The sequence below is a fragment of the Triticum aestivum genome, chromosome 6B, assembly GCF_018294505.1.
Source record: "Triticum aestivum cultivar Chinese Spring chromosome 6B, IWGSC CS RefSeq v2.1, whole genome shotgun sequence".
NCBI lineage: Eukaryota > Viridiplantae > Streptophyta > Magnoliopsida > Poales > Poaceae > Triticum > Triticum aestivum.
In genome coordinates this window covers 265,729,396-265,801,484 of record NC_057810.1, presented here as the reverse complement: position 1 = coordinate 265,801,484, position 72,089 = coordinate 265,729,396, and positions in this window count along the sequence as shown.

Genomic DNA, 72,089 nt, shown 5'->3' with positions numbered 1-72,089 from the left:
ATGACTTGTGGTGAGTGATTCAAGCTTGTTAAGTAGTGTACATGATGTTGCTATTTTGCTGGGCTGAATCTGTTATTTCGTGATGCTATATAAACATGTTGCTACAAATCATTCTATGCATAATCTGGAGATGTTCTATAAACATGTTGTGATATACATGTCATGTTCTATCCATCCATGCCCATGGTAGCATTTACAGCTTGCTGTAGCTTGTTCATTTCTTGCTCCAAAGTTGCTTGATAATGTTGTTGTCAGCCTGTTAACATTAAGTTCAGTTGCTTACATGTGTTTTGCTAGTTTTCCATGCACCCTATGAACTTGATCTTGCCATGCTTAGCTTCACAAATATGTCTTCTTACTGTTGGTTGCCTTGCCATGCCATGTATTGCTATGTAGTGAGTTGCACAAGCTCATTTACATGCCTTCATAATTCTGTTTCTGCCATGTATGAATCTGTATAATAACTTGCTATGTTTACGTGGGTGCCATCACATTTTCTGTTCCTTTTTGGCTTATGGTTAGTAAGGAACTCTTGATTTATGCAATTAGTAGATTCATGACTTGCCTTTGTTTGCCATGATAAGTTCCTGTACATGTTGTTTGATAGCTCTAAACATTGCATCGTGATGTTATTTTCTGCAAAGTCTGAAATTGTTATAACTTGCAATTTTACCATGTGTGTTTGAGCATGTTCTAGTGATTTCTGGAGATAGCTCAGTGTTCATGTTTTGTAATTCTTTACCTATAAATCATGTCCATGCCTTTTGTTCTCATGTTGGAGTGCGGTAGCTTGTTGTTTTGATGCTTGCAATATGCCTAGTTTCTGTTTTGGTCAGATTGTTGCCATAACTTGTTTCATGTGTGTGTTGAACCGTTGCTCCGTTTTGAGTGTGCTCTATATGAAACTTGCTTAGAATTGCCTGTAGCTTCATATTATCATGTTGCATCCTTGTTTTGAGGTGTTTGCTTGATGTTTGTATGCATTTTGCATCAATGCCATGTTGATCTTGTTTTGCTCATATCTCCTAGGCCGTAGCTCCGAACTAAATGAACTTTATATGTAACTTGACTAGAATCTCGTGTAGATCCTCCTTGTGCATCTTAACTTGCTGGTTAACAAGTTGAACATAAGGTTTATTCAGATCTGCACCAATTTCGAAATTTGCATATGAGGACTTACCGGAATTGTTATATGTTGTTCCCGGCCTCATTTAAACTTGTCTTGATGTGTTGCTTTTGTTTGCATCATCTCTTGCCACGAGTAGATTCATGTAGTCTTGTCTTGCATCATGCTTGTTTGTGCATCATGTCATGTTCATGTGTGGTGTGTTTACCTTGTTGTGTGCTTCTTTTCGATAGTTCCCGTTTCGTTGCGATCGTGAGGATTCGTTCGTCTACGCTTGGTTCGTCTTCGTGGCTTCATCTTCTTCATGGACTCGTTCTTCTTCCTTGCGGGATTTTAGGCAAGATGACCGCTACCTTGGATCTCACTACTATCATTGCTATGCTAGTTGCTTCGTTCTATCGCTATGCTGCGTTACCTATCTTTTGCTCATCAAGCCATCCCAAATTGCCATGAACCTCTAACCTTTGATACCTGTCCTATGCAAACCGTTGTTTGGCTATGTTACCGCTTTTGCTCAGCCCCTCTTATAGCGTTGCTAGTTGCAGGTGAAGTTGAAGATTTCTCCATGGTGGACAGGATTTTGGTTGGGATATCACAATATCTCTTATATTATTAATGCATCTATATACTTGGTAAAGGGTGGAAGACTTGGCCTTTTGCCTAGTGTTTTGTTCCACTCTTGCCGCCCTGGTTTCTGTCATACCGGTGTTATGTTCCCGGATTTTGCGTTCCTTACGCGGTCGGGTGATTTATGGGACCCCCTTGACAGTACGCTTTGAATAAAACTCCTCTAGCAAGGCCCAACATTGGTTTTACCATTTGCCTCACCTAGCCTTTTTCCCTTGGGAGTCGCGCATCCCGAGGGTCATCTTTATTTTACCCCCCCGGGCCAGTGCTTGTCTAAGTGTTGGTCCAAACCGAGCGATGTCCGGCGCCCCCTGGGCAATCAGGGTCTATGCCAACCCGACGTCTGGCTCATCCGGTGTGCCCTGAGAACGAGATATGTGCAGCTCCTATCGGGATTTGTCGGCACAGCGGGAGGCTTTGCTCGTCTTGTTTTACCATTGTCGAAATGTCTTGTAAACCGGGATTCTGAGTCTGATCGGGTCTTCCTGGGAGAAGGTCTATTCCTTCGTTGATCGCGAGAGCTTGTCATGGGCTAAGTTGGGACACCCCTGCAGGGTATAATCTTTCGAAAGTCGTGCCTGCGGTTATAGGCAGATGAGAATTTGTTAATGTCTAGTTGTAGATAACTTGACACCAGATCCGAATTAAAACGCATCAACCGTGTGTGTAGCCGTGATGGTCTCTTCTCGGCGGAGTCCGGGAAGTGAACACGGTTTCTGTGTTATGTTTGACGTAAGTAGGAGTTCAGGATCACTTCTTGATCATTACTAGTTGACGACCGTTCTGCTTGTTCTCTTCTCGCTCTTATTTGCGTATGTTAGCCACCATATCATGCTTAGCTGCTGCTGCAACCTCACCACTTTACCCCTTCCTTTCCCTTTAAGCTTTGCTAGTCTTGATACCCATGGTAATGGGATTGCTGAGTCCTCGTGGCTCACAGATTACTACAACAACAGTTGCAGGTACAGGTTGTGCGATGATCATGACGTGAGAGCGATGCTTGCTTGCGTTGAGTTCTTCTTCTGCTTCTTCTTCGATCAGGGATAGGTTCCAGGTCGGCAGCCTGGGCTAGCAGGGAGGATGTCGTTTGAGTTTCTGTTTGTGTTTCATCCGTAGTCGGATGATGCTCTTATGTATTGTGATGTTGTATTCGTGTGGCATTGTATGCCTTATGTATGTATCCCCATCTATTATGTAATGTTGATGTAATGATATCCACCTTGCAAAAGCGTTTCAATATGCGGGTCTATCCTTGGTGGGACCTTCGAGTTCCTTTTGGATAGGGTCGCATATTGGGCGTGACACCGGGGGCCCCGGTCATACCCCAACTAAACGGGATCGTGTCCCCAGATGGGGATGGGCAGCTGTCTCTAGCTCAACATCGTCAACCTCCTCAGCAGCGTCAGCTTGTGCCAGCTCAGTATCAGCCACCTGTTCGTGTGACCCCAGACCGGTTTGTGATGCCAGCGGGTCATTTTTTCAATCCCGTTGATAACTTGTTGGCAGCAGCTACCAACCTCACCGCACTTCCGATCACAGGGAACACCCCAGTTGAGAGGGAAGACTTGCACGCCATTGATATGTTGAAGACTGCGGTCGCCCAGCAAGAAAATTACTCCTATAGCCAGCAACGTTACACTCCACCCCGCATCCAAGTTGCAGCAGGAGTCGCCATGCTGAGTCGCCAACCATCTCTAGTAGTGCTCATCAAAGACATGAACAGCAGCGTGACCCACCCCGACAGGGGGCTTTGGACACCCAGGAGATCATGACACTGCCCGGGCACAGCGGGAGGCAGAAGTGGACAACACGGCAGCTCATTAGTCGCCTCCTATGACCACCTTGGCTTCGCAAGGTGTTGGATCAAGTACCAGAACTATAGGGATTCCATGCATGGTGCCAGCTCTGCGCAACGAGCGTATGCCTAGATATTTTAAATGAAGTCGTAAGGTTTCCAATTACACGCCTGACCTCAAACCGGCGGCTTGGATTGAGGGCCATGAAATCACCATGGACATGCTGGATGTTAGCAATGCAGTTTCTGCTAAGTATTTAACAATGATGCTGGAGGGACCAGCTCATACTTGGTTGGAGAACTTGCCCCCTGATTCCATCAACACTTGGTCGGAGCTGAAAGGGCGTTTTATCAAACACTTCAAAGGAACATGTAAGCACCCAATGACAATCGTTGATTTACAAGATTGTGTTCAACAGGAGGGAGAGTCAGGTCATCATTGGTCTTGGCGGGTCGCTGATATTATCCACTCCTCTGATGGCATATCAGCCACCCAGGTTGTATTGATTCTAGAGAAAAACTGCCATTGTGACCCATTGGTTCAGAAGCTTGGGTGTCTCAAGTGGACGGTTCAGGACATGGGAGGTCTCATGGATGTCCTTACCAAACACGCTGAGTCAGATACCACGAAGGATCCTACATCAGATGACGAAAAGGCCGGCAAGGGCAAGAAAAACGGTGGTGGCAAAGGACAGCAATAGAACAACTCCAAGTACAATGGCAACCATGGCAATCAGGGCAATGGTGGCAAGCGTAAACACTCGGAGGGCGGCTCAGATTTTGTTGCGAACACCAACACTGGTTTCAAGGGTCAGAGACAGAATAACTCTGGGAGGCCATTCAACACAAATAAAGCTTGTAACTTCGTGGAAGCCCTTAAAGGTCCATGTCCCAAGCACAATACACATGATAAGCCAATGAATGACTCCTAGGAGAACTGTTATATTATGCAGCAATTTCGCAATCAAGCTTACCAAAATCACCAGTGTGGTGGTGGTGGAAACCAAGGCCAACTTGGGGCCGGCGGCTCAGGATCTGGTTTTCTTGGAGCCGGCTCATTTGGTGGATTTCATGGTCCTAACGGGTCTAGAACTGGGTATCAGGGGTCTAGCAATCACGGGGGTGGAAATCAACATTCTGGCCGTGGTACTCAGCATCAGGGCAACCAGACAGGCTTCTAGAGCAATCCTAAGCAACAGTGGGCAGTATCATGTCTTTACAACTAGCACCTGCAAGAAAGATAGCAAACTCCAGAAGTGTGCCATCAATCTGGTTGAGCAGTCCGTACCTGAATATTTAAATTGGTTTGAACAACCGATCACTTGGAGCAGGGCGGATCATCTCCCTCCCCCTGGGTTGAAAATCTGGGTTGTCTGGCCTTGGTGGTGGCGCCTCGGGTCGATGGCTATAAGCTCACTAAGGAACATATGGATGAAGGAAGCAACATGAACATTTTATATTATGATACTTTCAGAAGTGTGAATTTGTCAGAGAAGCAGCTCCTACCATCCTCAACTATTTTTTACAGGATCGTCCCCAGCAAATCTGCATACTCCATTGGGCGGGTTAAACTAGAAGTCATGTTCGGCGATGAGTATAATCACAAATCAGAATTTTTGACATTCGAGGTGGTCAAGATCAGAAGCCCATATCATGCTTTGTTTGGACATATGGCTTATGCTCGTTTTATGGCTCGGCCCTGCTATGTGTATCTCAAGCTAAAGATGCCTAGGCCGAGGGGCACTATGACGGTCAATGGTGACAGGAAAATTGCTCGTGAGTGTGAAGAAGGGGACGCAACTTATGCTGAGTCAGCTTGTGCAGCTGATGAGTTGAAGTTTTACACATCGAATGTTGACCCGGCTGATATGACGCCCCTAAAGAAATCCACCATAGAGTCTGAACCCCCCCCCCTCCCACTTAAGTTTAAGTCGACCGAGGACACAAAAAAGGTTGACTTCACTCCAGGCGACTCATCCCAATAGTTCACTATTGGGACTGGCATGGATCCCAAATAGGAAAGCGTGCTCATTGAATTCATCCATTATAATCAGGACATCTTTGCATGGAAGCCTTCTGACATGCCTAGTGTACCGAGAGAATTCGCTGAGCACCACCTTAATGTTGATCCTAAGATGAAACCAGTCCGACAATACCTCCGTCATTTTAATGAGGAGAGACGCAAGGCTATCAGGGAAGAAGTGGCCCGGTTCCTAGCTGTCGGGTTCATCGTGGAAGTATTTCATCCAGAGTGGATGGCCAATACAGTGCTTCTTCTAAAGCACTTGGCGTGTGTGTGTGTGTGTGTGTGTGTGTGTTGATTACATAGATCTTAATAAGGCTTGTCCCATAGACCTGTTTGCCCTCCCCGCATTGATCAGATTATCGATTGCACGGCTGGGTGTGAAAGTTTATGTTTCCTGGGGCTATCATCAGATAAAGATGGTTGTTGAGTTCTAGGAGAAGAGGCCTTCATCTCACCTTTTGGGGATTTTTGCTATGTCTCAATGCCTTTTGGGCTTAATAGTGCAGGGGCTACTTATCAGTGCTACGTGCATAATTTCACAGTCAGATTGGGCGCAATGTTCATGCTTATGTTGATGATATTGTGGTCAAATCCCAGAAGAAGGAAACATTGTTGGATGACCTCAAGGAAACTTTTAACAATCTTCGGGCTTATAAGATGATGCTTAACCTGGTCAAGTGTGCTTTGGTGTTCCTACAGGCCAACTGCTCAGTTTTCTGGTATCTGAGCGAGGCATTGAAGCTAATTCAGAGAAAATCAAGGCAGTGACTTCCCTTGCTAAGCCGGCCAACATCAATGACATCCAGTGTATGGTGGGTCGCATTGCTGCTTTAAGCCAGTTCGTAATCCGCCTTGGTGAGAGGGCAATTCCCTTGTATCAGATGCTAAAAAAGACTAACAACTTCGTTTGGAGCGACACTGCAGATAAAGCCTTTGAAGCTCCCAAGAAGCAGTTGGCTGAGTCACCCATCCTAGTTGCTTCTATCGACAAAGAGCCTATGCTCCTGTACATTGTTGCCAATACCAAAGCGGTTAGTGTTACAGTTGTCGTGGAGCACAAGGAGGCAGGCAAAGATTATCCCATCCAGAGGCCAATCTATTATATCAGTAAAGTTTTGACAGAATCCAAGCAGAGATATCCACATTGGCAGAAACTGGTATTTGGTGTCTTCATGGCTAGTCGCAAACTGATGCATTATTTCCAGGAACACCCCATCACTATGGCCAGCTCTGCCTCTTTAGAAGATATCATCCAGAATAGAGAAGCCACATGGCGGGTTGCTAAGTGGGCAATTGAGCTTGGGCCACATCATCTGAAATACATGCCCCAAACAACTATCAAGTCTCAAGCATTAGTGGATTTCATCAACGATTGGACTAAACTTCAGATTCCAAAAGAGAAGCCCGACAACACATATTGGACAATTCACTTTGATGGATCCAGGCAATTGGAAGGCTCAGGGCTGGAGTTATCTTATCTTCCCCTCAAGGTGACAAATTTTGTTATGCTCTCAGGATTATATTTCCTTGTACTAACAATGCAGCTGAATATGGGGCCCTCCTTCATGGCCTCTGTATGGCTAAGGAGATGAATCATAGCCGGGTCAGGTGCCTCGGCGACTCTGATTTAGTGGCTCAACAAGTTTCTGGCAAGTGGGACTCCAAGGACCCCCTCATGGCGGCTTATCAAATGGCATTGACTAATATTGCAGGACATTTTAAAGGATATCAAGTGGATCATATAGATTGGCGGCTCAATGAGGTGGCTGATGCTCTTTCACAACTCGGGTCTTAGCGTAAGCCGGTCCCTCCCAATGTGTTCCTTGATGTTCTCCACAATCCTTCTGTCAAATTGCCGTCTGAGGAAGATCTTGCTATACCTAACCTGGAGGCACAATTGGTGACAGCTCTTTGTGCTATTCCAAATTGGACGGTCCCTTATCTGTCCTATCTGACTCGAGGCGAGCTCCCTGAGGACGAACTTATTGCTCGTCAGATTGTTCGACGCTCCAAGTCCATGACTATTGTCAATGACGAGTTACATAGAAGAAGCATCACATGTGTTTTTCAACGTTGTGTTTCCCCTAATGAAGGATGAGAGATACTCCATGAGATCCACTCTGGTGATTGCGGTCATCATGATGACTCAAGATCCATGGTAGCAAAGGCGTTTCAACACGGTTTATACTGGCTCACGGCTCATGCACATTCTGAGGATATTGTGAGTAAGTGTGATGGATGCCAGAAGTTTGCACGTCAAGCTCATGCTCCTGCTCAAGAACTTCGGATGATTCCAATCACCTGGCGTTCGCTGTCTGGGGGCTTGATATGGTTGGACCATTCAAAAGATCCAATGACAAAAAGACCCACCTTCTGGTTGTTGTTGATAAGTTTACCAAGTTGGTTCAAGCAGAGCCAATAAGAAATTGTGATGCAAGCACAATAGTTCAGTTCCTAAAGAAGTTGATTTTTCGCTTGGTTATCCACATAGCATCATCACAAATAATGGAACTAACTTATCCAAGGGAGCTATGAAGCAATTTTGTCAATGAGAGCACATCCGGCTTGATGTAGCATCAGTTGCACATCCTTGGTCCAATGGGAAAGCAGAACACGCCAACCAGGAGATTTTACGAGGTATTAAGCCAAAGTTGATGGTTCCTCTATAGCGTACTCTGGGTTGTTGGGTTGAGGAACTCCCCTTAGTCCTTTGGAGCATCCGGACTACCCCCCAACAGATCAACATGCTACACGCCTTTCTTCATGGTTTACGGTGCGGAAGCCGTCTTACCAAGTGATATTCATCATGATTCTTCGAGAGAGGCAGCTTACGTTGAAGCAGATAATGAGCAAGCTCACCAAACTCTCTTGACACCCTGGAGGAGGAACGTGATTTTGTTGCAGCATGATCTGCTATATATCAACAAGACCTTCGTCACTATCATAGCCGTGGAGTTCACACCCGCACTTTCCAGGAGGGCGACTTAGTGCTTCGGTTGATCCAATAACAAGCCGGTATGCATAAGCTTTCTATTGGTGCAATATGTACCCTCCTGTGTTTTGGAGTTTGTTGATAGAAACATGCATGGACTGATTTGATTGCTAGTGCTCAACAGAGAGAAATAGTCCATGCAGAATCGAAGAGAATGCCGTCTCCAGTGTCAAGTTCGAGGAATTTCACTGAATAATATCTGCGATGCAGAGAATAATGAGCTACATCTGTTGAAGACATGTAGGAGAGAAGATTGATGAGAAGGAGTTAACCCCTCGAAGGTTTATTGCTGCCATAAAAAATCGGTTTGGAGTTCCGGTTCGATGAAAATTGACTGTAGCGAATGGAAGTCGAAGACAAAGTGAAGACCTAGTATTCATTTCATTGTTATTCGTTCGTTTATTTGAGTCATAGGACCTCCATACTATTAAGACGGGTATAGGTTCTCGAATCTTAGATCCGCTATGATGCTTAGCCCAAAACCTATGAAAGATGCGAGAGAAATCTCTTTATGCTTCGAATGATTACCTAGTAGCAGTGGACATTGTTCTTTGTGCTGCAGGAGATATCTTTCAGACTGAGGAGTAAGAATAACTTGCTCGGCAAGTAATGCTACCATTGTGCTCAAAATCTGACCGTTGGACGCGTGTCGTTCGGCCATTGGCTTCTCCCGATGTCCAATTTGGTCTTTCCCCTGAAGGGGGGGGGGCTGCGGCTATAAATAGCCACCCCGCTCCAACATTGTACATTGGCTGCTCCACTTAAGATTTCTGAGAAGATTAACTGAGCCTCCCCCCTCCGAGTGATTTGAGTTTAAGATCCACCGGGAGAAAATCAAGAGCACAAACTTAGACGGTGGTTGAGCATCATAATAGTTCCAAGTTAGAGTTCGTGTACCTATTACTCTTGAGAGTTGTGCACTCTCTAGACGGATATGTTTCAGCTTGAGTCTTGAAGATTTTTGTCTTCACTGAGCTAGATCTTCAGCAACCAAGAGTCATTGTGGGTTGCAAAGGTCGTTCAAAGGTTTGGAGATCGCCGACAAGTATTTACCACAAGTGAAATCAACTGAAGTCTAATTAGCTTCGAGTTGAAGGAGAATAGGGAAAAGAGAGTTTATCTTCCGTGTTAAATCACAACCCCTCCAACCAGACGTGGTCCTTTGGCAGAAGGGCAAATTGGTCTACCAAATCTCTCTGTCGCCATCAAGCACCACTAGTTCTATCTATTTTACTGCATTGTCTTTAGTAGTTTTCAATCATGCTTTGTGTCGATAGATTACCTGATCAATTATTGTTGTTGCATATCGTTCGCATTCACCATATCATTGTTTTCCTTCCATTCTGTTCAGTTCTCATCATTCTATCTTCTTATCCTTTGTGATGCTGTCCTAGTTACATATCACTCGTTGCATCCATCATGTCATTTATTTTGTAGTGCCAACCCTGTTTTCTTTCATGTTACTATATCTGTTTGCATACTGCATTACTATCTTTGTTGTCAAACCTGTGATATCCTATGCTCGAACTATCATTACTGGTTTCCTCGATAGATATGTTCCTATCAGTGTGCTTGATTGATATCTTGTCTACCAAACATTTTTTCTGCTGCTATGTTTGGGATCAGTTCAAAACATTTGGAAGAATTTTTGAATCTCCCATTCACCCCCCTCTGGTTGATATACTATCGGTCCCAACAATTGGTATCAGAGCAGGTTCTCCCAATCTCTGTTTATTAAAGGTCTAAGGTCCTTGGAGTTTTGAATATGTCATATGCAGGTAGATCCTCGCACTCTGAGAGATTTCCTATCTTCAATGGAAATGAGTATATCTACTGGAAAGAGAGAATGAGAATCAGACTTCAAGCCATCAACATAGATCTATGGCAGATTGTAGAAGATGAATATACCATTCGCCAACCTGATGATCCAACCTTTGGTGACAAAGCTATGCTGCAGTTGAATGCACAAGCAAAAGATATTACCTGTCAAAGTATCTCGAAGGACATTTTCATTCTGTTCTAAAAGCTTGATACTACAAAGCAACTCTGGGATGCCATCAAAAGTTTTCATGAACAATTTGTTGCCAGAACGGATTCTCACGCTCAAATGCTTCGTACCATGTTTGCTGGTTTTAGAAGCCTTCGTTACAAAAGTTCCATGGAGCTCACTGATCGGTTGAACAATATTGTTGAAAACTCCATCTGCGAGGGGTAACAGACATCACCGATAGAGATGTGGTTGACAAGCTATTGAGTGCTCTTGACTCAACTTTCAATCCAATAATAGTCGAAATCAAGCAAAGATGAGACTTTGGAGAACTTCACTACGTTGAAGTCATGGCATTGCTATCAATTCACGAAGAAAAGATGGAAGCTGAAAATGGAGATCAAGAATCTTCTTCATAAGGAGAAGGAGAAATTCTTTCACACTATGGCAGTTCACAAGAAGAAGATATCGAGAATCAACACTCTATCACCAGAGAATTTGAAATGCTCACTAAAAGGCTAAGTGATCTCAGGAGACAGAATCGGTATCTGACGAATGATGATGAACTTGATTTGACTGAATCTTCGAGAAACTTACCTCCTAAGGAAATGAAGTGCTTTAAGTGCAAATAGTTTGGTCATGCCATAGGAGACTATCCCTGCTGGGATAGAAAACCCAGCAACAGATGGATTTATCTTCATTGAAATGGATTCACACAAATTAATCATCATACTAAGCTCTCAAAGAAGAATGAATCTTCCTCATCTTCTTTGATGAGACCAGTCACTGACGTGCAAGCCAGAGCAACTATTGAATCCAATATGAGGAGAATATCACAGCTGAACAGACATGTGCTGAAATGACTATGGACTCAGAAGATGAGACATCTGAATCAGATTCTGGAGAGGAAGAGCTCAACAGAAGGATTGGAAGAACCAATGATGAGGGCATCCCAGACCTCCCGTTGTACCCATGAAGGAGGAGGTCAAGCCTAACTTTAGGACTCCACCAAAGTTAGAGGCGTGCCAAGGGGGTGACTGAACCATGGTAATTGGGTCAGTTGCATTTTAGTTATCTATTTCTTTTTCCAGGTCATGTGGTGGGCCAATTAGGATTTTTATTTGTGTTTTCCGGTTTGGGCCTATCCAACCGACTTGGTTTCTGGTCTCCTATATAAAGGACCTAGCGACTAAGGTTTAGGGGAGTTTTAGAAATTGAGTTATTTCTAGGATGAAGCATCCCTCTGCAAATGGTGCCGCTATTTATTCATATTGAATAAAGATTGTGTGAGGGTTCTTGAGTGCATCAAGAATTATCAGGCTTAGGTTTGAGGCGTGTTGATCATCAACATGTTGCTTGCTGGAATTTCGTTCCTCTTCTTCAGGTTGCAATGTCGCGTGACTGGAAGATTCGCTATCTTGTTCAATTTGCCATGAAAGATCGGGCAAAATCCTATGGATCATCACATTGATCCTTATCATGTGGTATCAGATTTCTGGGTTTATCACAACGAGTTTCTAATTGTGATTGGTCTGCTGGTTTGTTGAAACTAAGAAGATCGATCCGCACGCCTCAAACCTAAGCCTGATAATTCTTGATGCACTCAAGAACCCTCACACAATCTTTATTCAATACGAATAAACGGTAGCATCGTTTGCAGAGGGATGCTTCATCCTAGAAACAACTCAATTTCTAAAACTCCCCTAAACCTTAGTAGCTAGGTCCTTTATATAGGAGACCAGAAACCAAGTCAGTTGGCTAGGCCCAAACCGGAAAACACAAATAAAAATCCTAATTCGCCCACAACATGACCTACAAAAAGAAATAGATAACTAAAAATGCAACCAACCCAATTACCATGGTTCAGTCACCCCCTTGGTACGCCTCTAACTTTGGTGGAGTCCTAAAGTTGGGCTTCAAATCCTCCTTCATGGGTACAACAGGAGGTACTGGGATGCCCTCATCAAGCAATGTGTTCGTTGCCATTGAATCATCTGAGATATCACTTGAATTAGACATTGATGATGATACTTGAAGTAATGATGAACCAATCGCATTCTGTCTCATGGAAAAAACCTCAAAGGATCAGGTATCAGCAAAAAATCGATCATCCATGAATGAATATTCTCCTGAATACATTGTCTGTGCTAAACTTGTCAAGATTGCTAAATCTCAACAAGATGAGCTTGAAAAACTTGAGAAAAACCTTAGGAAAACCGAAGGATTACTGGTTGAAGAGATGGAGAAGAATCAAGAGTTGATCGAAAAGCATGAAGCTTTCTCTTCAACTATTGATGATCTTTCCAATCGATATGATTCCCTTAAAGTCAACTATGAGAGTCTATGAGATGAACTCCTTAACAAGAATCAAGAACTCGAGTCACTAAAAGAGTCTCACAAAGTGCTTGCGATGGAAAAAGCTTCTCTCTTCACCGAGCAATATGTTCAACTTCCTGATGATCTTGTGTCTCCTTTCTTGAAATGCCTAGAACGTAGCAATGCTGATTCGAATGCTAGAATGTCTAACCCTGTCATCGAGAATATTTCAACTACTACGAATGATATTTCTAACCCCTCCTCCGAGGAATTTGTTGCACTCTCTGATGAAAATTGTAGGTAAAAGAACGTACTTGAGACAGGTATGCTAAAGAACCTAAAAGGGCATCAAACTCTTTGTCACGTGCTCAAGAAGTCCATACTGCACAAAAACCCTCGAAAGGAAGGATTGGGTTTCGAAAGAAAACTCAACGTTGATGGAACATATTGGACTCCCGAGCAATATCCTCGAACGACTTGGGTTCGTGCTAAGAGTAAAACTCTTGAACCTGAAATTCTTACTGGATATCACTCACCCATTTCTGTTGATATTGACGAGTCTGATGACTCAACCTACAAAATATTCAAACAACAGAATGGTAATGTTTTCGCTCGATATGTGGGAACTAACTGCAGGTCAGGTTCACCCAAGAAGCAAATTGGGTGAAGAAGTGTATTATTGAAAATTTATCTGTCACTGCTAACCTGACTGTGCAGAGTAACTCTCTTCAAGGAAATGGTCATGATTCACAGAACGAAACAAAAACTTACTCGAATAGTTATTATTCTAACCTTCGGCAGAAGGAGTACATGCGTACCTCTTCAAATCATTATGCTCATGTCTTTGGAAATAACTTCAATGCATATTCATATGATTACACTGGAAATGCACAAGTAGACTACAGGTCTCGTCAAAGGAATGCTCCTGCACGGACTAAATAAATTAGATACTCACCGCCCACGCTAGTGTGGGTTGTGAAAAAAAAACTAACCTCTCATGCAGGAAATTTCTCAGGGATACCTCTCGCTCACTCTAAGCCCTGCGACCTTTTATTGTTGGTGCTTTGTTCTCTGTGTTTTTGTTCGTTTGTTTTGTTCTTGTTTTGTTGTGTTTGTGTTTTGTCCGATGAACAACTCACTCATAGCTCCATGTTTAGTATTTTATCTTGTTTTGGCCGAGTGATTTGTTTCGGTCCCTTTTATCTCTCTATTCTTTCTCTTCCAATCTATGTTGTCTGTCATAAACATGCAATACAATTTGAAGAAAATTTCTATCTGGCTCCTTGGTCGCGAAACAAATCGACTTCGAACCTTAAGCTGTTTTGGTGTTTGCCCTTCCTTAAACCTTTCGTTCTCCCGCTCAGTTTTCGAGAGTTTTGTGGCACCCCGACTCAGAGAAACCGGAACGCCCCGTATTCCAGCCCAGAGATCAAGGAGAAGTCTTCTAGAATACGGCACTACTTAGCATAGAACAAATCGGCTCTTTATTACAATCTATATTGGGTACAAGGATTACATTGGCAAGGCAACACTACGCATGCCATGGTTTCTCTATGCAAGCAGCAGAACAACACGAAGCAGCGGAATAACTACTAGCAGCAGAACAACGGCAATAGTGATGAACTCCACTCTACAGGGACTCTGGCTGGAACGCTTATCCTAGCTCGCAAACAAGGAATCCACGGCAAACAAGCAATCAAATCCGGCATGACCTGCAAACTGGCATGACACGCCAGGTCAGTACATTGAATGTACTTGCAAGCTCACAGCAACCAAGATCAATCAAGACAAATAACAGCATGTCAATTACAGGTTAACAAGGATTAACATGATCTCATCAGAACAACATGGCATGACCAACATGATACTGTTAGCACAATATGAGCATGGCATGAACATATAAACATGATGATACTACCATGCAACATGTTTACACTATCATGCACCAAATTACTCTGCTCGGGGTTACCTCGTAAGCAGCACATGCATCACTTACCAACATCGGACATCACACGATCATCTTAGGATCCAATCAAGCTTGGTATAAACAATACCGTAGTAATCAGTCATGACCACAGGAGCTTGATCTTTACCCATGATTCTCGCACAACATCACAAGTATTCAACAACTCGGTATCCTCGGTACCACGGTGATCCCCTCACGATCACATAAAGATCAACCAACTTCTCTCATCATCAAACTGGGGTTGTTATTAAGCACATCATTATTATTACTGTTGACCCATAGTGTGACCAACTACGAACTAGGTCCTTATCCGCGGGTGCGGCTATTGATAGATTTAACACACACACACACACACGCTGTGCAGAGGTAGCGCACTTTACCCACACCACGGAACCCATGGCCTCGCGCTCCCATCGGGTGGACCAAGGGCGTTCCAACAAAACCAATCTATTACCCATGACACTCTCCCGGCCACTCCGACCAAATCCCCTGTGGGCTAATTCATGAGTGGCCCCGTGCCTACCAAAGGCATCAACGACCACCTTCGTGGCAAAATCAAACGATCCCACACAGGGACAACCCGGGTACAACAACAACAACAACAACAACAACAACAACAACAACAACAATGGGCACACAAGGCTTATGCCGTCCTACCCGGCCAAGGTAGCGCCCACGCATAACCTTCCCTCGTTGGAGGCACGGGCGAGAGGCATGACAATAAACCCAGCTAGGACCTCCCCATAAAGGCAAATGTGGTTGCACTGGTCAGCTCGATATGGTGGCACCATGACTCAGCCAACAGTTGTTCAAGTTCAATTAAGTCCGGTTAAACTTTAATGCAATAAGCTGAGTCATATGAAAATGACAAGATGCAACTACGATGCATGAACATGATATCAACATAAGCATGGAGGTGCAACATAATCATCGAGCATAACCACAATAAATCATATATCTGAATGAGCATGACATACTGACGAGCATGAATAACACAAGCATAACTCTACTCATAAGCATATCATAACCACTAGTATCAGAAGTAAATACCATGCAAGAATATAACGATAACACTACCAAGTAATCATGTAAACAGCTAGATGCAAAGTAACATGCATAACCATGGTACTCGGTAACAGACGATAGTCATGCACCGAAGACCATCACCAACATCAACATGCTAGCAAGAATGCAAGTTAACCAGATGCATTGAAACATAGCACGAAGGTGACCATGACACTATAAGTAGTACCGAAACAACGATAACAGTATCAGTTAAACAAATAGACAGTTATTAAATGTTCAAGTTGAAAACCATGGCTACTGCATGGACATCATGTAAGTGGGTGTTGTGGCTTGCCTGGGGATGTAGAATCCACCAGGAAGAAGTGCAGAAGGATCGCAAAAAGAATCACCGGAAAAGGTTCTCTCTCGGAGGGGGCTGATTAGGGACAAGGGCAAAAATGTCATTTCCAGTATTTGAAACCGTAGTGATAATGATGGGAACAGAACGGGCTCGACGAGACGAAGATGTGGGCGTTGGATTCACCTCAATCGGAGTTATGAGCAAAAAGTTGCGATAGTTTTTCTTCTAGGGACCCATCTGCAAACAAACCTTCACAAACCAGCCCCTGACTGAAAAATAGAATGCGTAAAAGCTGAAAATACGCTTACTAACAGAGAAAACGCATTCTTGGCCGAAACAGGAGGAAAATATGCTTTCAGACTAGAGGAAGTGTGCTTACGACCGAAGAAGATCAGAAAGGCGCTTTCGCTGGCGGAAAATGTATTCCTGAGAATATGTTTTCACTTATCCACGTCAGCGACTCAAGTCAACGTGTGTATGTGGCTGACTGGTGGGGTCCGCTGGAGATGGGGCCTACCTAGGCAGGGCCTTCTTCTTCATCCCGTGCTCGCCCGACGGAGCAGAGCAGGGGCTCATCGTCGGCGCTCGTCCCGGCGGCTTGGGCCATCTCAGGCGAGGCTCCGACCATCGTTCGACTTAGGGAGACGAGCCGCGCCCGCCTGGAGGGCTTATCCCCGCCGAGAAACAACGGAGGGAGCATAGCTCTGACTCCCGCGGTGGACGACGGCAGCCGAGGATGGAAACGGGGCTCATGTACGTCAACGGTCGAGGAGAGAAGCTGTTAGGGCTCACTGGAGTTTGGGGGATCTCGTGGTGGTGGCTATGAGGAGGGGGAGGGCTCGGCTCACTCCAATTTAGGAGGAGTAGGCCGGCAGCCATGGCGAAAGAGAGAGGCGAGGACGGGCTACGGAGCTCGGTGGAGTGGTCGGGGATGGCTAGAGGAGCGTGGAGGAGCTGATGGAGTGCTCAGGAGGCGAGGGGAGTGGCTATTTATAGCCGTGGCCGTGGCCGTGGACGCGTGGCCACGGCTCGGGCACATCCGCGTACGCGTGTGCTCGTGGCCAAGCTCGAACGGCAACACGCGAGAGAGGTCCAAAGGGGTTCACGGAGCAGCGCAAGGCCAAAGATCATGAGGAGGAAGAAGCCAGGGGGAAAATGACGATCGGCTACAGCGCGTCCGTGGGCATGCAAAAATGAGCACCAACGAGGCGGCTTCGGGATGGGGAAGAGAGGTCCAGGGAGACGGCAACGACGTGGGGAACACGCTAGACAGGGTCACACACGCGAAGACGACGAGCACGAGCAGGGCCGAGGCAAAGTGATGCTCTGGACGTGGCCATTGCATGCCAAAACCCTGGTCGCCACCAGTACTGGCATGATGAGGACAACAGCAGCTGCCGTGAGATGTCTGGTGATAAGTCCCTGCATCCCTGAGCCTAAGGGAGGTGATGGATCGAATAGAGGGGCTCTAGATCAACTGCAGTCATCACTGAAACATTGAAGCAGCAGCTGTTTGGTTAAAATTGTGGCGGGTGATAAGGACAAGAGGGCATGTCTAGGGTGCTTAGGGTCGAAGGAGTGATCATCCTGTGAAGTTTGGAGGGATTTGGATCAAGGATTCATACACTTGCTTTACAACTGCATAATCTGGTCCAGAATCAAAAACAGGAAGAAGCAGTCACTAGGAGTGACCACTTGAGCTGAAATTTGGGCAAGGCAGAGTTATTTGATCATATGAAGATGCTGAAAAAGGTTTCATACCATTTGGATAAACCAAAATGGTACTTGCTTCACAAACATCCCCACTGACCAGAAACTTGCAAACATTCCTGAGGGAAAATGGCTAGATGAAATATGCCAAATTTTGGTGGATATAGGTTATATGGATAAGAGAAGGCCTAGGAAATTTTCCAGCCATAATGGAGCAAGATAAATTATACTTGTTTCACAAACTGAAAATTTGGACAGAAATAAAGATTTGAAGCTATGCTCACATGGAGGCATGACATGATCTCAACTTTGGTGGAAGGCTATGATATGATGATATGAAGGGCCATGCAAAATTGCAAATCATTTGGATATGCCTAGCTTGTACCTCCTTCACAAAGTTTCTTTCTGGACCAAAACTTTGGAAATCATAAATAAGTAATTACTAGGCAAATGGGGTTGCATTTTGGCATGTGGCAATGATATGGACAGTAAAAGATTTCCAAGAAGTTTGAAGTCAATTGGGCAAAGTAAAATAGCACTTGCTTCACAATGTGCCATTTTGGGCAGAATAGGAAATGAATTATTTGAGGATTATTTTTGAACATGGCAATGAAACATTTTGCCACATTTGATGAAGATATGACCCAAACAATTTATGAGAATTATTTGGGAATTTTAGGAGTGATGGAAATATAGGTTGCTTCACAACCTAGGGCAAAAAGGATCATTCCTATAATAGCAAAAGGAATATTCCCAATAAAAAGAATATTGGGATTTGGTCCAAGGTGGAAAGAAAGGGCTAGGGAAGTATAGGGGGATGACAAGCCACTCTGGAAAGAAAGAAGAGGGTATCTTCTTCAGTTTCCAGACCACATAGCCATGGAAAAAGAAAACTCACGCAAATACCTAAAAAAACAAAGAAAAAGAAAGGGCCAAAAATCAGGCTGTGACAATTTTTGCAGGAAACAGTTGCTATGTGCCCATGATCTCCATGATCATTATCGTGTCTGTTGAATGTGGAACGTCCCGCTTCTGTAGGTCGTCTATATGGGAGAGGTGGTTCGGCTCTCTTGCTATAAATACCCCTACCGATATCTTCTTCCTCATTTCTTCCTCTTGCTCTCATCCACCTCATCCCGAGCCCGAGCTCGAAGCAACACCATCGAAGTGCCTCACCGTGCAACTCCGGTGAATTCTCGCCATTGTTGGTCATGCAGTGTGGTAATCCTATTCTCCGCATTGCCATAGTTGATCCAGACCGCCAAGTTAGGGCATCTGGATCTGGAGCTGCCCTACCCTACTTCTCTGTTCTAAGGGTTGTTCTTACCGATGACATTTCTTGTGATTTATTCACTGCGGTAGATCTTTAGGTTTCTCTAGGTTATGATTGGTACAGTTTGTATCTTTTCCCTCATACTAGTTCTTTTGGATCTAGGCTTCATGAGTGTTGAGCTGAAAGATTAGATAGTTCATACTCAGCCTTGATTCTTTCATGGTATGCTCCAAGGCTATCGATGATATCTTCTCTATATACTCTATGGATTCCTCTGTTCTTCTAAAAAACATTCATTTTCATTTAAAATCACGCTGTGCATGTTTATGACCCTGTCATGTTTTCCCTCGTATCTATTCTCTTCATAGGTTGGCAATGGCTCAGAGTTCCGATGAGTACACATATTTTGATGGAGAAATGCCTCAGCTTCCTCCTAGATCAGACCATATGAGATTGACTGGTGGAGGTAAATAACCAAAGCCTCCGAAGACACCAGGAAAAAATTCTGAATCAGAATCCAAGGAAAATGATGAAGATATTCCTTCTGCACACAGTCAGCCTGAGGATGAGGTAGTAACTGATGCCCTGACAATGTTCTCTGATGGAAATCCCAAAAGGGGTGGTCATGGAAGAGAGAAAAATACAACTGTTGAGATGTCTGAACCAGAGGGTTACAAAACTCCTCCTGGAGTTGAAACAACAACTGAGAGAAACAACAAACTGCAAAGGATTCACCTTCACTGGGCAAAGAAATGGTTCAACTATGAAAATGTTCGGGAAAATTATCAAATCATGTTTGCCTTCATCCATGGAATGACTGTAATGCAGAAAATTGCATTGGGTCAAACAATGAAAAAGTCTGACCACCTTAGCCTGTGACTGCACGTCCTGATTCCCTCAAGACATTTGCCAATTTTCCCAAGGAAGTGGAAAAGAGAGCGAAAGCCAAAGCCAAGCATGAAGCTAGGGTTGCAAAGAAAAACCAAGTTGAAGCAAGAAATGTTGCACTTACTCAACATGACTTGCAGAAGAAGAAGGAATGTGCTTCCCGAAAGAAATATGTGGCCAAGAAATCTAAGAAGGCTGCTCCTGACTCGTCTGATGAGTCTTCCGATGATGATGCTCCCAAGAAATACCTATGTATGATTAACGTGCTCCGCTAAATAAGCCATACCAGACCCCCTCTCTAGCTAAGGTTTCATACCCAACAAGAATATCACCAAGACATGCACCTACTTTAGTCTCTGTCAAACCTTTGGGTTCTGCTACTCCTTCTACGAAGTGAAAACTGTTGTCCAAGGAAAAAGTTGAAGCTTCTGCAAAGAAGGCCAAACCCAATGTTCCTACTTCCACAAAGGAACAAAAGTATGATTTCAGTCTTATGATCGATAAAATTAAGAGTGATGCCTATGATGCAAAATCTATTGATTTGAGCAGTCTGGGACTTCCTGAAGATGTTACCGATTTGGTAACAAAACATTTTGCTAAGCTGAGAAAAATGACGAAGAAGCTGAATCAAGCAGTTAAGGACAAGCAAACCCTCGAGCAGTTGAGGAGAGATGCTAATACTGAGTCTGAAAGGAAAGATCTGAACAAGGAAATTGTTGATCTCACAAAGGCACTCACTATCATGAGAAATGACAAAATTGACTGGCTCTCGAAATTGAAAATGGATGTCTCTCAGCTGTGTGACCGAAGGAATGATGAGATAACTCGCAAGGCTGAACTTGCTCAGAGGAGAATCAAGGAAGAAAAGTGTCAAAAGGCCAGGGCAAGGGCTAGCAAGCCGAAAGATAACAAAGATGCTGCCTTCAGACTGTCGCTGATGATAATCCACTTGACTCTAGTACTCCATTGCAACAAGTGCCTTCATCTCCTATTCATGATGATGAACCCATGCAGCAAGCTGGCCATGTGGAAGTTATTATTCTTACTCCTACAATACATGAAGAAGTTGTTGAGCGCCCCATCGAAGAAATTCCAGAAAAAGAAAAGGCCCTAGTGCCCGATAGTCTGAAAGCTGATGAAGGAGTTCCAGCGAGCAAGAAAGATGGTCAGTCCAGTTACTCAGAGAAATGTGCACATAAGTCAAGGAAGCTTCATGCCCCACTGAAGTCTATCGAACAAAGTGTATAAGCACCAGATGATATTCGGATCAGGAATGTGAGTGATGAACACCTGAAGAATCCTATGGAAACATTTCCTCTGTTCCCAGCCAAAGATAGTCCAAATGGTCCCGCATTTAATTAGCAGTTCCATCTCTTGAAACTCGCCTTCTTTGGTACTAGTCCTTATGAAGGAGAAAGAACTTCCCATTCACCTAGGTTCTGGACAAGAGAACAGGCAGTATATTATGCTCGAATCCTGTATGAGAAGAATTGTGTCTTCAAGCACCAGATTCTGAACTTTGCTGAGCTCGAAGAAATGTCTTGGTTCCACCATGCAATCGAGCATATTGAGCATGCTTTTCTGAAAGGTTTCCTGCGCTTCAATCATGGGTGGAATCAAGAAGTAATTCGTCAATTCTATGCCACTCTCTATATCACTTGAGATCTTACAGACTAGCAACACCTCGATCATCTAATGGATGACAGGAGAGCAAAGGATTAAATGCTCGGCAGATCAATTCCTGACACTGTTGAATCTTCCTCGATGTGATTTTGATGCAAATAGTGAACATAGGCTGCACTATTGGGAAGTTTTCGAGGCCCAACTACACATGTTGATGGATCCAACACTTTTTGGTGATGAATGTGTTGAAGTAAATCAGAAGAAGTTGGCCTATGAGAATAAAGTTCTAGTCTATATCCTGTGCAATTCCCTCACTCCAACGAACAGACCAGAAACAATCAATGGCATCGTGGGAAATGCACTGCTTACCATTGCTCAGGGTGTTCGATTTGATGTCCCAAATCTTTTCATTCAAAACTTGGCCTATGCAGCTGATACACCACAAGCTCTAAAGCCGTATGCACCATGGATCATGTACGCTATTGAGCAACTCCTTGAAGAAGACTTCTTCCGCTCATATGTACCGAAAGTATCCATGCCACCAGTTCGTAAAACTCTGCAAACTATAAAGGACATTGGCAAAGGAAAAATGCCTGTTGATGCTACTGCTCCTGCTTCTGCATTTGCATCTGCGCTGAAGGTCAAGAAAGCTAAGGTAGAAATCCCTTGTAATGAAAATCCGTCATTGTATGATATTTGTCTCCGCACCCAGCGGGCACTGGAAAGCCACATAAAGATCGACGAGAAGATGGATATGATGATTGAGCTTAATAAGCTTCACAATTATGCTCGTCATGCCCTTCTCTATTAAAAGGAATAGAAGAAGCGCTCTTGGACTCTATTGCACAAGCATTATTCTCAGAAGCAACTGTCTGCTAAAGGCATCAAGAAGGAATATGACTATCAGGAGCTATTTGAAGTGCCCCAGATCCGAAGGCAAACCCCTGTTCTGCCTCAGCATTCTGCTTCAATCGACCTGCTGTTTGTCGAACCTGGTGACATTCTCAAAGACACAGTAGGAACACTCATTTTCAAGCCGGATGCAACTCGCGCTACCACTCCTGAAGCCAATCCCAAAGCCCAAGATGAAACGCCAACTCCTGCTTCGGCCTCAACCATTGCTCGCTCTGCTTCGTCGAACAGTTCCAGACCTTATTCTGAGGGTTCTTCGGAAGAGTAGTTCCTCGCATGAATTCTCTCTTCTTTTAGACATTTGTTGACAAAAAGGTGGAGAAGAACATCGAGTGATAGGATAGCGGGTTTGCAGGGGTGTTTCATTTCACTTTTTATTTGGTTTTCCTCCGAACAATTTGGTTTCATCAAACTCTTTGCTTGTGGAACTTAAAGCACTGCCTTTGGTGATGATATACTTGGTCATCATGTTACGTTAATAACCCCCATGCAATGTTATTTGCTTTGAGCTATTTGTTTGCAGGTGCCACCGAAAGCTTACTTTCCTTGCAATAACTATCCGCAATATTTATCTATTGCACAGGGAAAATGAAAACGTTTCAAGGAGGATCGAAAATCCTACATCTCTAGGAGAGATATTTTACTCCTTGAGACTATCTGACAGGAGATTCATTATCTTCAATATCTAACCCTGTAGGAGAAGAAATTGCTTCATTATTAAAACTCTTGTGTTTCAAAAGAAAACTCTTCATATCTTTGTCACAAGTTGTTTTTCCTAGCACATATACTTTATTATAACCTTGTTGCGGGAAAACTTATCTGAAGTATATCCATTCCGAGCAAATATATCTATATTTCCTTGCTCTGATTTTCCTCGAGTATCTAACTTGTAGGAAACTTATATCTCATGTGGATTCAGACAATGCTTTGAGAAAGTCGCTACTGACTTATTCTTCGTCACAAATCATTTCAAAGTACTAACTTGATCTAACATATCTTTGTTGAAGATTGTGTAACAGGAAATACCTCAGGTAGTGTTGAGTGTATTGAAGGAGACCATGAATGAGATCATTTATCAATATCACTTGTACAAAGACTTAGCTCGTGACCTTCAATTTTTCATAAATGCATTCTATGCATACCTTCAGGGTAGCGTTCTTTATCTTCGTGATTATCTCTTGTCTCTTATTATCCTTCTTATTTCAATTTAATCTATCTATCCTTCGATGTGTTCTGTTTTGTCAACAGTCGTCCAAAAAGGGGGAGATTGTTGGTGCAATATGTGTCCTCCTGTGTTTTGGAGTTTCTTGAAAGAAATAGGCATGGACTGATCTGTTTGCTAGTGCACAACAAAGAGAAATAGTCCATGTGGAATAGAAGAGAATGTTGTTTTCTAGTGTCATGTTCGAGGAACTTCACCGAAGAATATCTGCGATGCAGAGAAGAATGAGATACATCTATTGAAGACATGTAGTCGAGAATAATGATGAGAAGGAGTTAACCTCTCGAAGATTTATTGCTGACGTAAAGCAATCTGTTCAAAGTTCCAGTTCGATGAAAATTGACTACAGCGAATGGAAGTCAAAGACAAAGTGAAGACATAGTATTCCTTTCGTTGTTCTTCTTTCATTTATGTGAGTCATAGGACCTCCATACTATTAAGACGGGTATAGTTTACCGAATCTTAGATCCGTTGTGATGCTTAGCCCAAAACTATGAAAGATGCGAGAGAAATTTCTGTATGCTTCAAATGATTACCTGGCAGCAGTAGATATTGTTGTTCGTGCTGCAGGAGATATCTTTTGGACTGAGGAGTTATGCTTGGCAAGTAATGTTACCATTCTGCTCAAAATCCGACTGTTGGACTCGTGTCGTTAGGCCATTGGCTGCTCCCGATGTCCAATTTGGTCTTTTCCCTTAAGGGAAGGTTGCGGCTATAAATAGCCACCCCGCTCCAACGTTGTCTGTTGGATTCTCCGCTTAAGATTTCTTAGAAGATTGATTGAGTATCTACTCTTCGTGTGCTTTGAGTTTATGATCCACTACGAGAAAAATCAAGAGCCCAAACTTAGACAGTGGTTGAGAATCACAGTAGTTCTGAGTTAGAGTTCTTGTACCTATTACTCTTGAGAGCTGCGCACTCTCTAGACGGATAGGTTTCAGCTCGAGTGTTGAAGAGTTGTTGCCTTCACCGAGCTAGATCTTCAGCAACCAAGAGTCGTTGTGGTTTGTGAAGGTCGTCCAAGTTTTGGAGATCGCCGACAAGTATCTACCACGAGTGAAATCAACTGAAGTCTGATCAGCTTTGAGTTGAAGGAGAATACGGTGAAGAGAGTTATCTGTTGTGTTAAATCACAACCCCTCCAACCAGACGTAGTCCTTTGGTAGAAGGGCGAACTGATCTACCAAATCTCTCTGTCACCATCGAGCACCACTGGTTCTATCTATTTTACTGCATTGTCTTCAGTGGTTTGCATTTGTGTTTTGTGTCAATAGATTACCTGATCAATTATTGTTGTTGCATATCATTCGCATTCACCGTATTATTGTTTTCCTTATGTCAATAGATTACCTGTTGAATTCTCATCATTATGTCTTCTTATCCTTTGTGCTGCAGTCCTAGTTACATATCACTCGTTGCATCCATCATGTGATTTCTTTCGTAGTGCCAACCCTGTTTTGTTTCATGTTACTATATCTGTTTGCATACTGCATCACCATCTTTGTTGTCAAACCTATGATATCCTTTGCTCGAACTATCATACTGCTTTCCTCGATAGATATGTACCTATCTAGTGTGCTTGATTGATATCTTGTCTACCGAACCTTTTTCCCGCTGCTGTGTTTGGGATCAGTTCAAAACATTTGAAAGAATTTTTGAATCTCCCTTTCACCCCCTATGGTGTAGCGACCACGATCCCAATGGACCAAAGTCTCTGTGTTTAAGTGTCATCCCTGGATCAGTAATGCTGACACACACACACAGTACTCAAGGAATTATAGCAGAGTTCAATCACACACTTGCTACATCGAGATCCTCATAAAGAGTATGATTACACAAATAATATGGCTGAAGGCCATCTAAACTAAATTACTGCGGAAGCTTCAAAGGTAAATGAGTCCATCAACTCCAACAGCATAGCTGAGTGCATGACAATGACCTATCGCACCTTATTCATCATCTAAGTAGTCTGCAACATGAGATGTTGCAGCCATGTTGGTCAGCACATTGAATATGCTGGCAGAGTTACACTGTAAAGCAAATCAATGCAATAACTACATCTACATGCAATATTTGGCCAGTGGAGGCTCTAAGTTTAAGATTTTCCACAAAGCTAGTTTTTCCCTACAACAAAGGAATAAATTTTATTTACTACACCCAAGTTGTACGAATATTTGAGAAGGTTCCTCCACCTCAAATCCCAATTAAACAAGTATCATCATTAAACCCAATTCATTTAATTTAAGAGTGATGAGATCAACAATAATATCCAATTCTAGATACTCAAGATGTCCATAATTGGGGACACGGCTAACCATGATTAGTTTATACACTCTGCAGAGGTTGCACACTTTTCCCCGCAAGACTCGACCGCATCCATGATCGGAACATCGAGACATAGTATTTCTGAAGCATTAACTCTCTACTCCGGGCAGACTGGTACACCTATTTTCCCCTACATCTGCTAGTCCACCTCTTCGAGAGCTCATATGATCCCTTTGAGCCTGGGTGGCGAACCGAGGAAAAATCACACGGGTACTCCAGCATTTCCCAATGGACAAACACTGGATTCTTCAGGTGCCCCAACCAATCCACCCAGATGTGTATTAAAGTTGCCACCTTAATGTTATCCAAGATTAATAACTCTCACAACTTCCATGTGTATCACGATCCAATCCCCATCTACGAGCACGACTAAGCAATAATTGATCACAACGTATATTCTCGGGGTGATGAAAGGTATTAGGTTCCTACCTCAAGTACTACAACCAAACCACATGTTACCAATCCTACTTGTGCAAATATTTGAGGGGTAAAACTAATGTATAGTAAAAAAATGGGTATAGAAGAGTATGATCAAAGTGTAACTTGCCTTGCTGACGATCTGCAAACTCTAGAGGTTCGTAGTAACAAGATTCGCACTCCAGATAATCTAGCATAGACAAACAATAGCATACATAAGCAATCAATCAAACGAAACAAAGAGAAATCGAGAAAAGATCCAAATAAAACTCGAAACAAGCAAATGACTAAACTAAACGGAAAACAAAACCTAACAGCATTATTTTCATGTGAATTAGATCTTAACAGTAGGTACATGTGATTAGCTACGATTTGAAAAAGAATCAACTCAAACGGAGTTACGAAACTCAAGATACAAACAAAACAAGATCGAATACTAATCCGAACTGAACTCAAATTTCAAATTGTCAACATCATGTTCAAGTTGGTTTACTAGAAAGAGGGGATCGTTAGAAGATTTAGGCGTTGGTTTCATCTAATTTGGATAAACAAGCTAAAAGTTATGCTAGTTTTAAGATTAGGGGCTAAATTGCGATAAAAGTATTCGTGAATAGGTCCCTGGGCGAAAATTAAACTAAAAAGAAAAATCTATAGAACGAACATTCGCTAACAGAACCTAACGAACGAATCCGTTCGTTAACAGAAACTAACAGGTGAACGTTCGTCAACTAACGAACTAAAATAAAAACCGATCTGATAAAAAAATGAAAACAAAACCGGCGAACTGAGGCGATCTTTACTGACTAACCGGACTTGACCGGCGGTGGCGGTTTTCGACTGCGGCAGGGTTCGGCTCTGGCGGCGTTCGGCGGGGCGAGGCGAGGCGACGGCGGCGGCGCGGTAGCGGGCGGCAGGCGGCGGCGCGGGTGGCACCAGCAGCGACACTCGGCGGCGGTGGATGCGGCTGGCGGCAGCGCGGCTTGAGGAGAGGAGGGGGTCGGGGTCACGGCTTTTAAAGATGGTCGGGCGAGGCGGCGGCCGCGGCCGACTTGGGGAGGGGTCGGGTGGCGTGGGGCGAGCTGGGACTCCCTCCGTAGTCTGGCGGCGGCACAACAACGAAGGCAGCGGCACGCTGGGCCTTGCCCCGGCTTCGGCTGGGCCGGCCGAGGAAACTTTTTTTAACCGATTCCACGAAGAAAAATCCTAATAAACAAAAATAAAAGTCCTAAAATTTGAGAAACAATTTTCACCGTCCCTACCTAATATTTGGGACAAAGTGAACATTTTTCTGAACTAAGTGCAATTTTTAAAAAAACATGTTTTTCTCTAATTCAAATAAAATCGCAAAATGAAATAAAATAAAGATAATTTGACTCCAAAATTTCTTTACCAATATTTCTCCTCTTTTTTTAAGAAGTCATTTTATCTTCTCTCATTTATTTTGTTTGAATTGAAATAATTGGAAAGGAAATGTTGAAAATCAAATTGATCCACTTTTCAAATTTGAATAAATTCAAAAATGAAATTTAAATGAAACCTCCAACTCTCTCCTTGGGTCCTTGAGTTTCTTAAGATTTCTTGGATCACAACCGAAAGCAATAAATTATGAAATGCATATGATGATCTATGTATAACATCCAAATTGAAAATTGGGATGTTACAAACCTAACCCCCCTTAAGATGAATCTCACCCTCGAGATTCGGGTTGGTTAGCAAAAAGGTGTGGGTGGTCCTTGCGGAGGTCTTCTTCTCGCTCCCAGCTGGCTTCCTCCTCGGTATGGTGGCTCAACTGAACTTTGCAAAACTTGATAACCTTGCTGCAAGTAACTCGGCTGGAAAACTCGAGAATGTTGACTGGCTTCTCTTCATAGGTTAGATCACTATCCAGCTGAATTGCTTCCAGGGGCACTGTATCTCTCAGAGGAATATCGGCCATATCTGCGTGGCACTTCTTCAGCTGAGAAATGTGAAACACATCATGAACTCCTGACAATCCTTCGGGCAATTCCAACTTGTAAGCAACTTCTCCCATGCATTCCAAAACTCTGTATGGTCCCACAAAATGTGGTGCTAGCTTTCTCTTGACTCCAAAACGTTTAACTCCTCGAAGTGGGGACACACGAATATATGCTCTGACTCCGACTTCATAGGCTACCTCCTTCCGTTTAGTATCCGCATAACTCTTCTGCTTGGACTGGGCTACCTTGAGTCTGTCTCGAATCAACTTAACCTTCTCCTCAGAATCTCTGATTAAGTCTGGTCCGAACAACAGTCGATCTCCAACTTCATCCCACGAGAGTGGTGTCCTGCACCTTCTTCCGTACAAGGCTTCGAAAGGGGCCATCTTCAAACTGGCTTGATAACTGTTGTCATAGGATAATTTTGCATAGGGCAAATTGTCATCCCAACTAGATCCATAATCTAGTGCACAAGCTCTCAACATGTCCTCCAGAATCCGTTTGACTCTCTCGGTCTGTCCATCTGTCTGCGGATGAAAAGCTGTAATGAACTCTAGCCTGGTACCCAAAGTTTCATGCAATTGATTCCAAAACTTTGAAGTAAACCGTGTTCCTCTATCTGATACGATGGCCCTGGGAACTCCATGCGGACATACGATCCTAGTCATGTATATCTTTTCCAACTTAGCACTTGTATAAGTTGTCTTCACAGGGATGAAATAGACTATGTTCATCAAGCGATCAACTACAACCCAGATAGAATCATAGCCTGAACGGGTCTAGGGTAATCCAGTGATAAAATCCATGCCAAGTTTATCCCACTTCCATTCGGGTATCGACAAAGGCTGTGATAACCCTATTGGCTTCTGATGCTCTGCCTTAACTCTCTGACATACATCGCATACTACTACATACTCTGCAATCCTTCTTCATTCCTGTCCACCAAAAACTTTCCTTCAAATCCAGATACATCTTGGTGTTGCCTGGGTGAATCGAGTAAGGTGAATCGTGAGCCTCCTGAAGAATCAACTTCCTGCTCTCAGGGTCATTAGGCACATAGATGCGATCCTCAAACCATAAAGTGTCGTGCTCATCTTCATGAAATCCTTTAGCCTTTCCTTTACTCATCCTTTCCTTTACTCATCCTTTCCTTTATCTCAACAATCTCCTTGTCCATCTTCTTGGCTTCTCTAATCTCACCCAACAAAGTGGACTGAATTTCCAATGTTGCAACATAACCTCTCGGAACTATCTCCAAGTGTAGTTCTCGAAGGTCATCGGCTAACTCCTTAGGTAATCCTCCGGTCATGAGCGTGTTAACATAACTCTTGCGGCTCAACGCATCTTCTACGACGTTGGCCTTTCCTGGGTGATAATGCAATCTCATTTCATAATCCTTTATGAGTTCCAACCATCTCCTTTGCCCGAGATTTAACTCCTTCTTCGTGAAGATGTACTTCAATCTCTTGTGATCCGTATATACATCACAGCGGTTACTGATGAGAAAGTGTCACCATGTCTTGAGCGCATGCACTACGACTGCTAACTCCAAATCATGCATAGCATAATTCAACTCATGAGGTTGAAGCTGTAGTGAGGCATATGAAACAACTCTTCCGTCCTGCATAAGCACACCTCCAAGTCCTCGACATGTAGCATCGCAATATACTTGGAAATACTTGCATATGTCTAGGAGAACCAGCACTAGGGCGATAACCAAGCGTTTCTTCAATTCCTGAAAACTAGCCTCACAATCCTTAGTACACTTAAACTTGGTGTCCTTCTTAAATAACTCCGTCATGGGCTTCGCAATCTTAGAAAAATTCTCAATAAATCTCCGGTAATAACCTGAGTCCAAGAAAACTCCTGATCTCGCCCACTAAGGTGGGTGCCAACCATTTAGTGACAGAAGCAACCTTGGTAGGGTCTACTGCTATTCCTTCTCCGGATATAACATGTCCGAGAAATCCAACTTCCTTCAACCAAAACTCACATTTGCTGAACTTGGCATACAACTGATGTTCTCTGAGCTTCTCAAGAACCAATCGCAAATGTTCCTTATGCTCTTCTTCATTCTTCGAGTAGACCAATATATCATCAATGAACACCATGATGAACTTATCCAAAAACTCCATGAACACCTTGTTCATCATACTCATGAAATAGGAAGGGGTGTTAGTCAAACCAAATGACATAACTGTATACTCATATAGCCCATACCTCGTGGTAAAAGTTGTCTTAGGTATATCCTGCTCTCGAATCTTCAACTGATGATAACCTAATCGAAGATCGATCTTGGAGAAAACCTTAGCTCCTTGCAGTTGGTCAAACAAATCATTAATCATCGGCAGAGGGTATTTGTTCTTGATTGTCACCTCATTCAGCGCACGATAATCAACAGCCATCCTCAAAGATCCATCCTTATTCTCCACTAGAAGCATTGGGGCTCCCCAAGGTGATGAACTTGGTCAAATATAACCTTTCTCCAGTAACTCCTTAATCTGCTTCTTAATTTCCTCCAGATCATTTGCGGGCATCCGATACGATCTCTTTGATATTGGTCCGGTGCCTAGCAATAGCTCAATCAAAAACTCAATTTCTCGATTTGGTGGCATGCCTGGTAACTCTTTCGTAAATACATTGGGAAAATCCTTCACCACTGGTACTTCCTCCTAAACAACTCCTGATAAGGAATTCACCTGAGTCCTCCTCGACGCATGCCTAGACACATACTTGATCCTCTTTCCTTCTGGGGTGGTGATAAGAATTGATTTGCTGGCGCAATCAATGTTTCCCACATACTTGGATAGCCAATCCATGCCTAATATCACATCCAATCCTTGTGACTCCAGGACAATCAGGTCGGTGGGGAAAACATGTCTACCTATGGTTATTGGCAACTGATAGAATCCCCTACTAGCCATATACTCTGCTCCTAGGAAACTCACTAACATAGGTGACTTAAGGGCTACTGTTGGCAATTTGTACTCATCCACAAATCCCCTTGATATGAATGAATTAGATGCACCAGCATCGAAAAGAACAAGTGATGTAAATGCATTAATCAAAAACTTACCGACAACTGCATCGGGCTGCTCCTCAATCTCCTCCACATTGATGTGGTTCACCTGAACTTTGGTGAAAGGCTTGGGGTTCTTTGCAGAACTTCCATTGCCATTTCCATTCTTTGCTTCAGGACATTCAGTGGCATAATAGCCGGTCTTCCCGCACTTGAAACAAGTAATGTGACTCAAATCCCTCTTGGCTAGTGTCGCGGGGTTGGAACGGTTCTGTTTGTTGCTTCCTCCATTCCCATTGCCATTCTTAGGGCCACTGGGGTTGTGTGAACTTCCTCCATTGTGCGTATGTCCTCCATGGTTATTGCCTCCATGGTTATGAGTATGTCCTCATGAGTAGGGGGAATAGCGGGGCTTCTGCTGAGCTCCAGAAGTGTACCTCCCTTGTCCAGACTTCCTCTTGCGGTTATCAATCTGTTGTTGCTTGCCTTCTATCATGAGGGCCCTATCTACCAACTCCTGGTAGTTGTTGAAAGTTGCCACCATCAACTGCATGCTTAGCTCATCATTAAGTCCCTCAAGAAACTTCTCCTGCTTTGCGGCATCTGTGGCCACATCATCTAGGGCATAACGGGCTAACTTGCTGAACTCCTCCACATACTGTCCCACTGTACGACTCCCTTTGCGCAAGTTGCGAACCTCATGCTTCTTCATACTCATAGCTCTAGCTGAAACATGGGTGGTGCGGAAAGCCTGCTGAAACTGATCCCATGTAACTGCATAAATGGGGTAAGTGGTGGTGAAGTTCTCCCACAAAGATGTTGCGGGTTCATCAAGCAGATGCGCAGCAAAGCGCACTCTCTCCGCATCTATGCATCCTGCAGTAGTCAACTCTCTTCCAATCTTGAGGAGCCAATCATCTGCAACAATCGGCTCGGTGCTGCTAGAGAACACCAGCAGATTCAACCTCAGAAAACGGGCTAGGTTATCAACAGGGGGTGGTGGTGGATTGTTGTTGTTGCCTTGGTTCTGATTTTGATTGTGCACTAGCATCTGCATCAAGGCATTCTACTGCTGGATCAACTGGGTGAGCTCAGGTGGGAACACAAATCCGGTGTCACGTCTAGGAGGCATCTGATGGGTTAGAGGGGGTGAGAAAATAGAATAGAATAAGGTCTAAGAGATATTTCACTACCCATAGGCACATGAGGCAAATACAATCAATTCACTTCATTCAATATCAAACAAGGTTCACTCAAACAATCTAACTACGGTTACAAATCGATCGATGCTAACTACTTGGAAGAATACTACTAGTAACATGGTGGTTGTCTAGAAATTTTGTGTCACATCCCTAGCTTCTGGTACTACCTGGTGCTGCATAATGCTTGCATCATGTTTAACTTTCATGGAAAATTTGAAATGGGGTATGATCAAACCCTAGCACTTTGAAATCCAGATAGGTCCAGCTTAAATAAATTGCATTCAAGAGCCCAAAATAATCTTCTTTGATGATTGCTATTTTTGGCAATGGTTTTGATCCATACCAAAAATAATGAACATTTTAAAGGAACAAGTTGGGCACTAAATTTAAGTCGTAAAATATTTGAATTGGGGCATTTAATTGCTATAAATATTATTAAATGCTCCAACAATTCTAGAATTAGCTAAGGGCCTATGAGATAATTCAGTTATTGCCCATAATTAACTTCAGGATTTATAGAAATGATTTGGTGTTTTTACCAAATCAAAAACAAATTGCAAAAATAGAAAACAGAACCAAAATATGAAAAAAAACAGAGAAGGAGAAAACCTACCTGGCCTTACCTGTAGTCGGCCCAGCTGCACTGGCCAGCCCACCAGGGGCAGAGCCATCTTCAACCTCTGCCTACTGGCAGAGGCGTGTCCGCGCGCGCCGTAGCTCGCCACCTCCTGCTTGCCGCTGTCCGCCTGGAGATGGCTACGAACGACAAGCGACCCCCTCGATCCCCTCTCACTCTCCCCGTGCCCCTCTCCCTCCTCTGTCTCTCTCCCACGCTCCTCCCCGGACGCGCCCGAGACCGCCGACGAGCACCACCGCGGCCACCAGCGTCCCCATGCCCAGACAGTTAGGACACAAGCTCCTCCCTGGATCCGTGAAGCTCTACTCCGACGCACGCGATGCCGAGTGCCCTGAAGCCATGCCATCTCTGTCGTCTTCATCCTCGGGTCCCGAGGATCGCCGCCGTGATTCTGACGCAGTCCGGCCTTCCCCGAGCCCTTCGATGCCACCAAACGACGCGTAGTGAGGTCCTGCTCCTTCCTCCTCCCTCCCCGCGTTGGATTGCTTCCCCTAGCTAGCGCAGCCGCTGCACCCGAAAGCTCCCCGCCGCCGGCCATGGCGCTGTCGTGGCCAGAGCCCAAAGCAGTGGCTTCCACGTGCATCATCGCCCTCCTTGCTTCAATAGGAGTCCATAGAGCCCCTGTGCAAGCTTTCCCGTGCACCACAGCGACTAAACCACCGAGACCGAACTCCGGCCGCCACCTAGCTCCTCATCACCGCCTACTCCGGCCGCCCCAGCCGCTGTCACTCGCCTAGTTGGATGCGGCGCACCTTTAGCTACCCGTAAACGCAAACCACGCGCAAAACCGAGCCACGTAGTGGTTTTCCGGCGAGCTTCCACCATGGCTTGACGTCGCCGCCGGCCAAACTCCTGTGTGCCGGCGTGGCCGCGTGATTAGTGCTAATCAGTGCCAGCTAACCACCTCACAACCACCGACAGTGGGCCCCGCAGCGAGTCAAAGCACGAGTCAACACGGGATTAGCCCCTCTGTCACTGACCGGTGGGCCCGACAGGTCAGTTTGACCTGGGCTGACCCGTTGACTCGCTGACATCACCCTGACATAGTGCTGATGCAGTAAGTGATTTTCTGGATTTAAAATAATCCAGGAAATTTCAGTAAATGGTTATAACTTCTAAAAATCATAGAAAATAATCTATAGCTCAGAATGAAATAAATTATATATGAAAAATTATCAAAAAACCAAAGAATCTGTTTATGGCATTTTCATGCATGTGTGAGAAACTTATGCTTGCTGATCAGGTAAAATCAATTAAATGTCATTCTAATATGAACATATGGAGTTTGAATTTGAACCCTTGGTTCAAATCAACTTCATTTAAATCACAGCTATTTGCATTAGCTCAAATCACAGCATGTTGCCATGTCATGATCATGCATCATATTGTTGCATTGCATTGATTGTGTTCTTTTTCTATTGTTGGTGGTTGTTCCCCCTCAGTAGACGTATGTTCTGACGATGAGTTCGATGACACCGATGAAGAGATATACCATCTTTAGAAGTGCCAGGCAAGCAAAACCCCCTTGTTCATTCTGATACAATCCCACTCTTTCGCTCCTGCTCTCTTTTACTGCATTAGTACAACAATGATTCAACTGTTACATGCTGCGATAGTTGAACCCCTTTCCTCTGCATGACCTGTCATTGCCATAGTAAATAGATGAAACCCACTAGCATGAGTAGGAGTTGTTTGAGCCCGGATGTGCCTACTCATTCATGCTTGTTTGTCATGCCTGCTATTGTTTAGAGTTGTGTTAGGTCTGACTCATCGGGATGAATTGGAATGTGGTGAACATGTCCTACTGTTGAGAGCTAAGTGTGTGAACACGATTTGGTAAAGGTAGCGATGAGAGGCCATGTAGGAGTACATGGTGGGTTGTCTAATTGAAACCGTCCTCAGGAACTGAGTTCTGTGTTTGTGATCCATGAACAGTTACTACCACACATTGGGTTCCGGTAACTCGACCCCTCTCGACTTATTAATCAACATGATCTCTGTCCAGGATTTGCAACTAGTTTCTGGTGTTTGTAGGTAGTGTTAGTAGTATACCAAGTGGCACCCGATACAGGTGGGCTTGGGACAGACTAGGCACCATGGCACGGTGTACCAAGCGTAGATCCACCCGTCGAGGTAGGCTTGGGAACCCTGCACACATCATTTGGGGCCGTGAGCGACACCCCGGCCGGATCTCCTTGCGGATGGAACCCGAATAGGCGATAAACCTAGACGAGAGACTTGTGTGGTTAGTCAGGTCGTGGCCGACACCCTCGCTTGGCTTCCGCTTGAAGGTTGCTGAGTACATGGCGTGTAAACGGCGATACATGGTGAGAGCGTGTGTGAAGAAGTACACCCCTGTAGGGTTAACATTATCTATTCGAATAGCCATGTCTGCGGTAAAGGACTTACGGGTTGCCTGTACAGTTCATAGACAAGTGAAAGTGGATACTCTAAAATACGCAAGATAAGCATGAGTGCTATGGATGGCGTTCTCGTAGGAAGACGGGATCGGATCCATAGTGGTGTATTGATATGGTGAATATGTGGACTCGTGTGCGCCACCTCAAAAGAGTTACTTGCAGTCGTAGTTCAGGATAGCCACTAAGTTAAAGCTGGCTTGCTGAAGTTAAACCACACCACCCCTGACGGTGTCCTGGACTAGGGGGTACTCACCACGTCATCTCCCGATTAGGTGGATTGGGCTGAGGATCCCCATGGTCGTATACTCATGGGCCAGTCCGGACAGTTGCCGCATACAAGGAAGATTCCACAAGACTTGGTGATCAAGACAAGGACTCCTCCCCCACCGGCGTATTCGGCTAGGACTCTTGTTATCCTAGGCCTCTGGTGCATTATATAAACTGAGGCCAGGCTAGTCGATAGAGATATACAACAACAATCATACCATAGGCTAGCTTCTAGGGTTTAGCCTCTTTGATCTCATGGTAGATCAACTCTTGTAATACCCACACCATCAATATTAATCAAGCAGGACGTAGGGTTTTACCTCCACCGAGAGGGCCCGAACCTAGGTAAACATTGTGTCCCTTGCCTCCTGTTACCATTGATCCTAAGATGCACTGCTTGAGACCCCTTACCCGAGATCGGCCGGTTTTGGCACCGACATTGGTGCTTTCATTGAGAGTTTCATTGTGTAATCGGCGAAAGGATCAATGGCTCGACTGCAGGTCAACTGCGACGTCGGCTTCTTCGTCACCAGCTCGACTGGTCACCTTGGCTTGACCGAGGACTGCGCCCTACCTCTGATCGTCATGTTCGGATGAAGGCCTTCATCAACACCAACTCTGATCTCTATCAAGATCATGGAGGAGTCATCCATGGAGCTCGGGGGCTCAACATCAACATTGCTCTCAGGTGACCGTACTGTTTTTCTGGACAGCGAACTTGTATCTGCCGCCACCGCCTTCTCGAGTGTCACTTAAATGATTACTTCGGTGGAATTATGCGGAATTAAGTCTACAACAACCCCGCAAAAATTTCGTCGAGTTCCGATGGAGGAATCTCCGGCAATCTCCGATATACCGGAGCCCTGTTGAATCTGGACGAGAATCCGGACGAGTTTAGGGCGTGGTATCCAGCGTCTAGCTCGGATGTCCGTTGGAGGATCCAACCGTTGATTTGCTGCGGAATTACCTTATCTACCACCTGCCAAAAGTTCAGCTCGATCCGACCGTCCAAACTCCGGGAAACTTCAGATTAGTGCATCACTTTTTGGATCTGTTTTCTGCGCGAGAACAAATCCGACCCGAATTCATCTTCTTTATGAATGGGATCTCGGAAATCCTTTTTGAAGGAAGTTTTCATATGGGTTGTTGTGTTTTATTCTCAAACACATCCCAGTAATATTAAAAGTATTCTTGCAATACGAACTTCACCGTCGCGCCGGTGTCAAACCAACCCGACAACATCACTCCACGGCGGTCGACCTGCGTTAGACACGTCGTCGCTTTGTTGAGCCGAGCTCAATTTCTTCGGATCATCATCTCAGCCAGTCGAACAATAGTTCGGCATCGCGAAGGATAAATCATCACCAACATCGCCGCCCCATGGATTACACGGAGAGGGCACACGGTCACTTCATCAAGCCGTCATCGACCACGTCACGACCTGCATCGGCAGGGCCGCACTGTTGCTTTCTCAAGTTGGTGTCCATCACGCCGACCTACTTCGACTCATCGGCTGACACCGAGGCTTCATCATGTTAGCTGGACCAGGGGCTTCATCATCTCTTCATCAACCTACTCAGGAGACTTCGGCGTCGCTTGCCGACCAGCTCCGTCACGTTAGCTGGACCGACGGCTTTGCCTCGGCGAGCCAACCTTTGCCAGCATCGCCATGCCGTTGCTTTATCGCCCATTAGGCGATAGGTGTGCGGATCGAGTCCCAATTTTGGGAATCACCTTTCTTCGGATTGCTACAACAAATAAGTCACGTGCTATTAATCCTAGTATTTTTTTTTGCTTGTTAGGGTTCATTTTTCCCAATGAATTATTACTATGGTTTGTCCGTCATATGTACGCAGGTCTATCAAATGGTGTCCGCATTAACGACGGTCGCATGGTGGTTCGGTCAGTTTCCGTACATAGTCCGGCGAACGCCGTATCCGGAACTCGAACCGACCTGTGAATTCAGGCCTTGCCATGCCTTTACCGCATTACGCCGCCGCCCTGCATCGACATTGACTTCGGCGTCAGGCCATATTTCTTTTATTACTCACTCTGCATAAATTATTTGTTATGCAACGAATTTTTTTTATTACTATTATGTCCGCTTTGCACTATTTTTTGTGCACAGGAAAATGATCCAGCCGGACTATATCCTTTGGCGTCACCTCGGCTGGACGGGGGGCTTCGTCAACACTTCATTACCCCATGCCGGGGACTTCGGCATCACCCTGCCGTCCTGCATTGACCGTGCTATGTCACCACTTCGGAGTGCCGAGCTCTTTGCTCCGCCACCTCGGTACCGGCTTGGGGATGGAACCTTGTCCCGCATCAAGCTCGGACCGCGTCATCAATACTGAACACATTAACCAGATAAGTTGCCTTCATGCTCAAACTTTTAAATTCTTTACTTGTGTTCGGCTTGACCAAGCATTATACTTTTTTGGAAAAAAGTTGCTTGTAAAAATTTCCTTGTCCAAACTTTGTTTGTGACGCGCAAATTCAAATACCCCGTTTACTTGGGGGCTTCCTTCATGAAGCTTTTTCCTCTTGCATATGGTTATACTTGTACGGCTTCGTTCCTTGTTCGTGTATTACGCCACAATATGCACCATATTGACTTAAGCGATTTGCAAGCTGGGTTGCCTGGCTCCTGTGCTTACCCCTACGTTCCCGATTGTTCGGCTAGGGAGTAAAGGGAGCACCTCTGCGATTGTCACGATCGGGTCACCGAGCCGGACCTCAGACTGGGTGAAGCCGAAAGCTAGCGCTCTTATTGTTTTCAATCATGGTCGGCACACAACGGAACTCATGAGTACAAAAAATCTATTGCACAAGTCTCATAATAACAATGAGCACCGAAGAAAGGTATCGGTGGGGGTACTATTTTCTTCGAAGATGCTTCTTACTCTTCGCAGTAATATAGCATAAGTTCCCTGAGCGCGCTTTGTCTGTTACAGCCTTATGGCCTGATTGCCTGGTTATTGGAAACACCGTCGATATTCTCGACAGATGGAGTACATAACACTTTTCGGTCCTTGACCGAAGAGGGAGAAGCCGACGGTCGGTTAAGACGCGTTTAAAGTTCGGTTGAACATAGATATGATATAAGTACTTCGGTACATGCAATCATTCTTTTACCCAAGTCACTTGGGGGCTCTTAAATTTATATGAGCCGTTTTATGATAAGTGTTTTTCTTCTTAGTCGTTGCAAAGTTTTATTATTATTTATCACTCCTTTTTTCGACACAAGTGTGCGGTCACTAGCCGGGGAGCCTAATTTCTCTCTCAAAGCCGCTAGAGTTTAGTTTGCTAAACTGGCCTAGTAAGAAGTACTCCGCCTTCGGGATAGGAGGTTGAAGCCGTAGGCTGACCCGCTTGAAGTTTTGAGATAGGATGTGTCATGTTAAAGCACGGCAGAAGCACCTTTTTTTTCTAAAGTCCAATTTTCGGATTGGCACCGAACACTTGATCTAGTTCGGACATTAACCTTTTTGAATAAGTTTTTTGGCTTTTCGAGCCCATGGCACTTTTAAACTATTTGTGTGTTTTCAGCACAAGTCTCGCAGTGCAACGCCGGACACCTTTAGAGATTCGGCAAAAACATTCTCGGATATTGCTATATATGCATCGGTTTCGAATTGTGTCTTCGGTCAATAGTTGGGTTGCCCGGCTCCTGCGCTTGCCTCCTATGTTCCGCTTTGTTCGGCTAGGTGTGCAAAGGGAGAACCACTGCGATTGTGCTTCCAGCTCACATGGTTAAGCACCTCAGTGGAGAAAGCCGAAAACTGACTGTCACAATAAGCGTAAACTGGTCGGCGATCCGATGACGGGTTAAACGGGCCATTCATAACAATGGCCGAAGTGTTTACGGCTTGACCTCGACTGTCGCCGAACACTACCGGGGGCTATTAACTGGCCTCCCAAACTAAATCCTCGATATTTTGCTCTTACATTGGAGCTGAGGTTTCATGATCATGCTTAGCATGACAACCCAAAGAAAGGAACCGATAGCGGGACTATTTTCTTTGGAAGACATTTCTTCTGTTAAACAGTAATATAACATGTCTCTCCGCGTACCTTTGTTTATAAAACCGTATGGCCAGATTGCCTTGTTTGTTGTAAATCTTTGCCCTCATAAAGGCTTTATAAAGTAGGACAAACACTCCTCGGCTATTGGCCGAGGAGGTGGAAGCCGATGGTCGGTCAACAAAGTTTTGTACAATGCGGATCCGAGCATTAATGACGTAAAGTACTTGGATACATAGAGTCATTACACATAATTTGTGATTTTACTATGGATATCGATCCTTAATTCGGCCTCCCGTGCCCGCATTAAGGCTCGGGGGCTACTGGGCTTCGGGCTTATTATTTACAAATATTAAAGGGGCACATCGATCCCCTGATCTGGTGTTGCCACCCGACCAGTGTCTCGGGGGCTACTGCATTGCCTGTTCTATGCAGAAAATTTTAAGTGCAATACAGTTTCCGAGGAGATTTTGATCCTCAGGTTGGTCGGCCGCACCCAACCTGAGTCTCGAGGACTGAGCACGCCGCTTTTTGTGTCCCGAAGTATTCTGCCGAGCTAGGACTTGATCCTCAGACCGATTTTGCAAATCAACCTGAGTCTCAGCAGCTACGGGGATCAGCGGTCTTATGTCATCCTTCATGTGCATCTCGGGTTTTAGACCGATACCCACCTTGAGGGCTACTGGCACCAATCAAAAATATTGACAAAAATCGGCCCACATTCGGGGTGGTGCACCACCTCGGAAGCAGTCCGGCATAAAGCTCGGGCGCTAGTGGCTGGCTCCATAGAGGGCATTTCCGGCATTAAGCTCGGCTAAACTCCTTCAAACCTCTTTGAACCAAGGTGATTTACGACACCTGGATAGAGTCCGGTGTTGGAGCTCGGATACATAGTCCGGCGTTGGAGCTCGGATACAATCCGGCGTTGGAGCTCGGATACATACTCCGGCGTTAGAGCTGGGAAGCGGTCTGGCATTGGTGCTCGGCTGCAAAAGATACCTTGAATGCAGTCCGGCGTTGGAGCTCGGATGCAAGAGGACGTTACCGCCCGGGAACAACTTCAAACCCGAGGCGTGGCATAAAAATAACAAGGCATTGATAAAGGCCGGAAACTTAAAGGGGCTCCTCGGATACCCGGCGTGTAAACTCGTCGAATGCATTTCGGCGATCCTCAAGATAGAAGATGAGAAGATTTGTTGAACCAGTTTTCAAGACCGACGACCGAAGATGAAGAACAGTTCAGAAGAATCAAGGAGGGTCCCCAACTTGAAGACCGGTTCAGGGGGCTACTGACGGTGTCCTGGACTAGGGGGTACTCACCACGTCGTCTCCCGATCAGGTGGATTGGGCCGAGGATCCCCATGGCCGTATACTCATGGGCCAGTCCGGACAATTGCCGCATACAAGGAAGATTCCACAAGACTTGGCGATCAAGACAAGGACTCCTCCCCCACCGGCGTATTCGGCTAGGAGTCTTGTTATCCTAGGCCTCTGGTGCATTATATAAACCGAGGCCAGGCTAGTTGATAGAGATATACAACAACAATCATACCATAGGCTAGCTTCTAGGGTTTAGCCTCTCTGATCTCGTGGTAGATCAACTCTTGTAATACCCACACCATCAATATTAATCAAGCAGGACGAGGGTTTTACCTCCACCAAGAGGGCCCGAACCTGGGTAAACATTGTGTCCCTTGCCTCCTGTTACCATTGATCCTAAGACGCACTGCTTGAGACCCCCTACCCGAGATCGGCCGGTTTTGACACCGACAATCCCCATTGTTGATAATGATGCATATGTAGTTAGTTCTGATGTAAGTCTTGTTGGGTACATTTGTACTCACGTTTGCTTAATTTATGTTTTTGCAGAGAGACTTCAGTCTCGCTAGTAGTTCCACATGGACTTCGACGTTTAGCTTTTTACCTCAGCTACGATCTTGTGTCGGCGAGATCTGGTAGATAGTTAGGCTTCTCAGCCTTTTACATTTGTAGATGTCTGTACTCAGACATGTTAAGCTTCCGCTTGTGCTTTGACTTGTGTGCTCTGAATGTTGGGTCATGAGACCCATGTTTGTAATATCTCGCTCCCCGGAGCCTATTGAATAAAATACTTGAGTTGTAGAGTCATGTTGTGATGCCATGTTGTATTTGCACATATCGAGCGTATTGTGTGTATGTTATTGAAATGCTTGGTATGTGTGGGATCTGACTATCTAATTGTTTATCCTTGGTAGCCTCTCTTACCGTGAAATGTCTCCTAGTGCTTCCACTGAGCCTTGGTAGCTTGCAACTGCTCCGGAACACTTAGGCTGGCCGGCATGTGTCCTTCTACGTTCCTGTGTCTGTCCCTTCAGGAAATGTCACGCGGTGTCTACCGGAGTCCTGTTAGCCTGCTACAGCCTGGTTTACCGAAGTCCTGCTAGCCCAGTTGCTACAGCCCGGATTCACTCGCTGATGACCGACACGTTCGTTGCTGGGTCATGTATGCCTGTCCCTGTAAGTTAGTGCCACTTTGGGTTCACGACTAGCCATGTCAGCCCGGGCTCCTTGTCATATGGATGCTAGCGACACTATCATATACGTGTGCCAATAGGCGCAAACGGTCTCGGGACTGGTAAGGCGACACCCGTGGGAATACCGTGCGTTAGGCCGCAGTTACATGCTAGATCGGTGTGCCATTGAGTCGGGATCCTGACATTTTGATTGGTGGAAGACTCCATGATATCTGCTCTAGATTTGTCTATGCAGTCATCATCACTATCATCATTTGCATCAATGTCTGTGTCGGTGTCGTCCAAGATGATGTAGTCCTTCGAACGGATCTCCACTTCAGGTTCTCGCTTATGGTTCTCCATGGGTAGTCCTAGATTCCTCTTCAAGTCTTCATGCTTCTCTAGTAGTACAACATTTTCTTCTTCATACCCATCACGTGTTGACTTGAGTTCCTCTTCTAGCTCGATATTCTTCTTGATCAGCTTCTTGGTCTTCTACATGATGGAGCACATTTGGTTCTCATATTGACGAATGTGGTCACCCATCTCCTGAATGTATGCTGCAATTGATCCATCCTTCCTGGTACGAATCATCTCCCATTCCTCGTCTTGGCGTCCACATATTTGATAGATGGTGTCTTCAAGCTCCTTGTGGTACACTTCACATATGCATTCGAAAGTGATGTGGGATGCCATGCTCTTTCCCAAACTCCAACTTGGTGCATCTAAGTAAAAATCAATGGGCTCCATTGTTGGCGCAAACGTCCTCCCAGGTACATGAACTTTGATCTTCCAGCGCTCCTCTTCTAGTAAAGTTGCAGATAAGGTCCTCGTGAAGCTTGGTAGTCCGATGTTCAGGTACTTAGTGACTTCCTTCAAGTGTCGTCCGAAAGGGGTGTCATCATCTGGCTGAGTGAATGTGTTCCTGGGGTCCGCCATCTATAGAGTAGAAATAGAGGAGAATTAGAAATGAGAAGAGAAGAGTAATCATGTGGCTTTTCCTAGTGGTCGCATCCTACAGTCAGCGTGTGCTCTAATACCATGTTATAGCGACCACGATCCCAATGGACCGAAGTCTCTGTGCTTAAGTGTCATCCCTGGATCGGTAATGCTAACAAACACAGTACTCCAGGAATTATAGCAGAGTTCAATCACACACTTATTACATCAAGGTCCTCATAAAGAGTATGATTACACAAATAATATGGCTGAAGGCCATCTAAACTAAATAACAGCGGAAGCTTCGAAGGTAAATGAATCCATCAACTCCAACGGCATAGCTGAGTGCATGACAATGACCTAGTGCACCTTATTCGTCGTCTGAGAAGTCTGCAACATGAGACGTTGCAGCCGTGCAGGTCAGCACATTGAATATGCTGGCAGAGTTACATTGTAAAGCAAATCAATGCAAGAACTACATCTACATGAAATATTTGGCTGGTGGAGGATCTAAGTTTAAGATTTTGAATAAAGCTAGTTTTTCCCTACAACAAAGGAATAAATTTTATTTACTACTCCCAAGTTGTAACAATATTTGAGAAGGTTCCTCCAACTCAAATCCCAATTAAACAAGTATCATCATTAAACCAATTCATTTAAATTAAGAGTGATGAGATCAACAATAATATCCAATTCCAGATACTCAAGATGTCCATAACAGGGTACATGGCTAACCATGATTAGTTTATACACTCTGCAGAGGTTGCGCACTTTTCCCCACAAGACTCGACTACATCCATGATCGAAAGATTGAGACATAGAATTTCTGAAGCATTAACTCTCTACTCCAGGAAGACCGGTACACCTACTTTCCCCTACATCTGCTAGTCCACCTCTTCGAGAGCTCATACAACTTACTCAACTATGCCAGAGCCCATAATGGCTTGTGGCTGCACACGGAAGTTTCTAGGCATGAAATATCATATGATCCCTTTGAGCATGGGTGGCGAACCGAGGAAAAATCACACGGGTACTCCGGTATTTCCCTATGGACAAACACTGGATTCTTTAGGTGCCCCAACCAATCCACCCAGATGTGTATTAAAGTTGCCACCTTAATGTTATCCAAGATTAATAACTCTCACAACTTCCATGTGTATCACGATCCAATCCCCATCTACAAGCACGACTAAGCAATAATTGATCACAACGTATATTCTCGGGGTGATGAAAGGTATTAGGTTCCTACCTCAAGTACTACAACCAAACCACATGTTGCCAATCCTGCTTGTGCAAATATTTGAGGGGTAAAACTAATGTATAGTAAAAAAATGGGTACAGAAGAGTATGATCAAAGTGTAACTTGCCTTGCTGACGATCTGCAAACTCTAGAGGTTCGTAGTAACAAGATTCGCACTCCAGATAATCTAGCATAGACAAACAATAGCATACATAAGCAATCAATCAAACGAAACAAAGAGAAATCGAGAAAAGATCCAAATAAAACTTGAAACAAGCAAATGACTAAACTAAACGGAAAACAAAACCTAACAGCATTATTTTCATGTGAATTAGATCTTAACAGTAGGTACATGTGATTAGCTACGATTTGAAAAAGAATCAACTCAAATGGAGTTATGAAACTCAAGATACAAACAAAACAAGATCGAATACTAATCCGAACTAAACTCAAATTTCAAATTGTCAACATCATGTTCAAGTTGGTTTACTAGAAAGAGGAGATCAACAATAATATCCAATTCTAGATACTCAAGATGTCCATAACTGGGGACACGGCTAACCATGATTAGTTTATACACTCTGCAGAGGTTGCACACTTTTCCCCGCAAGACTCGACCGCATCCATGATCGGAACATCGAGACATAGTATTTCTGAAGCATTAACTCTCTACTCCGGGCAGACTGGTACACCTATTTTCCCCTACATCTGCTAGTCCACCTCTTCGAGAGCTCATATGATCCCTTTGAGCCTGGGTGGTGAACCGAGGAAAAATCACACGGGTAGTCCAGCATTTCCCAATGGACAAACACTGGATTCTTCAGGTGCCCCAACCAATCCACCCATATGTGTATTAAAGTTGCCACCTTAATGTTATCCAAGATTAATAACTCTCACAACTTCCATGTGTATCACGATCCAATCCCCGTCTACAAGCATGACTAAGCAATAATTGAGCGCAATCTATATTCCCGGGGTGATCAAAGGTATTAGGTTCCTACCTCAAGTACTAGAACCAAACAACATGTTCCCAATCCTACTCATGCAAATATTTGAGGGGTAAAACTAATGCATAGTAAAAACTGGGCTTAGAAGAGTATGATCACAGTGTAACTAGATTCGTAGTAACAAGCTTCACACTACGGATAATCTAGCGTAGACAAACAATAGCATACATGAGCAATCAATCAAATGAAACAAAGAGAAATCGAGAAAAGATCCAAATAAAACTCAAAACAAGCAAACAACTGAAATAAAAAGAAAGCAAAACCTAACAGCATTATTGTCATGAGGATTATATCTTAACAGTAGGTACACGTGATTAGCTACGATTTGCAAAAAGAATCAACTCAAACGGAGTTACGAAACTCAAGATACAAACGAAACAAGATCGAATACTAATCTGAACTAAACTCAAATTTTAATTTGTCAAAATCATGTTCAAGTTGGTTTACTGGAAAGAGGGGATCGTTACGAAGATTTAGGCGTTTGTTTCATCTAATTTGGATAAACGAGCTAAAAGTTACGCTAGTTTTAAGATCAAGGGCTAAATTGCGATAAAAGTATTCGTGGATAGGTCCCTGGGCGAAAATTAAACTAAAAAGAAAAATCTACAGAACAAACGTTCGCTAACAGAACCTAATGTATGAATCTGTTCATTAACAAAAACTAATGGGTGAACGTTCGTCAACTAACGAACTAAAATAAAAACCGATCTGATAAAAAAACCGAAAACAAAATCGGCGAAATAAGGCGATATTTACCGGCTAACCGGACTTGACCGGCGGCGGCAGTTTTCGACGGCAGTGGGATCTGGCGGGGTTCGGCTCTGGCCTCGTTCGGCGGGGCGAGGCGAGGCGATGATGGCAGCGCGGACGGGGGGTGGCAGCGCGGCAGTGGGCGGCGGTGTGGCTGCGGCAGGCGGCGGCGGGGTGGCAGCGGCGCGGCACTCGGCGGCGGTGGATGCGGCTGGCGGTGGCACTGCTTGAGGAGAGAGGGGGTCGGGGTCCCGGCTTTTAAAGAGGGTGGGGCGAGGCGGCAGCGGCGGCCGACTTGGGGAGGGGGTCGGGCGGCGCGGGACGAGCTCGGACTCCCTCCGGAGTCCGGCGAAGGCGCGCTGGGCCTTGGCCCCGCTTCGGCTGGGCCGGCCCAGGAAACGTTTTTTAAACGATTCCGCGAAGAAAACTCCTAATAAATAAAAATAGAAGTCCTAAAATTTCAGAAACAATTTTCACCGTCCCTACCTAATATTTGGGACAAAGTGAACACTTTTCTGGACTAACTGCAATTTTTAAAAATGCATGTTTTTCTCTAATTCAAACAAAATCGCAAAATAAAATCAAATAAAAACAATTTGACTTCAAAATTTCTTTTCCAATATTTCTCCTCTGTTTTGAAGAAGTCATTTTATCTTCTCTCATTTATTTTATTTGAATTGAAATAATTGGAAAGGAAATATTGAAAATCAAATTGATCCACTTTTCAAATTTTAATAAATTCAAAAATGTAATTTAATGAAACCTCCAACTCTCTCCTTGGGTCCTTGAGTTGCTTAAGATTTCTTGGATCACAACCAAAAGCAATAAAATATGAAATTCATATGATGATCTATGTATAACATCCAATCTGAAAATTGGGATGTTACATATGGTCGATATACTCTTGGTCCCAACACTTTCACCTCCTTGGGAAGGGCCTTTTGTCATCAGCAAGAACCTCAACAATGGGTCATATTATCTGATTGACATACGTGAACATGATAAGTCGCGTACATCCGAGGAGGAGACCAACATGTCTTGGAATATTGCTCATCTCCGTCCTTATTACACTCAGAGCCACTTGCTCCAGTTTTTGTACATACCCTTGTGTATATATCTTTTATGATCCATATTAATAAAGCCGGCATCCCCGAAACTCGGGCCCTCTGTCATTTCATCCCATAAATTGTGCACGAGTCTTTAATTTTTGATCATAGGTCACCTGGGGGCTTCCAACTCATCGAGTTTAGCTATTAACATCCCTCTTGACCTAACATATGCCATTATACATCTTGGTTAAACCTGCCTGTTTTCTTGATGCTCATCCGCCAAGATGACCCGGTGTACTCTTGACAGTCAATCTATTATGATCCTGAACTTGTCAAAGTTAAAATTCTGGCTTATGTCATGTGAGAGCCGGCTTACAGAGAGCTAGGGTAAACCAAGGGCTATCAAGCCAGCTTCATTGAAGCAAGACTCGAGCCCCGAAAGCCAGTCTTTTTGTCGTACCTTGAAAGACGGCTTAACATTTATCTCTATCTATGTTTCAATCTTTTTAACATGACTTTTTGCTCCTTGATCAATCATTATATTGACTATAAGTTGCTGGGTCAACAAAACACCGGATTATGTTGATCAAGATTGAGCTCTCAGCGGTCATGATTCGCCCGATTAAAATAGAAAGCCGGGTTATTCTCTCTTATTACTACTACACGGCCAAGAGTTCAGGTACTGACTAGATATCCTGGATTATCAAATTTTGCTCATCAAAGCGAGTAGAAACATAATAAAAGCACAAGGAAATCGACGGGGTTAACAAAACACCACACCAGCTCAATTGTGTTTTTCAAAAGTGTTAAGCGCACGACATTGCAGATGAAGCACAATATGGAACTACCCTATTACATAGCCGCAACTAGGCTCAATATGTCAAACAAAGTTTTTTAGGAGCACACTACTCCTGTAAGCTGGCCCCTATACCCTCTGGGTATTGTCACGCTCCGGGTTGACATCTTGGCAATCTCCAGTTTGATGCTTCCGAGTTATCCAGCGCCGGCTCTTCTTCTTATCCGATCTGAAGGTTGTTCAGATTCGAGTCGATAGTTGTTAAAGCTTGGAAGATGGCATCGTCTTGTATGATAATTGAAGGGTCAACATCAGGAGCAAATATATGCTTATGTCGTGTAGGAGTTAAGTCAAAAGGCTTAAAGGTTGGCGGGGTAACCCATGTATTCTCCTCGTCATAAGCCAACTGATATTTTCTCAAATCAAGATCTTCAACTAGTGAGAGAAGTGCATATTTCAACCCCCAACTCTTGCCCTAGTCTAATATACACCCCTCAACTTCAAAACCATCTAATCTACAACCTCCAATTCTCCAAACCATCTAATATTCAACCCTGAGACCGGTTTTGACCCTGTTGACCGGTTTTGAACCCGTTGACCGCCCAACCAGCATGCCACATCAGCGATACTATTCATAAATTCATTTTCTGAAACTTTTCCCCAAAAAACTGAGAAATTCAATTTCCAGGGGGAAAATTCTGCGTGAACAGTAAATTCGAAAAAATAAAATAAAAAGTACCATTTTTGCCTCGTGAGCAGTAACTCGGAAAAAGTTCGAAAAAATATAAAAAGTATCAGCACAAATTTTTGAAAATTCCCAGTTTTCACACCTGTGAACAGTGCTCGTGGAACGAAAAATTCCGACTGTACTGTTCACGTGGAGAAAATCTAAATCCCGAAATTACTATTCACGCGGCAAAAACGGAATTTTTTAAACTTTTTTCAAAATGATTTTTTTGCACCGTGTATGCAGTGAATTCGAGAACATTTCGTTTTTTTGCCACGTGAACAGTACTATTCGTGTGAGAATTTTCTAGAAAATGAAATTTTCTGATTTTTTGGCAGAAATGAATTTATGAACAGTGTTATGAAAGTGTTGCTGATGTGGCACGCTGACTGGGTGGTCAATGGGTTCAAAACCGGTCAACAGGGTCAAAACCGGTCTCAGCGTTGAATCTTAGACGGTTTTGAGAGTTGGGGGTTGTAGATTAAACGGTTTTGAAGTTGAGGGGTGTATATTAGATTAGGGCAAGAGTTGAGGGTTGAAATATGCACTTCTCTCTCAACTAGTTGACTCGCCAAGACGTGAGTCTCCTTCACACAACAGGCATAGTCTGTTGCAGAAAATTGACTGCCATCAACGTTAAATTCTGGAGACCCGCCAAACATCTCTGATGGATCCATCTCTGGCAAGTAAGCTTTGGCATGACTCAGAGATATCATTGCGCCAGCTCGAGTGGCTGATCTTTTCCGCTCCTCAATCTACTTGGGGATGGTTGGGAGTTGTTTCAGCACATCTCTTATGAATTGAGGTGGCTCTTTCCCACCCTTCACAACCATTATGGTAAATAAGCTCCCTACATACAGCTGCTCAAAGAAGGCGTATACGGCCTTTAGCTTCACCAGAGGCACCTGGACGGCATTTCCACTTCTTATGCCTGCAAACTTTATATAGTTAAAAGTTATAACAATTCAACTTTAAAACAGAAGTCGCCAGGCGATTTATCAATAAATATTCAAAGAGCTGCCTACCAAAGATAGTTGTTGTCATGTGGGTAATATGGCGTTTTAACATGTTTAGCTCCTCACTGACCGCTTAAGCCGGCCCTCTACTTCCTCATCACTCTTCAAAAATGGTGATTTTTCTTCCTCATGAGAGGTCTTTAAAGAGCTCAAATTTTCAGAGGCATCTAGCAAAGATTTCTACAAAGAAGCAGCTGATGACTCGGCCTTTTCATGCAGAACTTTTTAAGTTTTCAGCCGCTCCTGTAAGCCGGCAGCCTTTGCTTCCGCATCATTGAGCATATCCTGTTATAAACAGTACAATCTGTACAAGTATTTTTGGAGTCCCAAGCCGGCAAAAGTTGCGCGACTCGGCACTTGAGGGCTACAAGAGGCAGAAATTGTTCTATACTTTAAGGCCCAAGCAGTTATAAGCAATCTACATGGCACTTGGGGGCTAATGCAAGTCGTTTTTTTCTGAAAGACACAAAGGTAAAGACCCGACTTATTTCATTGAAATGAGTCGGCCCTTGGGGGCTACATGGTGTTTTTTCTTCAGTTTGTTACATTTAACATTACGAAGACCCGGCTCTCTCACAGAGATGAGTCGGCCCTTGGGGGCTACAGTGCACTTGTCAAAATTTATGTGCAAAGTCGCACACATACTCATACTTCCTATGTCTAAGACTTGGGGGCTACATAAGTATATACGGTATTGAATGAAGAGGAAGTTTTTCATACCTCATATTTTCTCTTCATCATATTAACCATGCTCGCTTCCATATCCTGGCTTGTGGATAGCTGAGTTAAATGGCCTTGATGAAGCTCATCCGCGTTGAGGTCTTCCGTATTGGGCATTTCCAGTTTTCTTTTCCCCTTATCAGATGCGGCTTGCTCGCCCCTTGTTGCAATTTTGGCTAACACATTTGATGCCTCTGGAATTTTAAAGGATTCTCTAGTAATGTTGACCTTGTCATCAGCCACTGGTGACGATGGGACATCTTTAGCCGCCTTCTCAAGGACGAAGGTACGATACGGACTAGGCGGGTTAGCATTATGCATCACATCATCAATTTTGCCGTGTACATCCACTTGGATGGGCCCCACTATCATTGTCTCTTCAGCACCAGCCTGCTCATTCTGTTGGGGCGGCTCAACCCTTTGATCATGGCAACCTTTCGGCGTATCAATTTGGCCTTCAGGGGTTACCAAGAGCGGGTCTTCTAATTTGGGGATTTATGGAGTCAAAGATTACTCACCAATTTTCCTCTTCTTGTGCTTGGCCCTACAGTCACATGAATATGTTTAAATAAAACAAAGTAATGAATGAAAAGGTATGAACCATTGAAACACTTACCCTTGAAGCAGTTGAGTCACCAGATGATGGTGGCGGCTCCTGATAATTTGAGTTAGAGGGGTTAAGAGGTTGCCTAATAAGGCCGGCTCGTGGAAGAGATGAGGTTGGACTATGAGGCACCTCGGTGCGTCGCTTACGGGCGATTGGTGCATCAGATAAGCCAGCAGCCAGTTCTCCAGAGCTAATCCGAGTCTGACATTTTGATGTGCCAGCATGTTGTGATTTCTTCAAAAGAAATTGTGGATCTAAGTGAGTATCTGGATGTGAAAAAGATACTTTCCTCACGGTCCGTCTTGTTTTCTTTGGAGATGATTGTTCCGAGATGGATGAAATTGAAATTACCTTGATGTCGTCGGCTCGACTTGTTTCGGTGTTATCCTTGGAAGAATGAGCATCAGCTAACTATATACAAATGAGGCCAAGCGAGTCAAGTTCTACCTCCGGTTCATTCTCCATGGCCAGCTCATCTGCGTCGACCGGCTCATTCACTCGAGGAGCTGGAGCTGGAGCAGACTTGCGACCTTTTTTCCTTTTCCAGAACGGGGAGTCAGCCGACATGTTTTGCATATTAGAAGTGAGCCCGGTCAAGCAAAGATTAATAAGCAGGACAAATGAATACAATCATACTTACTCGAGGTGTTGGGTTTTTAATACAGAAGGGAGCAAGCCCTGTCTTGCTGTGTGCATCTTGGGGTTCTCCTAGCAGTCTCTTCATGGCTTTATTTATGTCACCAACTGACAAGTCAACTGGACTGATATATTGTACATCAGCTAACTCACTAGTATAGTTACACATTAAGTCGCCTCTCGGACTTCATGGCAGAATTCTCCAACTGAGCCAACACCGATCAAATCGATCCCAGTGAGGCTGTTTGCTAACAAGGCCCTCAATTTAGAGTATATATGGGTGACGTCTTGTCGCTCTTCCTTAGAAGGCCAACCAGGAAAGGCTTCAGTGGCATTAAGTCGATCAAGTATGTAACCCGGCAATGTATTTTCACCGGTAGGAGCAGTATTCTTGCAATATAACCAGGTCTTATTCCATCCTTTTGGATGACTCGGTAGTTTAGCTTCTGGAAAAGAACAATTTTTTCACCTCTCAACAGAGACCCCACCAAGCTCTATGCTGGGATCGTGTGCAAACTCAGTCTGATGGTTGATATAGAAAAATTCCCTGAAGGTAGGGATAGGCGCCTCTGTCTGAAGATAAACTTCAAAGAAGACTTGGAGTTGGCATAGATTGGTCATAGAGTTGGGACCAATATCTTCGGGGTGGAGTTTGAAAATATTAAGGAAATCCCAGAAGAATTTTAACTCGGGTGGTGATAAGCCCCTATGAAGATGGTCTGTGAATACCACGACTTCTCCTTCATGAGGTTGAGGGGTGCTTTCTTCATCAGGCGCCCGCCAGCCAACTACTAGTTGAGCCCGAAGGAGACCTTGCCCCACAAGGTCGTCAAGTACCAGGGTTGACACTTGAGATCAGAGCCAGTTACAGGCCTTGTCAAGCTTGGCCATAATGAGTCGCCTGAGGGTTTAAAACTGCAAGTAAAATATGGATGGCGGGTCATATTTACAGGAGACCAGCCGCCAGTTTGACTACATGATGAGCTAGCAAATAATGAGATTATTGCAATTTAGGACGAGTCAACACATTTGTTCAATTACTGACAAGTCACCAGTTTACTCAAAGTATTGAGTTGGCCAAATAAGGAGCAGTTATGATTATCAAATTATGCAGGTTACAATATGCATTGATGAGTCGGCAACGAATACGGCGACTCATCCTCTGTGGAGACTGGCTTTTCTACTAAGTGTTCCACAAACAAGTTTCTGTGGAAACGATTGCGATTATGGATGTAAAAAATAGCTTGAAAAGGAAAATATTTATTAAACCTAAGGTGGACAGTGGAAGCATTGGCTAGTCTACTCACATGATCTAACAAAGATATAAAGTTTGTAGATGCAAAAATGGTGTCACAACTATCACCGGAGTATTTCTACAAGAAGTTCATTTGAATCCAGATCTAAACAGTAGACAATGGTGGAATACACTGACAGTCACTGATGAACTAGGTAAAAAGATTGGGGATTTCTATAGATCTAAAAGAGGAAAATCAAGCGTACCTGGACGCGGCAGAGACCTCCAGGACGTTCTCGAGCAGTTTCGATGGCGGCACACGCGATGTGGAAGGTGCAGTTGATGGTGCCAGAGAACCCGCAGTCCCGCAGTGGCGGAGCTCTAGATGTGGATGGGTGAGGTGCGAGGAAGAACAAGATGCAAGGGGGTGAAGTTGTAAAAGTGAAAACCGGACCCCTTCAGGTATTTTTATAAGGAGAGGAGAAGAGGAAAAGGCAGGCGTGAAAATAGAGGAGGTACAATAACTTTTTGAGTAAGGGGCGCGTTGATTTTCGGGCCTGACAGATATACACGAAAGATTCGATGTGATGTCACACTTGAGCTCCTGGAATTCTGGAAGATGACGTCGTGATTAAAAGAGATAGGAAAAAGTCAAAGTATGGAAGTATCATAAGCCGGAACCTATGACCCGACCACGATGCAGGTTCAAAGGGAAGATGACCCGGTATTCTTATCAATCTGAAGATTAACATGGATGAATCCAAGTCAATCTGGAGGATATATAATGTTGGGGATATAACCCCATGGTATGACCTACCCATTTAGGGCCGGGTTATACAGTGTTGTCCTGAAGAGAGACTAGACATGGGCTATGACGATCAAGACCTCAAGGCCCATATGGTGACTCATTCAGTGGGCCGGCTTGTGGCCCTACGCCCGAGGAGGTGGCTCATAAAGGGGAGGATGTAGTTATCTTGGGAAATAAGACAAGTAGGAAACTCATTAAGATACGGATTGTAGTATGATCCAGACTCTATTGTAAGCTCAGGGACTCGACCTGTATATAAAGGGGAGCCCCTGAGGCAGAAAGACTAAGTTACAATCTCTCAAGTACTAGGTTAGTCAAGTCGCACCCTTGTACCGTAATCGAGATCATCATCATCAATATCAAATAAGCAGGAAGTGGGCTATTACCTCCATCGTGAGGGGCCAAACCTGGGTAAAGCCTTGTCTTTCGATTCCGATCAACCCTGTTCAAGCTACTACCGTATGGCGATGGCCTAACGACTAAGTCCTTTCACGAGGACATCTGCTTTAACAAAACCATGATAACTCTGGTGCGAAACGTACCCTGGTTGACCTACGAAGTTTAATAGTAACTTGATCCGAAGTTTCATGATCATCATCATTAGCTCCCTCTTCGGCTGGTGTAGGCATCACGGGAATTGCTTTCTGTGATGTGATACCTTCCAATTCAAGAGAAGGTACAATTACCTCATCAAGTTCTACTTTCCTCCCACTCACTTCTTTCGATAGAAACTCTTTCTCTAGAAATGACTCATTCTTGGCAACAAAGATCTTGCCCTCGGATCTATGGTAGAAGGTATACCCAATGGTCTCTTTAGGGTATCCTATGAAGACGCACTTCTCTGCTTTGGGTTCAAGCTTGTCAGGCTGAAGCCTCTTGACAAACCACAACTCATATGGTGTCGTCTCAATGGATTTAGACAGTGCCCTATTTAAAGCGAATGCAGTTGCCGAACGATAGTGGCAAATCGGTAAGAGACATCATAGAATGCACCATATCCAATAGGGTACGATTAGGATGTTCGGATACACCATTACGATGTGGTGTTCCAGGTGGCATGAGTTGTGAAATAATTCCACATTGTCTTAAATGCATACCAAAATCGCAACTCAAATATTCACCTCCATGATCAGGTGTAGAAACTTTATTTTCTTGTTATGATGGTTCTCCACTTCACTCTGAAATTCCTTGAACTTCTCAAATGTTTCAGACTTGTGTTTCATTAAGTAAATATACCCATATCTACTCAAATCATCTGTGAAGGTAAGAAATAATGATATCCACTACGTGCTTCAACACTCATCGGACCGCATACATTGGTATGTATTATTTCCAATAAGTCAATAGCTCGCTCCATTGTTCACATGTCTCAAATGAGTCATAATCAAGAGATTCCAAAAGTCCATCAGCATGAAGTTTCTTCATGCACTTTACACCAATATAACCTAAGAGGTAATGCCACAAATACATGGTACTATCATTATTAACTTTGCATCTTTTGGCATCAATATTATGAATATGTGTATCACTATGATCGAGATTCAACAAGAATAAACCATTCAAAGGGGTGCATGACCATAAAAGATATTACTTGTATAAATAGAACAACCATTATTCTTTGACTTAAATGAATAACCATCTTGCAATAAACAAGATCCAAATATAATGTTCATGCTCAACGCAGTCACCAAATAACAATTATTTAGGTTTAAAACTAATTTGATGGTAGATGTAGAGGTAGCGTGTCGACGGTGATCACATCAACCTTGGAACCATTTCCGACGTGCATCGTCACCTCATCCTTAGCTAGTCTTCATGTATTCCATAGCTCCAGTTTCGTTACAAATATTACCAACCGAAGCAGTATCAAATACCCAGGCGCTACTACAAGCACTAGTAAGGTACACATCAATAACATGTATATCAAATATACCTTTGTTGACACTGCCAGCCTTCTTATCTGCCAATTACTTGGGGCAGTTCCGCTTCCAGTGACCATTCCCCTTGTAGTAGAAGCACTCGGTCTCAGGTTTGGGTCCAGCCTTGAGTTTCTTCACGGGAGAGGCAACTGTCTTGCCATTCTTTTTGAAGTTCCATTTCTTTCCCTTGCCTTTCTTCAAACTAGTGGTCTTTCTAACCATCAACACTTGATGCTCCTTCTTGATTTCTACCTCCACGACCTTAAGCATCGTGAAGAGCTCAGGAATCGTTTTCTCCACCCCTTGCATATTATAGCGCATCACAAAGCCCTTATAGCTTGGTGGCAGTGACTGGAGAACTCTATCAATCACTATGTCATCTGGAAGATTAACTCCCAACTGAGTCAAGCGGTTGTGAAACCTAGACATTCTGAGTATATGCTCACTAACAGAATTGTTCTCCTCCATCTTGTAGCTAAAGAACTTGTTGGAGGTATCATACCTCTCAACTTGGGCATGAGCTTGAAATACCAATTTCAGCTCCTAGAACATCTCATATGCTCCATGGTGCTCAAAACGTCTTTGGAGCCCCGGTTCTAAGTTGTAAAGCATGGCGCACTGAACTATCAAATAGTCATCAGAACATGCCTACCAAATGTTCACAACATCCATAGATGAAGCTGGAGGGGATGCGACACCTAGCAGTGCATCAAGTACATAAGCCGTCTGTGCAGCAATGAGGATAATCCTCAAGTTATGGACCCAGTCTGCATAGTTGCTTCCATCATCTTTCAGCTTAGCTTTCTCTAGGAATGCATTAAAATTTAGGGGAACTACATCGCGGGCCATTGATCTACAACACAAATTTTGAAAAGACAATTAAGACTAAGTTCATGATAATTAGTTCAGTAAATTAAATTACTAATGAACTCCCAGCTAAATCAACATCCCTCAAGTTGTCTAAGTGATACATGATCCAAATCAACAAACCCATGTCTGATCATCACGTGAGATGGGGTAGTCATATGTGGTGAACATCTCCATGTTGATCATATCTACTATATGACTCATGTTCGACCTTTCGGTCTCCTGTGTTCCGAGGCCATGTCTATACATGCTAGGCTCGTCGAGTTTAACCCAAGTTTTCTGCATGTGTAAAGCTGGCTTACACCCGTTATATGTGAATGTAGAGTCTATCACACCCTATCATCACGAGGTGCTTCAAAATGAAAAACTTTTGCAACGGTGCATACTTAGGGAGAACACAATTTCTTGAAATTAAGTGAAGGGATCATCTTATAATGCTACCGTCGTCCTAAGCAAAATAAGATGCATAAAAAGATAAACATCACATGCAATCAATATGTGACATGGTATGGCCATTATCATCTCGTGCCTTTGATCTCCATCTCCAAAGCACCGGCATGATCTCCATCGTCACCAGCATGACACCATGATCTCCATCATCATGGCATCATGTGGTCGTCTCACCAACTATTGCTTCTACAACTATTGCTAACGCATAGCGATAAAGTAAAACAATTACATGGCGATTAATAAATTATAGACAACCCTATGGCTCCTGCCGATTGCTGAACTCATCAACATGCAAGTCGTGAAACTATTACAAAACAAGATCATCTCATAAATCCACATATATCACATCACGTTTTTTGGCCATACCACATCACAACATGCCCTGCAAAAACAAGTTAGATGTCATCTACTTTGTTGTTGCAAATTTTACGTGGCTGCTATGGTCAACTAGCAAGAAACGTTCTTACCTACACAAATCCACAACGGTGATAATCAAGTTGCCTTTTAACCTTCTACAGGGACCGGCTTCATCAAATTAGATTCAACTAAAGTAGGAGAGACAGACACCCGCAAGCCACCTTATGCAAAACAAGTTGCATGTCAGTCAGTGGAGCCGGTCTCATGTGCGAGGACATGTAAAGTTGGTCCCAGTTGCTTCATCCCACAATACCACCGAATCCAAATAAGACAAGAGAGGTAAACAATTTGAGCATCAGCCCCCACAACTCTTTGTGTTCTAATCATGCATATACATCTACGCATAGACCTAGCTCAGAATGCCATCTCCGCATGTACCTTCATAGACCGTTAAGCGGAAGCATACATCACGCGATTACTCGTCACGATCCAAACCGATGAAGTATCGAACGAATGGCACCTCCGCGTTCAGCACACGTACAACTCGATGACGTCTCCTCCTCCTTGATCCAGCAAGCACGGGAGGAGAAGTAGATGGGATTACTGGCAGCACGACAGCGTGACGGTGATGGTGGTGGAGTGATTCCGGCAGGGCTACACCGAGCGCTACCGAAACAATGAAGACGGAGGAGTTACGAAGTAACTGGAGAGAAAGGGGGGCCAAGGGCTTGTGTGTCCTCTTGGGGGCGCCCCCTCCCTTCTACATATAGGTCGAGGGGCGTTGTGGCCAGCCCTCCAAGCCCTAGGGGCACACCAAGGGGGAGGAGTTGGACTCCTAGTCCAATTCCCTCCTTTTCCATACACAGGTGGACTTTCCACCTCTCCCAGGACATAGGCCTTGAGGGACTTGTGCGCTTGGCCCAATAAGACCAGTGCACCTCCCCTAAGCCCATGTTGGCCCTTGGGATGTGGTGGAACCCTTGGTGGACTTCCAGATTCCTTTGGAAGTTTCTGGAACCTTCTAGAAGCTTCTCGGTATAGTATCGAAAAAACTAAGACTTTTTCCGGAACCCTGAAAGAAACTTTCCATATATAAACCTTTACCTCCGAACCATTCCGAAGCTCCTCGTGTCGTCTAGGATCTCATCCGGGACTTAGGAAAATATTCGGTCACCAGCATGCTTATCCCAGTATTACTCTAGCGTCACTGAACGTTAAGCGTGCGGACCCTATAGGTTCGAGAATCATGTAGACATGACTGAGACACCTCTCTGGTGAATAACCAATAGCGGAACCTGGATTGTCATATTGGTTCCTACATATTCCACAAAGATCTTTTATCATTTGAACCACAATGTCAAGGATTCGGTTAATCCCGTATACAATTCCCTTTGTCCAGCGATATGTTACTTGACTGAGATTCGATTGTCGGTAACTTCATACCTAGTTCAATCTCATTACCAACAAGTCTCCTTACTCCTTCTGTAATACAAGATCTCATGACTAACTCATTAGCCACATTGCTTGCAAGCTCTCTACGATGTTGTATTACCGAGAGGGCCCAGAGATATCTCTCTGTCACACGGAGTGACAATTCCCAGTCTTGATCCATGCCAACCCAACAGACACCTTCGGATATACATGTAGAGCGTCTTTATGATCACCCAGTTACGAAGTGACGTCTAATAGCACATAAGATATTCCTCCGATATCCGGGAGTTGCATGATCTCATGGTCTTAGGAATAGATACTTGACATGAGAAAAGCTATAGCAATAAACTCAAGTGATACGATCGAATGCTAAGCTCATGGTTGGGTCTTGTCCATCACATCATTCTCCTAATGATGTGATCCTGTTATCAAATGACAACTCATGTTTATGGTTAGGAAACCTTAACCATCTTTGATCAATGAGCTAGTCTAGTAGAGGCTCACTAGGTACATAGTATGTGTTTATGTATTCACACTTGTATTTAAGTTTACAGTCAATACAATTCTAGCATGAATAATAAACCTTTATGATGAACAAATATGATAATAACCAATTTATTATTGCCTCTAGGGCATATTTCAACACTTTCTTGACGAAGAAGGCATCTCACATGAGTTCTCGGCTATGTAAACACCTCAACAAAATGGAGTTGTTGGGAGGAAGAACCGTTCCCTTATTGAGATGGCTTGAACGATGCTAGATGAATACAAGACGCCAAGACACTTTTGGACGAAAGCGGTTGAGACAACTTGTCATGCTACAAATCAACTTTACCTTCACAAACTTCTCAATAAAACGGAATACGAGCTACTCATTGGTAACAAACCCCAAGTTGGATACTTTTGAGTATTTGGCTCAAAGTGCTACATTCTTGATAAGCATCGTCGTTCGAGATTTGCTCCTAAATCTCATGAAGGTTTTCTACTCGGTTATGGCTCAGACTCTCACACTTACCGTGTCTGCAACAATTTCACCCGAAAGGTTGGAGAGATGGTAGATGTGAAGTTTGATGAATCTAATGGCTCATAAGTAGAGCAATTGCCAATTGATGTAGGAGACAAAGATACCTCGGAAGCAATTCAAGATTTATCTATTGGCAAAGTTCATCCAATGGACGTCAAGGAGAGCACTTCGTCTATTCAAGTGGATGCTTCTACTTCACATCAAGGTGAACCACAAGTTACCATGGAGGCATCCACAAGTGGAACTCACCAAGACGAAGTAAATGAGGAAGTACATCAAGATGATCCACCTCGACCTCCTTCTCCACCACCACAAGCGAACAACGACGCCAACAACAATGAAGAGGAATAATACGATGATGATGATGAGGATGTTCCACCACAACCCAAGCAAAAGCTTTCACGAGTTAGAGGAAGATTCACAAAGAATCATCCCATTGAGAAAATCCTTGATGACATCAACACCAAGACATCACTCGCTCTAAAAATCATTTGGCTAACTTTTGTGAACATTACTCATTCATCTCTAGCATTGAACCTATGAATGTGGAAGAAGCCCTTGAAGATCCGGATTAGATAAATGTTATGCACGAGGAGCTAACAACTTCGAGAGAAACCAAGTGTGGACATTGGTTGAGAAGCCCAAGGATGATCAAAACATCATTGGAATAACACGGGTGTTTTGAAATAAACAAGATGAGCATGGAAAGTGGTGCGCAACAATGCTCGCCTCGTTACTCAAGGCTACACACAAGTTGAAGGTATGGACTATGGTGAGACATATGCCCCCATTGCTAGACTTGAGTTCATTTGCATTTTACTTGCTTATGCCAATCACCGTGATATCATTATATACCAAATGGATATGAAAAGTGCATTTTTAAATGGTGAAATTGAGGAGGAAGTGTATGTCACTACAAAAAAATACACTTCCGTGATTATACGTGTTTGTTACAATAGGTCGCATTTTTTGTCATGCATGTACATCCATGACGATTTTATGGCAGAATCAAGATAGTCATAGTTGTGCTGTCGTAGAAGTGTTCCATGACATTACCAAAATTATCATCATGGAAGTATCCACATCCATGACGATAAATCGCGCGTCACAGAAGTGCTTTCGTCAAGGGTGACCAACACGTGGCATCCACCGTAACGGAACACCATTAAGCTATTGGGTCGGGTTTTGGATCCGATAACCTGTTAACAGTCCGGACCAATGGGAAATTTCCATGTGTTACATTCTTATTGGCCGGACGAAACACGTGTCAGCTCGTCAGTGGGTCAGATAGGCGCCTATGATATGTCGACACATGCCACGGCCCACCCCTGGCCCATTTAGCTTACAAAGCCGGCCCGTTTGACTTGGTCAAAAGTTAACGGGCTGGCCCATGAAAAGCCTGTTAACGGTCTCTTCGCAAATAGCCCATTTTGCGGCCCCGTAACTCACGGCCCGTTAGGCCCTAACGAAAATCGGCCCAACAACATCATCTGGGCCGTCGAATATAACACCAGTCCATTTCACTTTCGGCCCATGTATGGCCCATGACGTCTTTTGGCCCATATGAGGCCTTTGTATCTTTAGGCCCTTTAGGGGCCCACATTGACTCTAGCCCATAATGAACAGTAAATTTCTTTGTACCTGTTAACGGCCCGTGATTCACATGGGTCGTTTCCAGCCCGTGTTAGCTTTCGGCCTGTTGGCGGCCCATACGTTCTTGGACTCCTTTCTGGCCCTCGATTACTTCCGGCCCGTTACTGGCATGCTCCCCTAATGGGCCAAATTCGACCCATGGCAAGAGTCGGCCCGTTTCTGGCCTGTTAACCCGTTACACCGTTTCTAGCCTGTCCTATATTCAGGCCCATTAAAGACACATTATGCCTGTTACATAATTAAGCCTTTGCTGTCCTCCGGCCTGTTAACGGCCCGTTATTGTGTTGGGCCGATACCAATTATGCCCGTTTACGGCCCATGTAGACCCATTTATCTGACGGCCCGAGGCCCACCCATTCTACGGCCCTGTTGGAGGCCCATTTATCATGGCCCGTAGGAGACCTGTGGATCCTACGGCCGGTATATGGCCCATGGTTGTTGCGGCCACTAGCAAACCAGGGAAAAAGAAGACTAGGAAATAAATAAGGCCAAAACTAATGCTAGGCTATTAAGGCGATTGCACAGATTACATCCACTCAGCATCAAAGATCGCCACCAGTGCAAATATAGGGAACACCCTACACTATACAAAAATGGCTTGTTGTTTTCTTCAGCCAGTGGCTGCACGCTAAGAACAAATTTTGTATTGCACCAAAACAAATTACAACTATATAACAAAAGGAAGGTTGGCATAAAACTTAACAGTCTAGCAGATAAATGCACCACCAGAAGTTCAGAAGCTCAGTTCATTTGACCTGACTGTTTCGTTTTCATGTTGTATTGTCTGATGGATCACCATAACCCTCGCCTTCATTTCTGATAGTCTGGTTTCAAAACCATGCATATCTCGACGACATCGAACAATGTCTCTCCTTGTTTCACAAAGGGTCTCTATTAGGGAATGAACTTGTGTCTAGAGCACAGATACAACATTGCTTTGAGCTTGCATATCTTGATCATGAGGCAGTTTGGACGAGATTTCCTTAACAACCAACCCAGTATTATGCAGGAACGTGATTTTGGCATTGTTAGTGGACAGGTACTGACCCACTGTAGCAAGACTTGACATTGTGGTTATAGTTGCCTCGCCACCTTTAGAAGGTGGCGGTTCCACCATTTTTTCCATAGCTCACTAAAAAGTTGAGTTTTACATTAGTAGTACCAGAACAGAAGATATTAAGGAGGCAGCAAAACCAAACAAAATAGCTTTTGTCTATATACAAAACTTATTCTAGTGAACCCATGTAAAATATTAGTTGTATTTTATTGCAAAGTACATAGTAAAACTAGGTTCCAAACATATGACCATGTACCATCGCTAATGTATTGGCTATTTCTTCACATTGTATTGAGGGCTAAGGATAAAGAGACGAAGTTTATAATACGGTGCGCATAATATGACATCATTCATATCACAAACAACTGAGAACAGACAAACATGCAATTCTACCATTGTGTGGGCAAGTCTAGCATGGAACTAGATTACAGGTCAAGATCAAAGGAACATCACTCCTCTCTTTTAAACCTTGTAAGGTGCAATGATACGCTAAGACAATTGTGTATAAAATTGAAAAGAGTAATAGACATTGGCTGCAAACCATGCAGTTCAAGGCACAAATCAGAGTAAGTAGTAGTTAAAAGGCATGAGGATTAAGGACTTACAATAGCAGCTTTGACTGGTGTAGTCATGCCCTTCTTCTTGCTAGTGTGACAGTCCTTGAAGAATTCCACAACATTTGGTTCAGGTACTTTTTGGTCCTTGCGGGCTTTCATCTACATTTGGAACAAGTCAATATAGATCTGATAATATGGTACAGCGAAAAGAGTGAAACAACAGCTAATTACAAGAGCCTCGCAGTGTGCAATATAGCTACGAGATCCTGTCGTCTGTGGGAATTTCACTTTCGTATGGTTGGCCTTGTTCTTTGAATAGTTCACCTACAAGAAGATAGATTTGCGTGGCACATGCATAAATAGGACTTCAACATGTGATTTGATCACATATATATAATGTACCTGATACTTCGGATCAGACTAGTGTTTAACGAGGCCCCTCCAGTCTTCATCCGATATATTTTCCACTGGAGATGTTTGGGAAAGTTCACTGTTAGCCTTGACTTCAAAATGAGCTTTCCTCAAGTTATACTGATATTGTCGCAGAGCAGACTTGAAAACATGGGTGCAAGCTTGTCTGGTTGCATCATCTTGGATATCCAACTGGAACCTCATCTGTTGAAAATTATGGGAGTCTCATTATCAGCAACCAAGAAAGTATGGGACAGAGCAAGATGATATTACTAGTTTTCATACATAACCATACTTACAGATAAATGGTTGAGGAAGGTGTTGAACTGGGTTTCGTCTTTGTCATTCCTGTACTGAACCCATGTTGGGAGGATACGTACATGACACCTAACGGCAACCACTGCCTCTGATACTAACTTGGCTGACTCTATTAGCATCACGTGGCCTTTTTAAACCTGCCTCAAAATGGATCTCCATTCTTCCTCCTCTAGATTTAGTTAACCTATCGAGTATTATCCCTGATGTTTGTTTCCTCTTGTGCCTAGGTGCTAGTCCAACAACGAACATAGGAAGTGTTAGTGTACATCAAATTGTGAGACTATATATAAAGAAGCATGCAACTGTAACTTGACTCCGGCAACTACCTTCTTACTGTTGAAGCTCACAAGGTTCATCTGATCTTGCCAACTCGTCTTGTGTCAAGAGTGCTTGGGAAGTAGTGTCAGGTGGCAAGGGAGCTTGGGAACGTGTTGCTAGCTCAGTTGACGCACGAGTAACTCATGCAGCTGGTAGTACTGTGGTAGGTGTTGCAAGAACTAGGGTTGTCTCTGCTTGTTGGGTGTGGCAGCTATTTGTTTCTGTTTAGCTTTTTTTGCAGCTCGTGTAGCATGGGATACCCTGTTTGTAGAATTTTCCGCTAGACTTTGACCTTCTATTGCACCATCAGTACCAGCAGAATCTGTAGGATTCATCTGCTTCTTATTCCCTACCATTCTGTGTTTCTTCCTCTTTCTCTGTGCCATGTTAAGTCAACCCGACAAGAAGAATGAATAACAATTTAGTTCTTTAGAACAAATTGATGTGTGATGCAGACGAACTGAACTTTGATGTTAGACAACCACATGATAGGAGGATGTAATATGTACGAAAAACAGGACGGAAGAGATAACCAGAACTATGATGTGTAAACTAAGCAGAAGACATTTCACCAAATTAGAAGCAATGCAATGTAAGGTAGACACCATATGAAAGATGCTACAAATATCGCTCTGCCAAGTTAACAGTGTCTCATCATAAATGGCGGTTAAACAAATGTGAAGCAGTATAAGGAATAAATCATATGCAAGATGCAAACAACATCACACTACCAAGTTAGAGGTCTCTCGTCATTAGTGCCATTGCATATTCACAGCTTATGATGTGTAAACTAAGGAGAAGGCATTTCAACAAATTAGAAGCGATGAAAGCTAGACACCATATGAAAGATGCAACGAATATCACTCTACCAAGTTAAAACTGTCTCGTGTTAAGTGCCATTTCAACAAATTAGTAGTACAAGCTAGAAAAGAATGCGAGATGTAACCTATATCACACTCCGAAGTCAAACGTGTCTTATGATAAGTGATTGTTGCAGGTTACACAACAGTAGTAATTTGATGTAAGAACATGGTGTGATAGACAGATATTGTATGTTCTAGAAACAGGAACACGTGTCTTATTCAAGTATAATGTTTAAAGTAAGCAGATGGAATTCAACAAAATTAGAAGCAATACAAGCTAAACATCACACATAACATGCAACCACATATAACAGTGCCAAGTTAGAGGGAGCACCGGTGATGGTGCACTAGGGGAGACGTGCTCATCATAAACACAACTACGTTGAGTGTCTATGCATGTGTTGTCTTGGAAATCATCTTGGGGGTGGAGGAGTAGAAACTGTAGAGGCCCTCTGTTTGGAAGGAGCACCTTTATCCGCTGCCTTGCTAACTTCCTTCCGCTTTACTGTTTTGAATTGTCAAGTAAAACCGACAAGAAAAAGCAATAAAATTCTCTCTTCAGAACTCATTCATGCATGATACTGACAATCACTACTTTGATGTAAGGCAAACACATGATACCAGGATGGAATATATATGAAAAATAGGATGGCATGGCATGTTCACAACTGTTTGTGTAAACTAAGCAGAAACCATTCCAACAAATAAGAAGCAATGCAAGCTAGACACCACATGAAAGATGCAACCAATATGACTCTACCAAGTTAAAAGCGTCCCATCATAAATGGAATTTCGACAAATTATAAGCAGCGCATGCTATAAATCATATGAAAGATGCAACTAATATCGCACTGCATATACTAAAGGTGTCTCGTCATATTGATTGATGCGGGATACAAAAAACAATAGTTTTATGTAAGGACATGCTTAATAGACAGATGTACTATGTACTAAATACATGAAGGCATGTCACATTAACAGGTATAATGTATAAGCTAAGCAGAATAGCACATGCAATTTAACCAGATTGGAAGAATTACAATCTAGACACCATATGCAACATGCAACCACATATCACACTGCCAAGTTAGAGCAAGCACCTGCGATGCTAGTGTAGGGGAAATGCGGTAATCAACTACGGAGCTACGTTCACTATCTTCATCTAGCCTTGTTGTTTCTTGAGAATCATGTCGGGAGGCTGACGCCGCATTCTTTAAATGAGGAGTAGTCCACTTGCCTAACTGCCTCATCATAAGTGTTTGATGAGGGATACACAAGAACATTAGTTTGATGTAAGAACATGGTTAATACACATATGTACTAGTATGTACCAAAAACAAAAGTGCATGCCATATTTAAAGGTATAATGTGTAAGCTAAGCTAATGCAAGTTAACCAAATTGGAAGCAATACAAGCTAGACATCCGGCTGGAGTGGTGAGCATGATCATCTAGGACCTGAGAGCCTGGTGGGAGGCGGGCTGCTTCGCCACCATCACGGGTTTTTAGTTGGCTTCCAGGTGATGCATGTATTTGTTGGGCTTGTCACTGGCTCGGCCAGTTCCCTGACTAGCTATTTGTCTTCTGGTGCTCACGGGATGGTGGTTCATGTAAAAAATATCTTTCCTTATCCTAATAAAGATCGACTTTGGCCTTTCAAATACAAGCTAGACACCATATGGAACATGCAACCACATATGACACCGTGAAGTGAAAGCAAGCACCTAGGATGGTGGCTCATTGCGAGCGAGGTCATCAACTCCAGAGCTATGTTTACCGCCTCTATCTGCTAAACTGCACCCTTTATAGCACTGTAAAGTGTCGTGCCTACCCACAAAGAAAGCTGGCACGACTTATCTCTTTTCTTTGCTGCGTCTCTCGAGGCAGACTCTGAAGTACCCTTGCATAAAAACACAATAGTGAGAGTATGGGTGAAGTGTGTGCAGAACTAGTGCACTGTAAAAGTAGCAGATAGCAGGTGGCTGAAAAATAAATGACAGGAGACATATGATAGCTCTACAACATTGCATGGCAAACAAAATTAGATTCTACTCCGTATGATTTTGTAATATATGAGCACAGGAAATGCAGGTACTCCTCCAGCACACCACCACATGTGGTCATATCTAAGATAATAGTCGACTGAAAATAAATAGGTCGGTTGATTTTTTTAATGAACCATCCGATCTATAAGGAACGGGCAGATGGCCTTCGTCTACCTCCCGCCAGTCACTGTTGACGATCTTTCTCGAACCGCCAGCGACCATCGGCCCAGACACCTTCTTCCGCTGCCCCGCCCTCCCCTCGACCTCACACCACCACCGTGCTTGGCAACACCCCCAGGACATCCCTTTAATCCCGGCCGACCTCCAGATCGGGCGCCAGTAGCTCTAGGCCCCACACGCCCCTAAGATAAACGCCAAGGCGGTGCTTCCCCGGCGTAATAGGCGTACTAGCGCCTGTTACACCACGGAATGCTTCCATTAATTGGGAATCAACTGACCAGAAATTGAAATTCAGGGGGGTGACGGACCTCTAGCTAAGGTGAAATAGTATATGAGGAGAAACCTTGTGCATCATGAGTTACTAGGAACATCTAGTATCAAGAAGAAGCGGTCAACTAGTGTCTTCTGTGGGATGAATACCATTCAAGCAGCAACGTAAGATTTGCATGAATAAGGGAAGAGGAGTACCCTTATCGGTTGCCAGTGCGGTCTCCTCCATATGTCGCGGCGATCTTATTTTTTCTCCCGGGGGAACCGATGTTTTGGAGAGCCGTGGATCCTTGGACAAACCCATGGCCAAATTGTTGACTGTGTTGCCGTGGTCATATATCAGCGGAGGGGAAGCAGATCCGAGGCGGTGAAGGACGGCATAGCAGGAACAGCTCCGGTGCGGTGGACGGTGGCGAAGTTGGAGCGGCAGCGGTGAGGCGCAGGACGGCGTGGTTGAACTGGCTCGGGTATGGACGGCCCGGCCTCGGCTTAAACTACTAGCCGTGGAGGGCGTTGCGGTGAGGTTGCGGTGGACGATGACATCGGGGTATCGGCTCCACCGTGATGGAGGAGGGCGGCGGTTGATGGGTGGGATGGGGTGGCGGACGGAGGACGCCGGGGTTTCGCGGCTGGTGGAGAGGTAGTTTTTACGCCCACGGAGTACGAATGGGGAATCAGACAGGTGGGCGGGGGGAGGGGGGAGAACCATGTTTCGGTCTGGGACGCGCTTGTTTTTTGCTTTTTTGAACAGAAGATGGGACGTGCTTGTTCGAAATTTGGGAAAGTACAAACTTTGCCCCCCTCTGAAATTTCGGACCTACTGCGGGTCGGGGGTAGGATGGTAATCCCAGGTGTCCCAAATAGTGGGCGGGAGCGATTTTGGCCGCGCGCATGTGTGCTTAGGCAGTCATTGTGTATGAATGTTTTTCGGAGGCGGTTGCGTGGCGTCTAGATGAAGCCACAAACCTACCCTGTTTTAGACCTTTGGACGTTGGGCCGATAGGTTTCACGGGTCGGAGTTATTAGAAAAGTAATATCCTTGTACTACCAAACATTGTTCTCACGCGGTTTCGGGCGAGTAGAGGCTCTTTTGGCGCTTCGTTCAAAAATTTGAAACACAAGCATTCACGTTTAGAGTACTCTTGAACTATGAGGATTGACCTAAATAGACAACGTTATATTTGACCTTGTATGTTTGAAAACCTCATTAAATTATCTGCTTCTTTTTGAAATTTTGACACTTGAAAATCCTATAACTACGATTATTTTGGAATGGAGGAGCTAAATTTGTATATATTTTGTACACGACTACATATGCTATTATGTACAAAATCAGAGCAAAGATTGGTGCCCCCATAATTTAGGTATGATTTACAAATGCCATGATATCAAATTCAAATAATTAAATCGACTTCATGTTGAATTCGATTTTTTTTAACCACCTTAAGTTGAATTCAAATGTATGCTAGTTCATAGGTAGCTATTTATAATGTTCATTGTGTAACTTTCATATGTATAATGTGCTTTACACACACAACATGAACTATACTCACATTTATATTCGATTGCTAAAGCGATGCATTGTCTGGAGTTCAAAATACTAACTATGTGGATCAATTGTATTGAATAATAACATAGACATGCTCAAATTCGATAGAATCTAGATGTCTGATGGATCAATGACCGTTCCTTACGCGAATTGCAAATATCATGATCCCATCCTAATATTTGGATACAATTTATATCTTTAATCAATGTGTACAGCAGTACGTGTAGTTTCACTCTCCGTTGGTGGTCTCTCACACATGCTCACACACTCTCTCCCGAGGTGTGTTTCTCGCACACATGCTCTCGATATAACCCTCCCTCCCTCTCGTAACCATTTACGACTGTTTTCAATAACCTTTATCACAAGCACTCTTCCTCTCGCAAGCATACACATGCACAATACCCATTGACCCTTTCTATATACATAGACCTGCCTACGTGTCTCCTGTACGCACATTATCTTTAGGCATGTCTCTCACGCATTGTCTCACACCTCTCTTCCTAATCGACGAGTATGATTCTAGCAGAGCATTCTGTAGGATGCCCCTTAAAGTTTGGTTGGATGAATAGTAATATCAGAGATAAAGGGGTTACCTTAGTCCGAGAACCTAGGGTTACAAATCCTAGCCGGCTTTGTCAGTGGACACAGAGTCCTTCACAATTCTGCTATCTTTGTCGTGTACGACTAGTCATCCATGGGTCTCCCTAAATGGGTCACGGGCCGACCAATGTGGCGCAGGACGGAATCGAACGAAGGGCCTCACCTCAACCCACCGGATCTCACGCGGTGACACACCCTCTGCCCCCACATCTCGTTATCTTCTCACATCCACACATACCAACACAAACACCACACACACACAAAAAATTCTCCTGGTGCCCTCTATCCCCTCCCCCCTTTCATATACACACTCAAGGGAATCTCTCACCGTGACGTCATATTCGTCTCTCTCTCTCTAGACCACTCTCATTTCTCGTGCTATCCCTCCCATGCCCCCCCCACCGGCCCATCTATCCATGCCTCTCTCGAATATGTAATACACACACATACCTCTCTAGGCCCTGCCAAATGCATCAACTACACATTCACACATGTTACATCACGTACCCCATTGATCTAAAAAGCCCTCTCTTCACGTTTATTTCGCATACAACATTCCTTTTGAATAAAGTGTGGCCAAAAAATTCTTTTAGAATTTCTACATATATACAACATTACAAAGTTATATGGAGGAGTACGAACGCTATTTTTCATTGCATGGTGCCCAAAATGATATTTATTCCGCACTGTGAATTTGTATATTTTTATACTATATACAAAGTTAGTCATAATAAAGAGAAACGAAGAGCATCTCTCTCTCCATCGCATACCCCCCCTACACCCCTTTCACGTATGCACACAAACTATCTCTAGGTCCTCTAAAAGTAAGCCCCCATCACATTCACGCATGTTTCATCTTTCTCCCGCGATATATACAATGACGATCATTGTATTTGAAGCAAAAGCATGATATGTACATTGGACTTCAGAATTCACTCATTACGGTCACCATTATGTTTTGTGGTTATTATACAGTCACGGGCTCACCGTACAACTCTGTATTTGCTAAACACATGACTAGTTGACCAGTTAAACGCTCCACGTGGCACCTCTAGTGTTGCATCACATTATCTCACTACCATCGGGCCCACCTGTCGGCTTGTATCTACTGTACATCTACACTCTTATAAAATACACTCTTATAAAAAACAGAGTTGGTGATGATGGTGTGCCTGCCATCCTGCAATATAGGTCGTCTGATTTATATCTGACGGATAGGAAAGAAAGTATGGCAATTTTGCAAAAGGTACCCACACACCTCTCCACATTTGCAAATAAGGCCTTCCCTCGTTCATCCTTTTCTCTCACAAGATAAACTAGTCATAAAATGCATCTTGATGTTATGTGCAACGCATGAGCATCTTGCTAGTAAGAATGAAAACAAATGGCAAAAATATATTGGACGATGGTTCGAAGTCATGACCGCGGGCACAGCGGACAAGGTGGCCTTGTATTGGTGTGCTCAGCCGTCTATTTTAATACACAGGAGCTGGTGTGGTGATTATACACACACACACGCACGCACGCATGCACACAAACTGCATGCACGCAACACTCACACAAACACATGCACCCACGCACACACGCAACACTCACACATACACATGCAGCCACGCACGCACGCAACACTCACACGCATGCATGCATGCACACACCAGTACACCACACGACCAACACACACACTCTCACGCTCAAGTGCTCAACCTACATGTGCATGCGCACACATCAGGCCCTGACAGACACATACACAACTAGGTGCTTCCCGCGCACGGGTTGGAGTCTTATTGCGCCTGCGTAAATTTGTGTTTATCTGACCTTTTCCCTATGCGAACTGATAGGTGGGACCCACAAGGAATGTGGTCAATTTAACTAGTCAACATGGCGCCACGCAGACTATTTGGCCGGTCAACAGAGTGCAATCCGATGCTGAACCATGAGCAAGTGACCGTATAATCACCGCAAAACGTATATAGTGATCGTAATTAGCTTATTCTGAAGTTTGGTGACCGTATTACACTTTTCTCTCTGTAGGCCCTCCAAAACTACATCTCTACACGTTCTCGCATGTTACATCTAACAACTATGCAATACAACACTACTA